Source organism: Triticum urartu, chromosome 4A, assembly GCF_056163025.1.
Source record: "Triticum urartu cultivar PI428250 chromosome 4A, HENAU_Tu73, whole genome shotgun sequence".
Classification (NCBI taxonomy): domain Eukaryota; kingdom Viridiplantae; phylum Streptophyta; class Magnoliopsida; order Poales; family Poaceae; genus Triticum; species Triticum urartu.
Genome location: NC_141876.1, coordinates 465,453,192 through 465,524,830, shown reverse-complemented (window position 1 = coordinate 465,524,830; position 71,639 = coordinate 465,453,192). Strand labels below are relative to the sequence as shown.

The 71,639-nt window shown below is 44.8% G+C and overlaps 3 protein-coding genes, 2 long non-coding RNA genes and 1 pseudogene across 8 annotated transcripts; 2 read left to right on the top strand and 4 right to left on the bottom strand.

Moving 5' to 3' along the window:
• Positions 1-1,377: 1,377 nt before the first annotated feature.
• Positions 1,378-2,463, bottom strand: LOC125552128 (cysteine-rich repeat secretory protein 55). 2 transcript variants are annotated; one of them, XM_048715607.2, is made up of 2 exons: positions 2,090-2,463; positions 1,378-2,020 (listed from the first exon to the last, which is right to left on the bottom strand). In XM_048715607.2, the coding sequence occupies exons 1-2, from the start codon at positions 2,446-2,448 to the stop codon at positions 1,537-1,539; spliced, it is 843 nt and encodes a 280-aa protein (XP_048571564.2). In that variant the 5' UTR covers positions 2,449-2,463; the 3' UTR covers positions 1,378-1,536. The 2 variants fall into 2 exon arrangements, with proteins under 2 accessions (XP_048571564.2, XP_048571565.2); XM_048715608.2 differs by having other exon boundaries at positions 1,378-1,990.
• A 27,726-nt stretch (positions 2,464-30,189) lies between these two features.
• Positions 30,190-33,930, bottom strand: LOC147976180 (uncharacterized). Its single transcript, XM_087520761.1, has one exon. The coding sequence runs from the start codon at positions 33,928-33,930 to the stop codon at positions 30,190-30,192; it is 3,741 nt and encodes a 1,246-aa protein (XP_087376887.1).
• Positions 33,931-34,445: 515 nt separating this feature from the next.
• LOC147976179 (small nucleolar RNA SNORD36) lies at positions 34,446-34,516 on the bottom strand (annotated as a pseudogene).
• Positions 34,517-35,988: 1,472 nt separating this feature from the next.
• Positions 35,989-39,788, top strand: LOC125529915 (UDP-glucuronic acid decarboxylase 6). The gene is made up of 13 exons (XM_087518599.1): positions 35,989-36,234; positions 36,394-36,495; positions 36,583-36,669; positions 37,291-37,378; positions 37,928-38,019; positions 38,108-38,172; positions 38,260-38,348; positions 38,440-38,517; positions 38,632-38,725; positions 38,801-38,867; positions 38,958-39,021; positions 39,155-39,195; positions 39,325-39,788. The coding sequence occupies exons 2-13, from the start codon at positions 36,406-36,408 to the stop codon at positions 39,514-39,516; spliced, it is 1,047 nt and encodes a 348-aa protein (XP_087374725.1). The 5' UTR covers positions 35,989-36,234; positions 36,394-36,405; the 3' UTR covers positions 39,517-39,788.
• A 2,759-nt stretch (positions 39,789-42,547) lies between these two features.
• On the bottom strand, positions 42,548-44,141 carry LOC125529916 (uncharacterized). Its single transcript, XR_007292781.2, has 3 exons — positions 43,570-44,141; positions 43,066-43,153; positions 42,548-42,925 (listed from the first exon to the last, which is right to left on the bottom strand). It is a non-coding gene; the product is annotated as an uncharacterized LOC125529916 (long non-coding RNA).
• A 5,519-nt stretch (positions 44,142-49,660) lies between these two features.
• Positions 49,661-52,654, top strand: LOC147976178 (uncharacterized). 3 transcript variants are annotated; one of them, XR_015601363.1, is made up of 4 exons: positions 49,661-50,518; positions 50,952-51,010; positions 51,541-51,612; positions 51,708-52,654. It is a non-coding gene; the product is annotated as an uncharacterized LOC147976178 (long non-coding RNA). The 3 variants fall into 3 exon arrangements; XR_015601361.1 differs by having other exon boundaries at positions 49,662-51,010; XR_015601362.1 differs by lacking the exon at positions 50,952-51,010 and having other exon boundaries at positions 49,664-50,518.
• The last annotated feature ends 18,985 nt before the right edge of the window (positions 52,655-71,639 follow it).

The following is a 71,639-nucleotide window of genomic DNA, read 5'->3' as shown; positions in this document are numbered from 1 at the left end:
CTCTCCGGTCAATAACCAATAGCGGAACCTATATGCCCGTATTGGCTCCTTCATATTCTACGAAGATCTTTATCGGTCGAACTATTATGACAACATATGTAATTCCCTTTGTCCATCGGTATGTTACTTGCCCGAGATTCGATCGTCGGTATCTTCATACCTAGTTCAATCTCGTTACCGGCAAGTTTATTTACTCGTTCCGTAATACATCACCTCATGACTAACTCCTTAGTCGTTTGCTTGCAAGCTTATAATGTGTATTACCGAGAGGGCCCAGAGATACCTCTCCGATACTCGGAGTGACAAATCGTAATCTCAATCTATGCCAACTCAACAAACACCTTCGGAGATACCTGAGCATCTTTATGATCACTCAGTTGTGTTGTGACGTTTAATAGCACACAAGGTATTCCTCTGGTATCCGGGAGTTGCATAATCTCATAGTCGATGGAATAAGTATTTGACATGAAGAAAGCAGTAGCAATAAATTGAACAATCATTATGCTAAGCTAACGGATGGGTCTTGTCCATCACATCATTCTCCTAATGATGTGATCCCGTTATCAAATGACAACTCATGTCCATGGTTAGAAAACCTTAACCATCTTTGATCAACGAGCTAGTCTAGTAGAGGCTTACTAGGGACACAGTGTTTGTTTATGTATTCACACATGTATTAAGGTTTTCGATCAATACAAATATAGCATGAATAATAAACCTTTATCATGAATAAGGAAATATAAAAATAACAACTTTATTATTGCCTTTATGGCATATTTCCTTCACTTTATTCGGTTGTTTCTTTGCATATAAAGCGAAGCGAAAGCCTCTTTTGAGGTCGGGAGAGCCAACATGATTCTTTTGAGATGGTTTACGCCCTAAGCAGCCTCTGATACACTTCTCTCATCTAGAAACAGAGGGATGACACACTTTGCTTCTTCTTTTTATGAAAAACTTCCAATCTATTTATCTTGGATCATGACAGTACAAAGAACAATAAAGGTAATAAAAATTACAACGATGTGCATGAACCACTTAGAGCATCTCCAACAAATGCGCTATATAAGCCGCGCGTTGAAAAAGATGCCTATATAGAGTGTGCGACAAAAACAACGCTCCAACAGAAGCTGTAAAATAGAGCACGCATAAAGATGAAGCTGTAAATTTAGTGAACACGGGCTGCGGGGCTGCAAATTTGGGACGCCGGCTTGTGCGCGCGGGCTGCTGCATGTGGGGCCACCGGGTTGGGCGTCGTGTTTTTGTGCGTCTGTTAAACCTCCCGCGCGCAAAAACACTATTTCAGCTTTGCAAAACCGTTTTAGCGCGCCGCGCTACTGCACGTCTGTTGGAGATGCTCTTAGCAACGACTACAAACACTGGATTTGGTGCATAATTTTATTCCCAATCGCTGCACGCGATGGCTACAGCTTACATAACCCCCGCTTATTAAGTGCATGCAGCTCAGATATCACGTCTCACTTGCATCTCAACACCAAAGGCATGAAGCACGTCGGACATGTGCAAGGAGCCTCTACGTCAAGCGTGCACGACGATCTTGGTGTATTTCGTCATATCGGTGGTGGCGCGGCCGCCGGCGCCGTCCAGCGGGAAGTAGAAGGGGTAGATCTCGTAGCGCACCCTGCAGCTGCTGTAGTTGATCTGGCAGCCCTGCTGCGCGCCGCAGTAGTCGCCGAACTTGGACAGCGCCACCGAGACGCACTGCGCGCACGCCAGCGGCGCGAGGTCCCGCGTGCACTGCGCCAGGCCGTAGATGGTGACGAACGGCGTGTACTGGTCCTTGGACCTGCCGAGCCCCGCGCGGCCCGACGCCGACGCCTGCGCCGTCGCCTTGTTCATCACCTTCCCCACCGCCTTCTTGAACGGCTTGGGGTCGTCCGCCGCCTGCACGTTCACCAGGATCACGCCGGCGCCCGTGTCCGACTGCCCGGCGAAGTCTGTGTCGTCGTACCGCATGAAGCAGAAGTCGTACCTGCACGCGCGTACGTACAGGCCAGCCAAGCTTAGCCAGATGATTAAGCATGTATATCCATCGATCGTTCTAAACTTGTAAGAGGATAGGAAGTGGTACCATATTCTGGCGTCGGATAGGTAGCTGCAGGCAGTGGGGAGCTGCTTGGCGGCGTCCGCGAGGCAGGAGGAGCAGTCGCTGGCGGAGACGTCGCCGCGGCATTGCGCGAGGCCGTAGACGACGGTCCTATTACCCTTGCCGGCAACGGCCGTGGCGAAGCCTCCCGAGGAGCCCTTGGCGACGAGGTCCGCCAGGACGGAGTCGATGTTGGCCTTGCCGCTGCCAGCGTACCTGGTCCCGGCGCAGTTACTGCCAATGGCGTCCATGGCCATGCCCAGAGGGAGCAGAGCCATGCCGAGAAGCAGCAGCCCGCTGCGCGCTCTGCAAAGTGCCATGGTGCTAGCGATTGAGCTTGCCATGTGTGTGGCGAATGGTGGGAGCTTATAACGAGTGCGAGCGTGCTGCCTTTCTTTGACTGCTTAATTGGATTGCGTACAATGCCAGACGTCGACACTAGAATGAGGCCGTGGACCGAGCTATTGCTGAATCAGCCAAGGGTCCATGCACATGGGCAGAGAGGGATGGGCATATCTTGCATATCTTGCTGCTTGCTACTTGCTACTCCCTCCCTTCCGAATTACTTGTTGCGGGTATGAATATATTTAGATGTATTTTAGTTTTACATACATCCATTTCTACGACGAGTAACTTAGAACGGAGGGAGTAGTTGCTACAGCTAGCTGGTTCGCGGCATTTCATGACTCGTTGACTTGTCTTTGTGAGGATGTGGCTTGGTAATGGGTGGCAGGGATTGTGAGAATCCAATGAGTTTTGACTCCCTGTGGAAAAGGCAATCTGGACGCAACGCGCTGTGGAAAATCCGCATTCGATTCCTGGGGCTTCAAAGGAGCAGAGACGGTACCCGCAAAAATAAAAGAGCAGAGACGGAACTGAAAAAGAAAGCTCGTTATTTCGAGCAAGCATTTTATGGATCAAAGATATGTAAGACACACCCTCAGATTTTTCCTTTTTGAGGGGTAGCCACACCCTCAGGTTTTTTTTTTTTTTTGAGTGGACACACTCAGTTGTTGAGTTATACTATCGTCGGGTGGTAGAAAACATTTGTTCAGTTATTCACATGGCGATCGCGGACCCCGCTTCGGTGCAAATTCTTTGCTTGACTTGCGATCATGAACCGATGCTGGACCTCGGATAGATTGGCACGAAGAGGGCGGCTGCACCAGGATTCATGCCCTTTCTGTGATCAGCATGAGGAGACGATTGGCCATCTGCTCATCGAGTGCGTTCTTGCACGCAAAGTATGGGCCAAGGTCTTCACGGCCTTAGGCATTCAGCACGGCGTGCCGCAACCAGGAGAGACATTACCGGACTGAGGTGCGCTCGAGAGGGTGTGCATGGGCATCGAGGACGATGCGTACCGTATGCCTCCTTGCCATGTGGGAGCTATGGAAGCACAGGAACGCCACAGTCTTCAATGACGCGAGGGCCTGGCTCCCGCTGTCTCGTTGGTCCTGAGCCGGATGGCGAGTGAAAATAATGTATGGATGCGGGTGGGGCTGCTACGAGGAGAGTTGGATGTGTTCTCCGTAGGAACGCCGGAGTGGGCCCATAGCGAGTAGTCGGATTAGCTCATAGGTGGACGTCCGTAACGCCATGTAATCTTTCCTTGTAACATAACTGCGCAAGGCTTTTTCCCTTTCTTTTATAATATATGATAAGCATATTCGTGCGTATTTGAGAAAAAAAACATTTGTTCTAATGGATCACGGCCATTAAGAGTTGGTGATGTAGTATGTGTGATGAGTTGGGAAGTATGCATATTGAGAGAGAATATAAGTAGATGCCGAATCACAGGCGAGCGCACACACAGATTCTACACAGGTCGCGGCCTTTAGCTTCCCCTCACTCACCAACAACGTATTTCAAAAAAACTACTGGTTCTCGAAAAAGAAATTAGAGTTTTTATTGATCAAAAAATCATGCAATCAAACAATGTAAATAGAAAACATTTTTAAAGTGCATTTAGAGGAAAAAAATTAAAAACATATTCACAAAATTGAAACAAGCTCATGAATAAAAAATCATTAAATTTACTGTTAATGGATTTAAAAATCTTTATGAATTTTAAAATAAAACCTAAATTCACAAAATTAAATAAATGTTGATAATTTTAAAAAAAGAAAAGAAAAAAAAGCAAGAAAAAACAGAGAAAGAACCACCAAAAAACCAGATGGGTCCGTCGAAAAAGTTACCAAAAGTTTTCTTGCAAACCAAATATTTTTTTCAAATTCGTGAACATTTTTCATGTTATACAAACTTTTAAACTTTTGTGAACTTTTAATTTTTGTGACCTTTTACAAAATCAAACTTTTTCAAATTATGAAAGTTCCAAAGTCATGACATTTTTCATAATTCATGAATAGTTTTTTGCTTTTTTGCAAATTCATGAAGTTTTTTGAAATTATGAACTTAAGTTGTGAGCTTATTTCAAATTCAGATTTTTTATAAAAAATATTGTAAACTCTTTTAAAATTCATATTTTTCCCAAAATGTCAAAGTCAATGTTCTATGGCCAAGGGCCAACGGTCCACGGTCGGGGCCGATAGTCGAAGGTCAGTGGTCTCATCGGCCGCAGCCCATCTGGTGCATTGGTGAGCGCAACTTCCGTAGTGGGCGCTATAAGCGTCGCAAAGGAGCTCTCGCGGTTGGCTCGATTCGTAGTACATGCATGGGGACCTCCTATTTGCGTCAAATAAGAGGATTGCCACAAAAAGGGAGTCGTGGATGGGCTGACGCATCGCACGAACTACAGCGAGCTGCGAATGAGCCATGCAACTATAGGCTACTAAAGACAACATTTTTAAAATTTTGAGGATATCTTTTAACTAGTTTTTTATCCAAATAATGTAACAGTTTTTTAAAACATGAAAACATGCTGAATATTTTATAAAATTGTGAATAAAAAATAAAAAATCAGCCATGAACCTTTTAGAATGTTCCAAAACCGGTCATGATCCTTAAACCGGATCTGCTTAAAATGGGCTGACTGATTTAACTCGTTCGTTTCTCTCTCCTGTGTCCGTTTTGGCAACAGTTTGACGCACTGGCCGTCAAATAAAGAATACCCATGTTCGCGGACGAAAAACAAGGCGCGAAGAATCCAACTAAACACCATGGAGATGGCCCGAGCATAAAACCATGGACGGGAATACCCATTCGCCCTTTTCCATTTTAGCTTGTTGTTGCTTTTTTTCTAGGGTTGTCGATCCATAAGGCGCAATAAATCCCATTCTGTTCAAGCCCATTCTCTAGGCAGATCGTTTTCACTCAAGTATTTGAGAATATCATCTATATAAAGTATTTAAGAATATGCGTCTAAGAAAAGTATTTGAAATCACATACCCCTACCTAACTTTGTCAGGTATCGACAGACAAACTCGTTACCCTCTAACTTGTGAAGTAACAAAAACAGATTATACAACCCTAGTGTGTATTTTAAAGACGGTTTTGCTGATAGGATGCATATGAAACACGGTTTTAACTACATGGATAAATGATTTCATAAAAAAATACATGGATAAATTATGGAAAATAAGCGAAATAATGTGCAACTAATATTTTTGAATAATTTTTAAAATCAGTTTATTTTTAAAAGATACTCCAAGCTTTATAAAATATGAAAATATGTGAAATATGGCATAATAAATAATCACTTAATATTCTGTCAACATTGATACAAAAAATGCATAGAAGTTTTTCTTAACTGGAGTTGCACATTTTCCCCTATTTTTCTTGTTTACAATTCAGTTGTTTATTTTTATTTCTTTATCAAAGTCTTCAGATTTATTTCTAGATTTACTTAGCTTATAGTATTTCATAGTTTATTAATATTTTTTTTATTCTTCATGAATTTACATATTCATAAAAAAAGGTTTACACAATATTTTTTAAAATCCTTGGTTGTCATATGCACATGTGGTCAATACCACCTTTTGTATGCACAACGTCACCAAAACAGCTTTGCAAACCTATTTTAGAGAGTTTTATTAATTATATTTTGCTGCTTTGAGGGGGGGGGGGGGGGGGGGGGCAATACTTACAAAATAGAAAAATAGACAGAGGGAACAGTAATTATCTTCTCTATACATGAGGTGTTCAGTACACTTTTCCTTAAGCTAAGACGTGAAAATGGATACCTCAAACGTTTTGAACGTCATTTCAAAATCATTGCAGCTCTACAATCAGCTGCTGAGAAGACACTCCCTATTTTATTTACTCAGCATGTTAGCTTCAACTCAAGCCAAAGTTTGTAAATTTTGATCAAATTTATAGAAAAAGTAACTAACATCTATAATATCAAATCATTATTATTAGATTTATCATGGAATATATTTTCATATATTGTATACTTGTTATTGTAAATGTACATAGTATTATTTTCTATAAACATGGTTGCTTCAAAAAGTTTGACTTAGAAAAAAGCTAATGTGCAGAGTAAATAAAAACAGAGTGGGTAAGACATTTTTTTTTAAAAAAGGGGGACTCTCCAGCCTCTGCATCAGAACGATGCATACGGCCACATTTATAGATAAATAAAGAGGTTCAACAAGCCTAACAGCCATTGTGAATGTTGCTTTTCTTTTCTCTTTGGCAAAAATGTGAAATGTAGGGAACAGTGAACAACAAGAGCGTGCATACTACAGTAAACAGTCGGGCTCGGGCACTTGCCAGTTGCCACTAGTAAGACTGCCAGACTAGCCTTTCTTTTTTGATTGCGACATACGTTACGTTAGTGATGTGGCCGTATTTGGAGGAGGAAAAATAAATTGGGAAAACCATATGCATATTAATCTCTGGTTCGGCAGAAGAGCACGACGCCGCAAGTTGCACGGGTGCCAAGCGAACTAACATGATATTGGAATGAACTGTGCTCTACGTTGCCACGCATATAAACATTGACGAAGACGACGGAGTGAGAAAAACGACGAGGGTGCAAGTGCCGTCCACTCCAGGGCGTGTTCGGCTTGTGCTAGCGGCTAGCGCGGTCTTGCTGCGTTTGGCGCGTGAGGCGCGGCGGAACAGCGACCGCGCACGGGAAGTTGCTAGCGGCAGAAGAAAAGAAAGAGATCGAGTCCATCGGGATCGGGTTGGGGGGAGGGTTCCTACCAGACAGCTTGTTACTTTAGTCCTCCCTCCACGTTGTGTTTTTCTTTTGAGAACCGTTCCACGTTGATTAGCGCCAGCAAGCGAGCGGCTCCACCGACAGCCCGGCGAGCGCCGAGCGAGGAGAGCACAGCAACAGCAGGGGCAGAGGCGCCCCACGCGTGGGTTGGCACTGAGAGCCGTGCATGCTCGCCGGCACACTTGTACACTTAGATGAAATATATCGCGTCTTTGCTTGTCATGGATTATCCGAGGTTTAGAGCAACTCAAACAAGATGTCATATGGTCTTGAACGTCACAATAATCGACAATAAAAAAATTAACACAAAATGGCACATTAACATAATTGTCATATGGGAGTAAATTGCAGAAAACCACCACTTTGAGAGCAAGGTTTGCGAAAACCACTACAATACATTTTTTTTGCAGAAAACACCGTGTCTTCGGTAATTTTTTTGCAGAAAGCACTGATCGGCGGATTGGGCTCAAATAAGTGAGATTATGACAGATGGGGCCTTTTTTACCTACGTGGCGTAAATTTTTGTTCATGTTCGATTTAATCTAAATTTACAAAGTAGCCCATGCAATTTTACACATACAACCCTCCCTCCCTTCTTCTCCAACTCTCTCCCCTCTCTGCAAAATCAGAACAGAGCTTGGCCTCCCACCGCCGCCTGCTGCCACATGCCTTCCCCCAACGCCCCGCACTCCCAACCGCCCTCAAGCACTTGGCCGCCCGCCGTCGCTCGGGATCCCACCGCCGGACGCAGCCGCTCGCTGCTGGTGGTGTCGCTTGCTGTCGGAATGCGGTACGTGCCTTGCATCGGCGAGGCAGGGTCGACGGCGGCTCAACGTTGGTATCTTCTGCGGTGAGCAAGATCCAGCCATTCTGATGCTCACCGGTGTAGGATCCATCTGGGGCCATCAGAGCCGTGGTCGGACCAACGCGAGAGGACGACGACTGGGCCGAGCCCGATCTAGATCTCAGCGACGACTAGGTGAGCCCCTACACCGTGCACATCATCCCGCTGCATCGGCGGCCCTGGTAGCTGCTGGAGCTCCGCCTTGCCTGCACGAGTGGGCCGCTCTGAAGGAGATGCCGAGCACATCTCCATTTACGAGCGCGCCTTCCAATGTTGACCGGTGGATCCTCCCATGGCGCCGCAACAGAGCAAGCCTCCCTGACATCTTCGATCGCCCGTGGCGATGCCGGAAGCTTCTCTTGAGCAGCGTTGCGTCCTCCCTCAGATGCGGCAGCGCGCCACCATCATGCCCCCCATGGCCGCTGCGTCTCCTCGTGCGGACTACGCGCTCACCTCAGCCAGCCGCTCCGCTGCCCTCTGTCATTAGCTAGAAGACGAACAGGGGGATAGAGAGGAACACAAAGAACAGGAGGGGTGTATGTGTAAAACAGTGGGGACTACTTCATAAATTTAGACTAAAATTAAACAGGCATGAGAAATCACATCATGTAGGCAAAAAATGGGTCCCATCTGTCATAAACGCGGTCAACAGAGCCAAATCCGCCGATCAGTGGATTTTACAAAAACATTACCAAACACATGGTGTTTTCTGCAAAAAAAAATACATTATAGTGTTTTCTGCAAACCTAGCCTTCAAAATGGTGGTTTCCTGCAATTTACTCGTCATATGGCTTTCAGTCACTATAATTTATGAAAATCACATATTTCATATTTGTAGGCACCGGAGGGTCAACATAAAGCTCGCGCCAAACCCAACCATCAGCCCGGAAGAAAAGTTTCATCTTATTCCTTCTCGCACCATGGCCGGGTTTGAAGCAGCTTGCCATTTGTACACGCACCTTTGCATTTCGGTTAATCACCGGTGTGTGGGGCTACATGACAACTAATCATCCATCAATTAATGGTGTGGCCGCTTCTTCGGATTCCTGAGGTGGTCATTCGGGTGGTCGCCACGCAACATCGGTTCGGGACTATGAAGGACCGTCGGCGACGCGTCCCCTGTCAGCACAGTGTCACCGCGTAAAAACACAACCAATTGGCTGGACTTGGCGACACAGCAAAACCTCCCGTTGTAGACACACCGTGCAACTACAGGGCGAATTCTCCTCGCAGTGCATCCACCGCACGTGGTGGCGGGCGCGACGAAGATGGTGGCTCCCATGGCGGCGGACGTGGGGAAGATGGAGGCTCCCGTGGTGGCGGGCGTGATGGATCTGGCGCCAGCGTCCCTGTGAACTAGGTCGTCTACATTGACGCAACCCCACTCAATGTTGAGGAGCTAGAGCCAAAGCCCAAGGACAAATTCGCGGCCGTGCTGCGGCTCCCCCAGTTCAAAGCAGGTTTACATCGTCGTCAGCAGGCAGTGGCGTAGCTAGGGGTGGTCAGGGTGATCCATGGACCATCCTGAAATTTCCCCATAGCTTGTATATAGTGTAGTAAAAAAATATTTCTTAGAAAATAACTAAACTTAGGTAAATATTTTTATTGATGAACCACCCTGGCTTATTGGACTGGCTATGCCACTCTCAGCAGGAGCACATCCTTGAGCGCTTTGGTCCCACTCGGGCCTAAGAGGAAGCGCCACAACCTGCGCTCGTTTGCCGTTGCTCTGGCCCCTATGCCTACCTTGGCAACCTCAATTTGGATGAGGAGCAAGAGGATGAGGAGCCCGAGGAGTTGGAGGATAACTAGACGACACTAGCGATAGAGTTGTCTAGGTAGCAATATCGAATAATGATGTTGCATATAAATGTCGATTAACTACATTGTAAGTCGCTAAATATATATAATGCAGCGCATTTCGGTAATTAAATATATGTAATGCTGCGCATTTTGGCAAATATATGTAATGCAGTTCATGACTAATATAGTTGATAATTATCACGATGAAGCATGTGTTTACATAGATTAAGCTGAGCTTAAATTGCTCCTACAATTTTGAAGGTAATGACAACACAAATTAAAAATCATGGAGGCAACCGTCTGGCGACTCTGTGTTTGCGCACATGCTTGCCGACCTCCAAATCCATATGGAGCGCGCTCTATATGCGATATGACTGACTCTCTAGAGTTGTTCTTAGCTAGGAGAAGAAAATTGGCTTTGGGTACTCCTGAATCAAGCCGTGTGTATGAGTTTTCTTGTGTGTGTAAAGTCTATGATATGGCCTTCAATTTTGTCTCGGTTAACTGATATTGGGTTATTTTTTAGTACTCCCTCCTTCCCAAAAATGTAAGGCGCGCTTAAATTTGCACGGTCTTTGATGCACAAGTTTGACTACCGATGTAAACAAAATTATATGGATCTAGCTTGTATAAATGGTGTCATCATATTTGTCTAGCAAAATAGTTCTATTTCATATACCTTTACAATTCTATCAATATACTATGAGCAAAAATCATAGTCAAAGTTGTGTGCCAAAGTCCAGAAAATGTTGACCGCGGCTTATATTTTAGGAAGGAGGGAGTAATGTTTTGTTACATATAAGATTAAATACGAAATATCAAAGACTTATTCGTGTTATGTTTACTCATCAGTGGCAATCTCATCGCAAGATTACGAGACGGAGTGTCATGGCTCGCGGGAGCTCGGTTAGGCCAGTAGGTGCGGATCTTGGCGACTAGAGGCAAAAGGAAGATGCTCACAACTTTTGATGGCGTTGACATGGAGCCAAGGTTGGTTGGAGACGGGAGGGAGACAAAGAAGGGAAGGGGAACGGGCGTTGATGCATCAGTGTGGATGAGATCGGCGGAGAATAGATAGAGAGCATGTAACTAAAATGGCAATAAAAATGTGTAATGGTAGAGCAAGCGAACATTGTGTCGGGTAGCAATTTTCCTCATTAGAGATGGAAGGAGTGGTGTGATGCTATCATGTTGAGGGTCTGGGAGGGTAAAGGCATGTCGAGGTGGTGGCATTCCCTCCATAATAACTTCACTAAGGCAAGCGGTATTTTTCAGAGCCCTAATATGAGAAGCTCGAAAGTGCATACAAGGTACTCCCTCCAATCCATATTAATTGTGGGTGATTCATCAGATGGAGTAAGTATTTTTTTACAAATGAAGAAAACCATGTATAGAGAGATGAATCGATTGAAACTAGTTCATTTTTGTTTTAATTTCACTAGCACAAAAGCCCATCCGTTGCAATGGGAGCTGAATTTGACATGTCCACTTAAATGCCCATTTTGCTAAAAAAAATGTCCACCAACGTGGCACAACAACATCTGAATGGTGGCATGCAGGGGTGACACCCACTCGTAGCTCTAACAGAAATGCATATATAAGTAAAAAAATGCTCAATTAGCAGACTTACAAAGTCGAATTAATAATGTAGGGGCTCACTTGGTCTTTAAACATCAATTTGGCAGCTTTTTCTTAACCGGGCATAACCCCTTTCCATTACTGCGACATAACAGAAATACAACCAGGTCCACAGAATGAGACGGGAGAGGGGAGAGCGAGTTCAAGCATCACCGAGAAACCCACCACGAACACTCGCCATCGAGATAACCCGCTGTAGGACGAAAACCCGACGACACCAATAAGTTTGTAATTCAGACTTGGCTACCTCCCCCCCCCCCCCCCGCCCCCCTCAAAAAAAACTTCTCACAAGCGAGCACCAAAAGCCAGTTACACACAGGAAAGACACAAAGGATGACACACAGACATAAGAAAATGAAGCTGGAGAAGACGCCCCAGGAGACGCATGCCTTTTTCTTTCTGTCATCACTTCTTTTCTTTTCTTTTCAACGAGCTTCTTCACTTTTGGTTGCAGCACAGATGCGCATCATCCTCGACACATTATTCTTCAGCATGTTCACCCCGGCTCACAGATCCACCGCGTCTTCACTACAAGAAATATGTCAACTTGTGACCACCACTATTGGTCACTGAAAGGTCATGATTTTTCATTTGCGACATTTTTGTGACCAAAAACAGAAGGTCAAAAGCTGGCGGTCATAAATTGACTATAGCGACCTTTCTTCTGGAATGGTCGAAGACGTTTATGACCAAAATACGTCTACTGTGGCGTTTTGGTCACTAGCAACCTCCCCAGGCCACGTAGGCATCCAGCGTGGCAATCTGACGTGGCACAAGATTCAGCCCGGTCCAATTCGATTTTCTACATGGGCCTAGCCCATTAATTCATCCTTTCTATATATTTTTTTCGTGTCAATTTTTGGTCGATTTCATGGGCCTAGCCCAACATTATAGCCTTTTTATCTTTGGGCCGTAGCCTTTGTTTCTCTTTTTTTAATGCATGCCAATTGTCAAATTCTGGTAAGTGGGTCCCAAATGTGACGTTCTAGTTTGTGGGACCCTACTGTCAAGGTCATGTTCTTTCATATTTCAATATGCAAATACAGAAAACAGACACAATATTTCAAATAACAGCAGGAAGCAATCTGCTACATCATATAACATACATAAAAATGTGATCAGCATCAAGTTTACAATTAGGTAACACACATACAGCCCAAGTGTATCAGCCCAAGTCTATCACAGGAGCCCTACAAGTTCTGCTACATCATATAACACGCAAATAGGATCAGCTCCCAGAACTAGCACACGTACAAGTTCTGCTACAAGGAGTTCGTTACTCCCAGAACTAGCTCAATGAGGTAAAACTATGCTTCATCCAACTTCTTTGTCCTGAATGAAATGCTAGCATCTGCACATTGTAGAACAAAATGTTTAGGGACAAAATAAAAGTAAATCGAACAGCAAAGTATCAAAAAAACCAAAGTATTAAAAATTGCAGTAATTTACTCGTAGTTGGCAGGTACACAATACCATGGTTTTAATATAAAATACAGAGCAAGTGTTTGGCTACAACATAGAATGCTGTAAAATTTGTTTTAGAATCCAGGCATGTCAAATTTTAAGCACCAGCAGAATAGATCTAACAAACCAGACCATGATCATCATGCGCATCAGGATTTATGGTTCTAGCAAAACAGTAAAGAGATGGACATACATGCATCAAGCATACCAGCTACTACATCACCATTCTCGTGACCACAGACATCACCATTCACTAATAATTCCCATTGGGAGATCAAACTATGCATCCAACAAGCTACAGCAACAGGGAATGCAGAAAAATTTATGACCCGAGATGACGAATCAACTGGGTACATCTCAGTTTGAACAACCACGGCGAGACAACAACCGCATACTAATGCGGCGAATCAAATCTGCACGCAGGAGCAGCGCCGTTCGTGGCATCCACATGAGGTCGTGCAACATCAAGAACATGGCGCATGACAGCAATAGACCTAGAGATCTAGGACGGAGGGAGGGGGAGCTTACACTTGCGGATGCGGCCGGGTAGAGGTGGAAGCTGCGACGGCCGCAACGGATGCAGAATTGAAGAGGGTCCTCATGTAGCAGTAGCAGCAGCAGCATGAAGAATTGAAGACCGACCAACAGAGCCTGCAATGCAAACAGAGAGGCATGAGGAAACTGAATCCAATCACATCAAATCAAATCGAGCTGCTGCACCTTGACCTTGAGGAAAACAAACCTCATCTCATGTCATCTCAGGGAAGAATAAGAAGAAAAATATATGGCTGCTGCTCCATGACCATGACCTTGAATTGTTGCTGCTGCACCAGATCGAGGAAGAAGAAGACCTGCAAAAAAAAGCAATAACTAGCAATGCACAAGCATGAATTCATGGAAGGACGGATGCAAGGCCAAACATCCAGCATACTGTTTCTTAATGCCCCAACTACTTAAAAAACCATGGTAGTTCTAACCATATTAAATTAAAGGACAAAGTGAAGTCATGATATTGAGAGTTCCATCTTATAAAGCTTTCTGTTTAGCATATCCTAAATCACAGTCTATCTACCAATATATGAACTCTTTAGTTTTCAGAACCGAGGCTCACATATTTGGGTTGATTTGTACACTGTATTTTCAGTATTTTTTTTACTTGAGACAAACTAAATGCTAACATCAGTGACAACAAGACTTGAACAGAAATAGCTATTGAAGAAACACGTTTATAAGATAGAATGAAAATGATTTACACCACAACATATAGTTCACATGTACTGGAGCTAGAGACTACAGAACACACATAATCACACATATGCAAACAGGGTACTACTCCATGGTTCAGGTTACACTAATAAACAAAATTATACAAGCGACTAGACTAGTATCACAGATCTACAGAGTAGTACTAAACAGCTAAAAATAAGTAGTAGTAGTAGTAGTAGTAGTAGTAGTAGTAGTAGTAGTAGTAGTAGTAGTAGTAGTAGTACAGGGAGCAAGTACTCCTTTCATTTACTTTAAACTGAGACAACTGAAAAGGAGTACTCCTTTCATTTACTTTACTTTAAACTGAGATGAGACTACTAAAAAGGAGTACTCCTCTCTTGAGAAGTTGATGTAAATGAAATCTAGGAGTATGTGAGAATATGGCCATCTTTATTTCTTTCTGTAAGCTTTATCTTCAGTGCCCTGTAATCACCAAAAGGAAATATCAGAAATTATCTGGTAGGCTAATAATATCAGAAAGCTTGGCAGCGACTGCACATACCTGCAGTGTTCTGTCTTCCAGGCCTTCTTGTTGTCTCCGATACTGCACGAACATTAAGTAACAAACTGATCAGCATACAGAAAGTATAAATTTGACCTTGTAAATGAAATGTTCTGACATCAAATAGTTCCATTCTACAACTACACAGACCCTGGACTAACAGTCTTAAACACAACACTGTCCAGATTAAACAAAACCAACGCCAGTCTACACTGTTATGGTCTCGAGCTCATTGATAAATTACTATCCACACATGAGCCAAAGACATGCACATCTCGGACAAGAGGAAACTAAAGTTCAACATAAGCTCATCAGTTAAGCACTTGAGCCAAAAAAAGAAACGTTGAAGCCGTCAGACCAAAATACTAAAAAAATGCACGTTTAATTAGCTAAGCGTACAACAGGTTCAGGAGAAGCACATGACACCACAACAAGCACATCTACAGGCAGTAGCTATTGGATATGATGCCTGCTTTAGATTGATTGATTGATTTGGTTGCTGCTGCTTACGGCTGTTGGTTGGTGTTCAAATGTACTCCTACTAGATACAGTAGATAGCTAGATGAAGCTGGAGACTATTGTTACAGCGCACAACATGATACTGAAGCCATACATCATAATATGGTTGATTTGGTTGGCGCTAGCTAATGGCTGTTAGCGTCTGAATGTAGCATCCAGTCTCATACCAAGTTACCTCATTCATCTCAATCTCATCCAGAGCATGCAAGCAGAGTGACAAGCAACGCAAACAAACAAACATTGGCAGCAGCTTAGCATATATAGCAGGAGCGGTGTCTGCTGACATACTGCCGATCCTCGTCGCGCTTGCCGTACCTGTCCGAAGGACGCGAAGACGGCCTCGAGGCCTTCGCCTGAGTGGAGGTCGGCGCAGAAGGCGTGGACGCTAGGGAGCGCGTTGAGCAGTGCCCGCGGCGCGGCCCTGCGGTGGTGGGTGAAGGCCACGTCGACATAGACGCCGTTGCCCCCCGCACCCGGCGGCGAGCGCGACGAGGAGGTGCTGGCCGAGGTAGCCGCTCCCGCCCACCACCAGCACCCGCTTGCTCTCCATCTCCGCCAATGCCCGCTGCTCCGGCGCCCCTCCTCTCTGGCGGAGCGAGCAAGCTAGAGTAGGTCGGATGCGGGCGCGGGGTGGATCTGAGGGGCGGGATCGGAGACGACGGGTTTGGGCACGCGGAGCAGGTGGAGGACGAGGGTGGGGTCGGGAGGAGGAAGCGGCGGGGAGGGGGGTTGCGGTGGATCTGGCCGGCGATAGTGTTCGGAGGGCAGGGGGAGGGGATGGAGGTGGCGACGGCGGCGGAGTGGATGCAGTCGCCAGCGTGTGGTTCGTGGGGATCCAGATCATGGGGACAGCACCATTCATGGGGGATGGCGGCGGCGCTTGGTAACAAGGTGAGGGCGTGTGGTGGGCTGGTTGGTTCGGTTGGGTGGTGAGGGAAGGGGAGGGGCGAGAGGAGGGGGGCGTAGGGGAGGCCATGAACGATGGCGAGCTCCGCCGGAGGAAGGTGGCGGTGGCGGCGATGGATCTGGCAGGGAGGAGGCGAGGTCTCTCCATCGGGCGAGATAGCGAGGAGATGGGGGATCTGGAATGGGATGGATGTGGAAACTGGAAAGAAAGGAGGCGGGGGGGTGGATGCAAAATGACCATCTAGGGTTTCGTGGTTGGTGTGGAAGGGTTGAGGACGGCCGTTGGATCCGCGAGCATCCGACGGCGTATGATGCATGATCCGCGTGAAATGTCTACAGACCAATCAGAATGCAGTATGATGCTATGACCATCTAAATTGGTCATAGTTGTCTAAAAATAATATGTTAAAATCATGTCAGCTATTTTATGACCTGAGAAATTCAAAAACAAAATAGAAAACCTTCTCATTGTGTCACCAAAATGTGAACGAGTTTTCAGAAAAAATAACAAACATGAAAAAATATAAATATCTTCAAAAAGGTGTAGTGAGAAATGAGTTTTCTTGCAAAAATAAACATTTTTCATTTTTCGAGAGCCCAAAATGAGTTTTTTTGTGAAGGACCTACCATATATTTGTTTCAAAATTGGACCAAATCATTTTTCTAAAATATTATGCCATATTTAATGCACAATTGACAAAATGGTTGGGTGTCAAAAGTTTTGATCCACCTCTGGTGAAAAAGACAAATTCCCGCCGATTCAGCTGCAAGCGGGTCAAATTTGAACTGCAGGTGCCTCATAGTTTGCTGTTTATTTTTTTCCAAAAATCATTTCTAGGTACATAAGTACCTATTTAATCAGAGAAACACCAAAAAAATTCCAAGATTCAACCACTAGCTAGGAACGGTCATTCCCGCCGTTTTGACCGCATTTTGAAACGGGCATAAAAAATTCAAAAAAAATCAAAAAATTGGGAAACCTTCGCATTGTGTCATTATATGTGTCCAAGTTCATAGGAAAAATAACAAACTTGTAATACGGCAATTATTTTAAAAAAGTGTTCTCAGAAACGAGCTATCACGTGTGGAGATCAATGGCTTTCAAGCCAAATAATCAATCTTATGGCCACATTCATGGCATAGTTTGTTCAAATGATCTCATATTGTGCACAAAAGTGCATATTGGAATGACAAACAATGTTACCTAAGGACGTTTTCATTTTCTTTGGACGAAAAAACCATTTTCCATTTTTCGAGTGCCCAAAAAAGGTTTTTTTGTGAAGGACCTCCCAAATAATTGTTGCAAAATTGGACCAAATCATTTTTATAAAATACTAGGCCATATTTAGTGCACAATTGACAAAATGGTTGGGTGTAAAAAGTTTTGATCCACCTCTCATGAAAAAGACAAATTTTCGCCGATTCAGTTGGAAGCGGGTCAAATTTGAACTGCAGCTGTCTCATAGTTTGCTATTTATTTTTTCCAAAAATCATTTCTAGGTACATAAGTATCTATTTAATAAGATAAACACCAAAAAAATTTCAAGATTCAATCGCTAGCAAGGAACGGTCAAGCCCGCTGTTTTGACCATATTTTGAAATGGGCATAAAAAATTCAAAAAAATCAAAAAATTGGAAAACCTTCGCATTGTGTCATTATATGTGACCAAGTTTCCAGGAAAAATAATAAACTTATAATACGATAATTATTTTAAAAAAGTGTTCTCAGAAATGAGCTATCATGTGTGAAGATTCATGGCTTTCAAGCCAAATGATCAATCTTATGGCCACATTCATGGCATAGTTTGTTCAAATGATCTCATATTGTGCACAATGGTGCATCTTGTAATTCCAAACAATGTTGCCTAAGGGAGTTTTCATTTTCTTTGCACGGAAAAACCATTTTCCATTTTTCGATTGCCCCAAATGAGGTTTTTTTGTGAAGGACCTACCAAATAATTGTTGCAAAATTGGACCAAATCATTTTTATAAAATACTATGCCATATTTAATGCACAATTGACCAAATGGTTGGGTGTCAAAAGATTTGATCCACCTCTGGTGAAAAAGACAAATTCCCGCTGATTCAGTTGGAAGCGGGTCAAATTTGAACTGTAGCTACCTCGTAGTTTGCTCTTCATTTTTTACAAAAATCATTTCTAGGTACATAAGTATCTATTTAATCAGAGAAACACCAAAAAAAATTCCAAGATTCAACCGCTAGCTAGGAACGGTCAAGCCCGCCGTTTTGACCACATTTTGAAACAGGCATAAAAAATTCAAAAAAAAATCAGAAAATTGGAAAACCTTCGCATTGTGTCATTATATATGACCAAGTTTCTGGGAAAAATAATAAACTTGTAATACGATAAATATTTTTAAAAAGTGTTCTCAGAAATGAACTATCATGTGTGAAGATTCATGGCTTTCAAGCCAAATGATCAATCTTATGGCCACATTCATGGTATAATTTGTTCAAATGATCTCATATTGTGCACAAGGGTGCATATTGTAATGGCAAACAATGTTTCCTAAGGAAGTTTTCATTTTCGTTGGACGAAAAAACCATTTTCCATTTTTCGAGTGCGCGAAAGGAGGTTTTTTTGTGAAGGAACTACCAAATAATTGTTGAAAAATTGGACCAAATCATTTTTATAAAATACTAGGTCATATTTAATGCACAATTGACAAAATGGTTGGGTGTAAATTTTTTTGATCCACCTCTCGTGAAAAAGACAAATTTCCGCCGATTCAGGTGGAAGCGGGGCAAATTTGAACTGCAGCTGCCTCATAGTTTGCTATTTATTTTTTCCAAAAATCATTTCTAGTTACATAAGGACCTATTTAATCATAAATACATGGTTTGGTGGCGATACGTCGAGGTTTGGGCGGTGGCCGAGGGCCCCAACTCTAGAGCGCGTAAACTCGCATGCCCGTCGCGTGGTCACCGCGTGACCGTAATGTTGCCATGTGTTCTGGGCGGCCTAGGCATGTCTAGTGGGTTGGGTACTCCCCAGGTTGGTGCTAGGAAGAAAATTACAACATAAGATTCTCACGAGGAGACCGATCGATGCTCAAACATGAATTAGCAGCCAAGTGTTTGATTAGCGGTACGGGAAATGTACATGGCTAATGGGCGTGAGTTTTGGCTGAGGATGATCAGTTACTAAGAAGACCGTGTTCACAAATTTTCAGCTCAAAAGGAGTAGCCTAGGTGGTACTTGCTTTGCAAACTACCAGACTGGACATAACTACGAATGTTGAAGCTCGACTCAAAATAATGAATGGATTGAGCTGGAATTTGGTGGAGGATGGTTATTTGGGCATAGGAAAGCACTGTAGAAAATGGATACTGTTTGTACATGCCAAAGTGGTACTTCCTTCACAAACTGTTGTTCTGAACAGAATAGGAAAATGAATATTTTTGAATTATTTTTTAACTAGGCAAGGAAGGTTTTTACATATTTGACTAAGATATGACCCAAAGAATTTATGAGATTTTTTTGGGAATTTTGGGAATGACACAAATATAGGTTGCTTCGCAACCTAGGGTAAAAACTGCCACATGGACATGACACATAGGCAAAACTGATGAGGTGGCGCCTAGTCATAGCAACCCACCACAATTTATAAGGCTATGACCATCTATATTGGTCGTTAACAACTAGAAATAAGGCAGCGGACTAACGTTGTTTGCTTTATGACCATTTCGTGTAAGGAAATTACGACCTTTCTGACCAAAATGGTCGCAATGGTTTAGGGTTTGGAGCCCCCTGAACAGCTTTTGACCAATTGGTCTCAAATGGTCATAAATCTATGACCAATTCTTCGAGGGTCACTGACAGAAGGTCATAAGTTGACATATTTCTTGTAGTGCTTCTTGCTTCAGCAAACCTGCCCAGTAACAGAAGTGAGCGCACGTAGAGAAACTACATTCAAATGGGGTTTTAGACGTTTAAACTCAAACGTAGCACTATTGTGGCAAATCCAAATAGCCTAGCAAAGCGCAACTATGCCAACTGTGTAAAAGATCTCCCCATCTGGGAAGTAAACATAACACCAAGAATAAGCCTACCACAAATTGTTTGGGCACAAGTCAGTGCCAAGCATGAATGCGATAGTTCTTTAGGTCACTTTAGCAACAGGGCAAGCAAAAAAGAGATGTTGAGATGTTTCACGCTTCCCACAGAATAAGCATTTAGCGTTCCCTTTCCACCCCTTTCTTCTCATCACATCTCGATCTTCTAATCACATCTCGAATCAATTTGGCAGCCTATTTGCATGCCACAATATTTTCCTTATTTAAGATTTATCGGATCATCATCGAAATGGCAAAGTAGGTGTCACCTTTTCTACCGTCTTTCCTTGGTCATGCATGGATGCGCGAGTTTCCTTCGGCTAGTTTCCTAGCAAATCTTTTAATGGTTGTGTTAATTTCTTTCCCGCCCTCTCTGTATAGCGTGTATCATGACTCCATTTACTTAATGGGTCCTCTCTCTCCCATCTCGAAGTTCGTATAATTTCATTCTTTCGTGCCAAATTTATTCCCTCTATTAATTTCTTTCCTACATGCTCAACTACTAAGAATAGCGATTTTATTTTCTTTTAGTTATTTTCCTTTCTTCATGTTTATAGCCATCTCTCCCATCAGCCCATGCATAGAGAACGTAATTTATTTTTTGTTCTTCTAATTTATGCCTTGTGATATTTATTTCCCTCTTTCTAATTCTTTCCCTTCGTACTCAAGGGCTCATAATAGCGGGATTTATTCATTCTTTAGTTCTTTTTCGTCCTTCCTTCACACAAGAGCGGAATTTACTCATTCTTTTAATCCATTTCTTTTCTGCTCATATTTGAGCCCAAACGGGACCATCTCCCTGAGGCGTCTTATTGATTTTATTCAAAACATATATAATTTATGCGATGAGTTGTAAAATAATAAGTTGGAACAATTCAATAATTGATTTCTCTACTACTAAGTCGGGCGACTGGCGAGGCCCGGTAGACATCAGCATGCGCGCTTGAAGGAAAAAATAGCAACCGAGAAAAACGAATCATTATTTTTGACGGACAAAAACTTATAATACAGATGATGAACCAAAAAAGAAGAAAAGCACGTCCATTTATTAGTAGGTATAGATACAGATAAAGAACCCAAAACCCTTCATATGCTGAAAAATCTTATACGAACATAGAGTATGCAAAAACTATAAGCGCTAATGGATTCGTCAATCGGTCCATGGTTGTAGCTAGCACTCAGTGACTAGGCATTATGCAACCAGTGTATAAGTGTAACTCACAAGAGCAAGAACAATAGGTTCAAGGTGTATTCCCGCAACAACCAAGAAAAAAGAAACTCATACTAGCCATAGTGGAGAGAAACTTACACTACTCCTGTACCGATGCATAAGATATCTTACATTGTGCATCGCAACCAAGGCAGAGAGAAAACAGAGAACTTAATATTTATTTGCTACCACATCCATCCTGATTTATTGTTCCCTTTGTATTTTGTGTTAAATTTTGACCGTAGATTTGACTAGCAAAATGTTAATGCATGTCAGAAAAAATGCTTCTAGATTCATATTTGAATGTACTTTTTAATTATATTATTTTTGTTACATATGACTTACATTTTCTTAGTTAAAATCATGGTCAAAAAATGACATAGAATACGAGGAGCACTAGTAAACCAGGACGGATGTAGTAATTAATATTATTGCATGCAATGAACTGACCACTGCATGTCGTGCTAGGTATTCTTAAGTTATTAAACACATACACGCCGCATGTCTCTTAGGGCATCTCCAATAGATTGTATGTTAATATTATTGGTAAAATGTCCATGTCATCAACCAACACGCTATCATACAATCACTCTAATAGGCTGTATCTAAGCTATCCAATAAATGATGAGAAAATAAATGTGATTGCTCTTTATTGCACCTTGGAGCTTGTGCAAAGGTTGTTAATTATTTTACATACAACTTTGTTCTCTCTCCACATTTATTACATGTCACATCATTATTATGTCCTAGGTGGCAAATTTACCAACATCTATCTTACAGTTGTTGGAGATACCCTTATTGGTTGATTCCTTTATTCATGTTAAGAAACAAAAGACAAGGTGCGAGTTAATGCATCACGCCCTAAGTGTTTTGAGATTATTTGATTTTCGTAAGATGACTTATGCACCAGTACAGAGAGCACGTTACCCTATGCTATGTTACCACCTCAGTAGTGAGTAGTAACATATGTGTGTTGTTATGCAAAACTTCATTTATTAGGTTATAGATTTAGGCCTCCTTTGGTTTAGAGGAATCTTGTAGAAATTTTATAGGATAGGATTTTTATAGGAAAAAAATCCTTTAGATCTCTTTGGTTGGTAGGAATGGAATCCTATTCCTACGAAGGAATTCTTCCTATCCTCCACATTTTATAGAAAAATAAACATTAGGCTAAACTCAATGAAAAAAATCCTATGATGTGAATCAAAGGACATCTTCTTTTCTATTTCTACTCATAGGATTTGAGATACATGTCATCTCATTTTTTATGACTTTCCTATTCTTTTGATTTTCCTACCCTATGAACCAAATGAGACCTTATATCAAGAAATAAGAGAAGGATGTTCCTACAAGGCTCCTTAGAGTTCAGCGATCGTGGGTCGTCGGATCATGATGCTTGATGGGTTTTGGGCCGTTGGATCGAGAGGTGGGAGGATCTGGGCCGTCAGATCTAGAAGAAACACTGCTGGAATGAATAGTAATGGCAGCAGAATGTAAATACCATGCCCCCACCAGGGCATTTTGGTCATTTCGCATGGTGGGGGTATAAAAGGGGGCCGCTCATTTGACGAAGACCTAGCCGCTTCCTCCCTTGCTCGCTCCTGCAGCCGCCTCCCTCCCTCCCTCCCTCCCTCCCTCCCACGCAGCCGCCTCCCTCCTCCCTCGCTCGCGCCTTCGCCCCGCGCCTCCCCCGCACCCAGCTCCTCCCGCCTCGCCGTCGCCTCCTCTCCCCTCCCGCGTGCCTCCTCTCCCCTCCCCCCTCCGGCGTGCCTCCTCCCTCCCACCCACATCGCCGCCTCCACCCACCGCCTCGAACGGCGCTGTCGGCGGCCAGATCCGCCACAGCAGAGCGCCCCCCCCACGACGACCAGTAGTAGAGGAGGGAGGACGAGGAGCATGACAGCGGTGGCGGCGAGGAGCAGCAGTAGCAGGCGGAGGCGCTGCAGATCCCCGCCGAGTAGGCCGCGCTGGTGCTCGGGGTGCTCGCCGCCGTGCTCCCCGGCGATGACGACGAACCCGCAACGGAAGAAGCTGGCGCCTCCCCGCCCCCATCTATCCACTCCGTTCAGGTCTCTCTCTCTCTCTCTCTTCCAGTTCTCGTTCTTACATCCACTCTCGCTGCCAGATCCTCCTGTACCCGCAGCAGATAGAGAGAGGGATGATGTGAAGGAGACGAGAGGAAGGAGAAGCCATGCCCCGTCCACTGGCTGGGCTCTGTTTCATCACCCCAATCTTCCTACCTCTATCCCTTTCTTTCAGGTACTCTCTCTCCCTCCTGATTAGCCTGCTCTCCTCTCTTATGCATTCCTTTGTTTGATATAATACCTGAAATTTCCCATCTTTGTGTTGCACTGGCAGATTTTTTTTGTGTACATGCATACAAGGCGCTCGATGAAAATCCAAGCAGGTTGCAAGGGAAGGCAAATTCCATTTTATGCTCATGTGTAATCATTGATTCTTTTTTCCTCACATTTAGCATGTAGTCAACTTTTACTTATATGTACAATATATTACCTCTTTCAGTTATATGACTTGCACACACACAATATATTGCATCTCTAGGTCATGTGACTTGCCTACGGAAGATATGAGTGCCCTTGGAAAATATTATTATGCTGGATCTACTATGGTTGCCACATTATGCAAGTCAGCATTTAGTGATCTAAAAGTTTAGACCATGGCATTATGTTCAATGCTTAGCAAATACACCCTTCGCAGGTATGTTTGGCAGTTCATTCACAAGTGACTTGCAATATCTGCTTACTGAATTTTTGGTGTTAATTTTACCTTCTGTTCAAGCATTGTGTGTTTTGTCTTCTACTAACATGTATTTTCATATGTCCGAACAAATCAACTGGTAGAGATTTCAGAAACTGTTCAACTATGCATTTTTTATTACATTTTTTATCAGTTTTTTGGACTTTAACTCCCTGTTGTATGTATGTATATTAATTTTCAGTGGATAAATTTCAAGGGTTTTAACTTTTTCCTTTACACTTCCTAGCGACCCAGACCAGTGCCATGGCAACAAACTTGCCCTCCTACCCCAACCTTGAACTTGAGCGGCCGATACCACCATGACTTGGTGGCACAGCTGGTGGAACCGGCCTCCCTAAGCGAGCCATCATATGGCCGCCGCGCTTCCGCTCAGTAAGTACTACTCCCTTTATCTGATCTTCTCATCAGCTAAATGAACACATGTGGTTCGTCCGCCTTTTGTTCTCCTGGATCCAAGAACCCTTCCTTCGTTCCAAATCCAGAACGATATTCCTTTTTTATCTGGATTGGGATTTTAATTAGGAAGTTTTTTTTCTAGGTAGAGGAGTAGAGGCATTGTTTCCAAGGTTAGTAGTGAGGTGTTGCAGATTAGAGCACCATCGGCAGTTTTTTAGCACCATGGCAAGGCAGATGTGCTCCGTGTGCCCGACATCTTCAAAAGAATCATCTCATGCAGTATTCCAAAAATGTAGCATTATGTAAAAGTCTGGTTATGAAAATCATATGAGCAGAGATAACACACTAATCAACTTTCTGCATTAGATTACTTAGTTGTGAGCTAGAACCTGAAGAAAAGTGAAGCAAGCTAGATACATAAAAATTAGGCACTCCCTGCAACTCCAATACCAAATAGGCAGACAGACATCTTGGCATTTGACAGTAGGAGACGATGAGCTTGAGAAGTGAGATGGTTCTATTGAAGTAACGGTGCGTTTGGGCGGTCTGGCTGTTGACCATTGCGTCCATATGTGGGGTTGGCTGGTCCTGCACCTCTTCCGGCGGTAGCGGTTGGGCGACAGCTGAAGATCCTTCTCAAATTTGAACTCCATTTTTTTTAAGATTCCCTATTTTTTGCACACTGATGATCACATTTTTGAACTGTATAATTGATTCCCTATTTTTTGCACACTGATGATCACATTTTTGGACAGTATAATTGATCTTGGTATGGTTTATAGCTTCCTGCTACAACTCTTACCATTGTCCAATCAAGTTCATCCATGTCAAACACTATCGACTTGAAACAGAGTAGTGTCAAAGAGAAGGTTTGATTGTACTATTTAATCGCTCATCAATTTCATTTTCTACTTTCTTCAGTTGGAAAACTTCAACCTAAAAAATAAACTGGTGGTCTATACGAAATAACACATCAGTTTTCTACTGATTTATGCCTCACTTTTTATTTGTCTCAGCAGATTAGAGTAATAAATTGATGGTCATTCTCTACTTTGTATTTTTATTTTTTTATGAGATTGATCCAAGAAAGAATGACATGTATGCAATACTCACTAAATTGTAGGGTTGTATAGCAAGGCTTATAGTCTCGAATTATTACTGTCAATTGTCTTATTTTATAAAGTATTTTGTTTAGTGAATATATATTCCAAAATTTCTCACGTACTGTGTTTGTAGAGGAAAAAGGACCTGATTGCAGGACACTAAAATATTATTGGCTGTCAAAGCTCCACGGTCGCTTACACATGTATATTATCCATGTAGTCTCGGTTATCTAGGATCAATTACAACAAGGAAGTTGGATATTTTTTTATAATGGTGACATATTTTCTTAATTTAATATACTTCCATCTCACTATGTTGATTTATTCATGCTATTTTGACGAGGATGGCATCGATGCCAGTTCATGGCTATGCAAGGCATCAGTGCTTGATGATTCGTCACAGAGTGATGTGTTACTCGTTGGGGACTTAATTTGCATCGGAAGCAGATGCAGTAAACTCTGAAAACTAGATTATTTTTGCTCATATGACATGAACACAATGGAATATTTTCTGAGGGAGTTGATCATGCTTGCCTTTCCCTGAGCTCCAGCTATTCACGCTACCGCATATAATATCCATCGTAGCTATATAGATGTCGCCATCATTATGCTATTAGACATAATCTGGACTACTGCCTTAATTTCAAAAGGGTACAATATTATTTTCAGTTTGTATACCTTTATGTAGTGTTGTAGCTTGGTTTATTTGAAATTTTAGTGTTCATGTTAACAATCACTAAAGATGATACAATTGTGGATGTAGGTTTCTATTGAAACAATCACTAAAAATGATAAATATGCAAGTGGTGACAGATTGTTGTTACCATGTGGATCTTAAGCTCCACCATTTCCTAATTTTGCTCTCATGTCCGCCTCTAGGTTTCTTGTGCGAACCATGTGCGCCTGCCTAGCTGTATTGCGGCTCGCGGATGCGGCACATGAGTAGATGAAAGAGGAATAACCGAAGCCCCAATGCCTCCACACATTCTTGCTCCCTGACAATGGGAGTACTAGGTTGCAAACTCCTTTCCCTTCCCTTATATTTGCAATATGATGATGACTATATGATGATAGTGTTGTTACGAAGGTGAGATGCCACCACAATGTTTCAAAGGCTCACATCTGTCAGTACTCATTAGATAGAACTTGTGTTGCAGTTTTTGTTATGTGCTTCTCTAAATTCTCTGTTGGCCATCGTCTATCTCTCCTGCATAGCTAGCCCGGTGCCATCTCAGAAGCTAAACCAAAACTTTTAAGATGCTTGTGTAGCAAAATGCGTTTGGAGAAGCTCATTTATCTTTCAGTTACTCTGTATAAAGTGTAATGTTCTATTTGGTTTTGGTTACCGGTGATGTCTAATTCTCCAGGCTTCTTAAAAATGATGGCTATGCCCAACCTGCTCATACTAACCAACAATAACAGCTCAGTTGTATCTAGTATTTCCTATTCATTGGTTATAACAATTTACTTGTGTGTAGGATTCGTCCAGTATATATTCTGGGATAAACAATGGTTTGGTGATGCTATTAGTTCATGAGAAGTTCAAGGAGGATTTTTGATATTATTTTATTGTTAACGAGTCATGCCAGTAAGCTTTATGTATTTGTTCACCGTGGGGAGCAATGGGGCATTGCACACTTACCTATCCATAAAGAAATATAAGAGCGTGTAGATCACTAAAGTAGTGATCTAAATGCTCTTATATTTCTTTATAGAGTGTGTATATCTTTAATGATCTACACGCTCTTATATTTCTTTACAGAGGGTGTATATTGCTACCTGGTTATGTTGGTCTTTCGTATACAGGCCTTGATATCCTTATGTATGGTCCTTCTTACCTAATGTGTATTATGAATGGTATTTCAACCTGTGGAATGTATTCCTAATCCTGGTCTATAGAACTACCTTTCTGAACTTGATGTCTCAGTTGTACTCGAACAAGAGCGCACGGAGGGAGCTCTTCTACGCCACACCGGCGACAGGAACAAGGAAAATCCAGTCCACGGTGCCACCAATGAACAAGGTAAACATGAGTTGTCGGTCACTTATAAATTCTGTACTTTTGTAATGTCGATCCAGGATTCATGTGAGTAAATCTTACTGTTCTTTGGGCCGTGTACAAAAATATTGTTCGGTTTTCAGTAGTAGCTGCAGTTCTATTGTTGTGAAAGCCTCATGGTCCATTAGAACACCCATTTTAGATAGAATACTTCAGATCTATTGACTGTGATTTAGTTGTGGCATTGATTTTTATTTGGTCGAATACTCACCTAATGAATCTATTAAATGATCTAAATACCACCGATTCACATATTAGCTTGTGCCACCGTTGATTCTTTACTTATCGTGTTATTCTTATTTTTGAGCTTGCAGGCCTGGCACATTCTATTACCAAATATATTATACATATTTAATTGTTTGTCGTCTCAGGCACAAAGCATGAGGTGTTTGCACCAATTGCTTTCTTCGCACCATGGCCATGGCTTTGATCGTCGATGGACGTCACCAATCACCTATTCTAACTCTGGCAAGTACCCGATGATATATGATGCCACCAGCTCTTGTGATGTACCATGTAAACAACCGTGTGATCTCCCTCTTCTTTTGTGAACACGGCCTGGCGCGTCTATCCATCCTTTTGTACTCAATATCTACCTTGTACGAACATTGCATGGATGGACATTGCATCCTTCAATTTACCATGTATGAACATTTGCATCCTTTAAATGTGTTTACTATCGTTCTGGTCGCTATGGAGATGTGTTGTACTATATATCATTTTGAGATGTGTTGTACTATATATCATTCTGGTATCCATCGATGATGTCTTGCCCTTATTACATGTGAATGTTTGTTTGTTATCCTATTTGAATACGTACGCTAAGCCTGACTTCCTACTAACTTGAGCATTACTTGCTTGGCCAGATCGTTGGGACCGGCACCCTCGCGCCAAGGCGCGCTGCCGATCTAGTTGTCTAAGAATACATGATGTCACCGTAACTAGTTAAGTTACTTAATTTACCTATTTTTTTCATTTCACTCGTGTCACATAGGCAAATTTGTTGAGTTGAACTCGATGTTACTCTTGAAATTATTCCCACTACATCTAGTCTCAATACATGATGTTACAATAATGTCACGAACTAGGTCTCCAAGGAAAGGAACTTGGAGAGGGAATTGGGGATCGAGGTAGCAGCCAGAAGGTTAGGTACAGACCAGAGGATAGTTAATCAGACTCCCCCCTTTTCTCTCCTCACCTGCCACGCCTTAAGAGATGAGGCCACACACACACGCTCACCGCTCACTCAGTCATTACATGGGCCTGGCCCTAGTCACGGGACGCAGCCCGGTACGCCCGTGGGCCGTGACATTCCCCCCGCCTTAGTTTCGGCATGTCCCCATACCGGTGCACGAGGAAAATGACGACACAAATCCCCTTCCTTCTCCCAGGTCGCGCAGGACACCGGTCAGCCTGACCACTTGACGAGAATTCTGCCTGCTGTGGTTGTTCCGTGCGTGCGTGTCTCCGAGCTGATGATTGCCTCAGGAACAGTAAAGGCAAGGAAATTCAGTTCATCACTAACCTTGGCTGCTGTTGGAACATGGCGCTTGAGCTGAGACACGTGCACCACTGGATGCACCTGACTTGCCTTGGGCAGATCAAGGCGATACGCGGCATTACCAATTCGAGCCAGAATCTTGTATGGTCCGAAGAAGCGGAAAGAGAGTTTCTGGTTCAACCTGTCGGCCAATGACGTTTGTATATATGGCTGAAGCTTGAGGTAAACCGAGTCACCAACCTCGAAACTTCTTTCAGAGCGATGCGTGTCTGCTTGCGACTTCATCCTTTGCTGGGCACGAAGCAATTGTTGATGGAGGAGCTGCAGCATCTCACTGCGCTCTTGAAGCCACGCATCCAGATCAGCCACAGAACTAGTGGTGCTTGGTACAATTCCAAGATGACGAGGTACATGTCCATAGAGCACTTCGAACGGTGTCTTGTCCAACGCCGAGTGATATGTAGTATTATACCAGTACTCAGCCAGGTGGAGCCACTCAAACCATTTCTTAGGACAAGCATGCACTGTGCAGCGAAGATATGTTTCCAAACACTGGTTCAGCCGCTCAGTTTGGCCGTCCGTCTGCGGATGATAGGCGGAGCTCATGTGCAGCACTGTGTCAGAGAGTTTGAAGAGAGCTTGCCAAAAGTTGCTGGTGAAGATACGGTCGCGATCAGAGATGATCACCTCAGGCAAACCATGAAGACGGTACACAGAAGTCATATATGCTTGAGCCACTTGGAGGGCTGTGAATGGATGAGCCAAGGGAATGAAATGCCCATACTTGGTAAGCTTGTCGACGACAACCAGAATTATGTCGTGCCGGTTGGGTAACCCTTCAATGAAATCAAGGCTGACCACCTCCCATGGCCTTTTGGGAATGGGCAAGGGCTAAAGCAAACCAGGTGTCTTGACATGTTCAGGTTTGGCACGCTGAAAGGTCTGACATTCCGCCACAAATCGTTTGACATCCTGCTTCATTTTGGTCCATGCAAACAGTTGTTTGATACGATGATAAGTGGCATAGATTCCAGAATGTCCCCCGATGCCACTGGAATGCAGAGCTTGCATAATGTGGTTCTGAGCCAAGGGGTTGGCTCCAACCCAGATACGGCCTTTGAAGCGAAGAAGACCATCTCGGAGGGAAAATTCACCCTTCCCCGTGCTTGGCGGTGATGCGCTTAACTCAGCTATGAGTTGAGAAGCATGCGGATCATCCGCGTAACCCTGTTGAAGATTGTCCATCCATGCTGGGGTCGCTGAAGAAATAGCCATCACTCCGGTGTCCTCGTGTTGCCGAGACAGTGCATCTGCTGCTTGATTGGCCACACCTTGTTTGAACTGAATCTTATATTGCAAACCCATGAGCTTGACAAAAGCCTTGTGTTGGACACCAGTGTGCAAACGTTGTTCTGCAAGGTGCAACAGACTACGATGATCCGTGCGGATGATGAACTCAGCATGTTGCAAGTAAGGGCTCCATTTGTCTACGGCGTAGATGATGGCAAGACACTCCTTCTCATAGGTAGACAGGGCTTGACTTCGAGTGCACAAGGCCTTACTGAGATATGCCACTGGGTGCTCTTTCTGCATGAGGACTGCTCTGATGCCCGTGTTGCACGCATCCGTTTCCAACACAAACTGTACCCCAAAATCTGGAATGGCTAAAACTGGTGCCTTGATCATAGCTTGCTTGAGCAGTTCAAAAGCAGTTTGCTGGTCGGGACCCCATTGAAATGGAACGTGTTTCTTCAAAAGTTGAGTCAATGGTCGTGCCAGGATGCCGTAATGCTGTACAAACTTGCGGTAGTACCCAGTTAAACCTAGAAATCCACGCAATGCCTTGGATGATGTCGGGCAAGGCCAATTCTTCACTGCTTGGACTTTGGTCGTACTGGTTGCCACCCCTTTTTCACTCACCACGTGCCCCAAATATTCGAGTTCTTGTTGCATGAAAGAACATTTGCTTCGCTTCAAGAAAAATGGATTTTGTTTCAGTACCTCAAAGACCCGTCGGAGCTGTTGCAAATGTTCTTCTTTTGTTTTGTTGTAAACTAACACATCATCAACAAACACAAGCACACCGTGGCGCAGATCAGGTTCAAAGAGTTGATTCGCCACTCCTTGGAAGGTTGGTGGTCCATTAGTGACCCCAAAGGGCATCACCAGGAACTCATACAAGCCTTGATGAGTCTGGAATGCAGTTTTGTATTGATCTTCTGCTGCAACACGAATTTGATGGTACCCCGACCTGAAATCCAATTTGGTGAAAAATCGGGCACCTGCTAACTCATCGAGTAACTCGTCAATCACTGGCATGGGGTGCTTGTTCTTGATTGTGAGGGCGTTGAGATGACGGTAATCAACACAGAAACGCCAGCTGCCATCTTTCTTTCGCACAAGCAACACCGGAGAAGCAAATGGACTCACACTGTGTTGAATAATGCCGTTGCGCAACATCTCCTTAACTTGCTTTTCAATCTCTGTTTTTTGTTGTGGTGTATAGCGATAGGGGCGTACTTTAACTGGTTGTGCTCCAGCCACCAGTGGAATGCGATGGTCTGCAGCTCGACGTGGCGGCAGGGCTTGAGGTGTAGCAAACAGTTCAGCGAACTCCTCCAACAGTGGCTGCACTTCACTCGGTATAGTATGTTCCTCTGTTTCAGAGCTTTGTTCAAGGGAACACACCATGGATACTGCCGCCGGAGACACTTGCACCATGTGTGTGACCGCATGATGACGAAGCAGCCCACGCACCTTCCTTGCTGACATCTTCTTGCAACTCACGACTTTGTCAGTAATCCCTTGGAGGGTGATACGTCTCCCCTTGTGAGAGAACCGGAGACAATGCCCCCTCCAGTTTGCCCACATGGGGCTATGATCACAAAGCCAGTCGGCTCCCAGAATTAGGTCATAACAGCCCGACGGTAGCACCTTGACATCCTGAGTGAATGAATGTCCTTGCACTCCCCATTCCAGTTGAGGCACAAAAGAATCACACCTCATCCTGTTGCCATCTGCAATAACAAACGTTGATGGAGGCGTTGGTTCGGTGGTGAGATCCATCTCCTTGACCAGTTGCTCATTCACAAACGAGCAATCACTGCCTGAGTCCACTAGGATTAATATGTGTCGCTTGCCGATGAAACCGTGCAGCCGGAGTGTGCGCTTGGTCGAGCTCTTGGACACAGCCTCCGGCGAGCGAAGCATCATGATCTCACTATCATCACTGGATGCACCCATCTCGCCCTCTTCTGTTGGAGGATCCTCAGCTTGGAGCACCTCAATCAGTTCCTCAATAACATGGAGAGGCACGTGATCAGGGCACTTGTGTGTTTTGCTCCATTTGTCTCCGCAGGTGAAACATAACCCTTTTGCCCTACGGAAGGCCTTGAGAGACTCCACCTTGTCATCTGTCTTGGAGGAGGTAGCAGGACAAGCCTCATCAGATTTGCCAGTCACTTTGGACCGTATATTGTGCTTGTACTGATCGCGATCATGCTTGTTCTGGTCACGATCGTGCTTGTAAAATGAACGCCTCTTGTACGGGTCCAGCTCCTCTTCCTGCAACATTGCCAAAGTACAAGCAGTATCGAGATTTTCGGGGCGATGTAACCAAATAGCAGAACGAATGTCATCCCGCAATCCCGAAACAAACTCCTCCACAAAGAAACTCTCATCTAAGTTGGAATTGTAGAGCAAAATTTGAGGCCTTAGTTGCTCAAAATGCTCATAGTACTCAGCTACACTACCAGTTTGCCTAAGAGCATGCAATTGTCTATGGTAATTGGCATACTTGTTCTTCCCAAACTTCTCCTGCACCAAACTGCACATAGTTGGCCAATTATCTATGCGGCCCTGGGCTTCAACATTCTGCCACCACAAGGCAGCTGTACCCCGAAAGTTCAGCATACCATAGCGAGTTTTGAAGCTCTCCCAGACTCTAAACAACTCAAAATAAACTTCACATTGCTGCCGCCAGAGCTTAGGATTTTCCCCATCAAACTTAGGGAATTCCATTTTGGGTGTGTGCGATCCTGGTGGACGCCCCCAATGCTCACGATATGTCCTATCATCTTCATACCCATGCTCTCCTCCCCCAAAATTGCGACCCGGAATTGAGACACTGTGATTGGGCGCACCTGTGACCGGGGCGCGCATCCCGGCTCCCAAGAGCCCAGGAGCATCACCCCGGAAGAGATGGGCGTCGCGACGGTCACTTGACCCGAATCCAGCACGCCCGAGGTGGTAGTGGTCGGCGGCGGCTCGATCCTGATGCGGGCGCGGCAGGTGCGTGGACGGCACCGGTGCAGCCCTTGGAGATGGAGCGGTCACTCCTCCGCAGTCGATCTCCGGCTGCTCGACCCCAGGCCCCGCGTCCTGGTTGCTTGCGGGCGGCGGCCCCCTGGTCGAGGCCGTCCTGATGTCGACGGTGGCCGGCCCCTCTGGCGACGTGGACGCACCGCCGCCCCCATTGATCTGTGCTGCTTCCATGGCCGCCTTTGTCTGGGCTTGCTCCTCTTTCAACTCCGCCACCGCCCCCTTCAAATCCTTGAACTTCGCGAGCAGCTGCTTCATCAGATCGGCCATAGTCTGACTCTGCTCGTTCATCTCCTCCACTCTCTGGCTCATGGCCTCGATCTGCTGGTTCTGTTTGTTCGGCGCCAGAGTGGGCAGGATCGGTTGCTCTGATACCAATTGTCACGAACTAGGTCTCCAGGGAAAGGAACTTGGAGAGGGAATTGGGGATCGAGGTAGCAGACAGAAGGTTAGGTACAAACCAGAGGATAGTTAATCAGACTCCCCCCTTTTCTCTCCTCACCTGCCACGCCTTAAGAGACGAGGCCACACACACACGCTCACCGCTCACTCAGTCATTACATGGGCCTGGCCCTAGTCACGGGACGCAGCCCGGTACGCCCGTGGGCCGTGACAAATAACTAGTTAAGTTACTTAGTTTACCTTTTTTGTCATTTCACTCATGTCACATAGGCAAATTTGTTGAGTTGGAATCGATGTTACTCTTCAATTACTCCCACTACAGCTGATAACGCCCACACGTGTGGTGGGAGCAACACCCGTCCACACATCCTATAACACACAGATTGCGCCACGTCTTCGCATGCATGCATGTGGGAAACTTTTTAGATTTTCAGTTTTAAAATGTTTTAGCTCTTAAATAAAAAATCCGATTAAAGATCTGTTTTCATCATTAAATCCATCGCGACGAGATCTTCGAAATTAGATCTCATATCAATATGTTTCGACGACTTTTTTTGGGGGTAAAAGTTGCAATGTCCATTACACATGAATAGCCATGGTGTTTACATTGAAGTTGTCATGATATATTTCAGCTATTTTTCTTCTACATTTAAAAGTAAATTTTGATATATTATAAAACGGGGAATTAAGAAACTAGACTTGCCATAAATCATAAATTAAAATTGTCATGATACATGCACTTAAAATTGCCATGGTTTATACAAAAAATAATTTTCATGTCAAAGTACTGGAATTGCCATGGTCAAAATACTAAAATTGCCATGATCTATAAACTAAAATTGCCACATGACAACTTTAGTGTGAATACTATGACAACTACAATGTAAACATCACGGCAACTTTTGGCAAACGAAAAAAAATCGTCAAGACGGATTTAATAATGAAAACAAATTTTTAATTAAGAGATAAAATATTGTTAAGCCGAAAACCAAAAAAATTCCCGCTGACGTCATCTATTTTGACGTGACAAAATGAATGATAATAAAGACGTTTGGGCCATGTTGCTTCGTGGCACATGTGTGGGCGTTATCATTTGGGTAAATCAGATCCACCGTCAAAATCACATGAGGCAACAGCTCGGATGACCGTTTAATATTAGTACGGCCACATCAATTTTCATTTTAATCTTTCCTTTCCTCAAGGGATGGGCAAGAATAACACTAGCACTATAGATTGTCATGGACCTCGTGGCACTATTAAATCCCTTAACTTTTGAGCAAGCTGTGTAACCACCCACTAACCACGGCACTAAAAAGATGTTAACTTTTCGCTGGAGCAGCTCGGACTGACAATCCCGGATTATTAAATGGCAGTGATATGATAATGCAGCCGTGATGTTCATGACGTGGTGCCCATGTTCTTCTAGTCCTCCCACTTTCCGTTTTGCCGATGATGCTGCTCACTACTGAATGCACGGATCACGACGCACCAGAGTAGTGTATGTCTCAAGCAACCAGGAGGGGGGCGGTCTCGAACCCGACAGAGACCATAGCGGGTCGAACCCCCACACGAGGAGCCCCCGAACTCTTGTCGGTCGGCCCGCGAAGCCATCGCCCTCCTGCTAACCTTACCCGCCAACAGCTAAAGTGTGAAGTCAATGGCCCCACCTGGCAGCGAGGCGAGCACTCCCCCTCCCAGTCGTAAACAACGCCCACTGACGCCGAATCCCCTACCAAATCCCCGCCTAATCGCGGTTCTAAATCTCGGATCCGGGGCCGGGCGCGCTGAGCTGTCCCCGTCGATCGCACGCACCAGCGGTTGGGGTCTCGCCGGGCGCCACCATCAGCGGCAACTTTGCTTCCAACCGAAGCGCGAGCGGCACTGCACGGAGTAGGCATTGATTAATCGCCCGGTTTTTTCACCGTCCTTTCGGCAATTGTTTTCCTTAAGGAAAAAGCTGATGTCGTTGGAGCAAGTCGGGCGGTGTGGTGTGGTGGGATGGGATCTGAGCTGAGCTGATCGGCGCCGGTTGGTAGCAGTCGGTGTGTGTTTCATGCGAGGTGGAGGGGGAGGGACAGGGGGCGCTTATAAATACGGCTCAGATCTGGGAGGGCTTTCCACCTCGCCTCGTCGTCCGCCCACGGTCTAATCCGATTCAAACGCACCGCTTCCTCGTGTCCGAACTAAGCCCCAATCCCGTCACCACCGCCGCTGGTGAGCGCCCGTTCGTTCTCAACTTCCTTCCTCGATCGCGATCGTCGATCAGATCGTGTCCAGAATCTCGGAAGGTTTTGGGTTGGGTTGGGTTGGGCTGCTGCGTCGTGTGGCTTCTGACCATCTCTCCTCTCGGCCCGGTTGGATCTGCGTGTGCAGGTGCTCGGCGCGATGGCGCAGAAGGACGCCGCCAATGGCAACGGCGCCACCACGCGCCCGCCGCCCACTCCCTCCCCCATCCGCTTCTCCAAGTTCTTCCAGGTACGCCTCGGGATCTGATCGCGGCTGGATCTCGCTGCTCGTCACACGACTGGCGCTAATTTTGGGACTCTGTGGGGGTTTGGGCAGGCCAACATGCGGATCCTGGTCACCGGCGGAGCTGGCTTCATCGGCTCGCACCTCGTCGACAAGCTCATGGAGAACGAGAAGAACGAGGTCAGGACCAGATCCCCTAGCATCATTCTAGCTGTTAGCGAAATTCACCTGTGCGGGGTCAACTCCCTTCCGCTTGGATCTGAGTGGCACAGTCAGAGTCACCAACTGAGTGGGTCTAGAATTTCGTGAAAACGACGTTCAGAGTGGAGAGCTGCTTTGTGCCAGGCCAGATCTCAGTGTGCAAGCTTGTGCATTAGTTTTTGCATGCTGTGGGGCACTACTGTCTAGAGCTTAAGCTGGAAACTTTGCTCCACTCTCAATTTCTTTAGAACTACAGAGATCCAGTGGCAATGCTTTAGAGAACTATCTGATCTGTTTCAGAATGTGAGGTCAACTGAGATCCAGTGGCAATGCTTCTGAGATCTTGCTATGAGTCTGTGACTATTTTATTCTAGGAACCTCCCTTCTGAATCATGCAGAGTGCCTGTTAGTGGTACTGAGCTCTCTCATGTTCACCTCTCTCAGTACATTTTAAAACAGAGGGGTGTACTGTTTATCTACAATTCTACATGATTCGAAGCTCGGCTCATCATGTAGAATTCAGTGTTGTTACTATGCAGTTCTGTACAGACAAACTTAGCAAATGTAGACCAATCTGATCGTGCCTTCTTTTTGGTTCAGGTCATTGTTGCTGACAACTTTTTCACTGGGTCAAAAGACAACCTGAAGAAGTGGATCGGACACCCAAGATTTGAACTCATCCGTCACGGTAATACTGCATGCTGAAGGCATCTTGTAGTAAATTCTTGATTCATCTCCTTTCCATGTGGCTATACTATTTTGTAATGAACACAGATAGTTGACACCAATGAGTTGTTTCTTTCCACTGTTCCTTTAAAGTATACAGATCATTGTTTAACACATGAGAAATAGAGAACCATATAAGTTTATAAGGTCATAGCCAATGGCCGTACAAAAACCATGTCCTGAGTTGTCTGTTGAATTGAACCTGCAATATTCTAAACTAGTCAGTGAAGCCTTTGAGTTAACTACACCTCAGTATCTCATTTGTCTATGGCATGCTTATGTGACTTTCTTTTGGTAACTTTCTGTTCTAGATAGAAAGGACATCCATGCATATTTATACACTTCGCTCAAGTGTTATAGTCCAACCATATTCCAAGACTAAGTGATTGTCCAACCATGAAAACAAGCCAAATTGCCGTTAACTTGTGCTGCAATGCTCAAGTGTTATATCTTCGTCATTACATTCTTGTGCGTGAGTTTCACATTAATTTTACATTTTGCTGCATTTCAGATGTCACCGAACCACTGCTCGTGGAGGTTGACCAAATCTACCACCTTGCTTGCCCTGCCTCACCAATCTTCTACAAGCACAACCCTGTCAAGGTGTGTGTAGGCTCTGTTTTTGTGTTTATTCTGTCATAACTGCTCCTATCTGTCCTGACACACGCATGGGTGTAAATATCTTGTACAGACCATCAAGACGAATGTCATTGGAACCTTGAACATGCTTGGACTTGCAAAGAGAGTTGGAGCTAGGTCAGTGTTTATCACTTAGATCGATTGTGGCAGTATCATGGCAGAAATGAAAACCATATTAACCTGAGGTTTTGTGTTCAACTGCAGAATATTGTTGACTTCGACCTCTGAAGTTTATGGTGATCCCCTTGAGCATCCTCAGACGGAGGCGTACTGGGGCAATGTTAACCCAATTGGTATGCCTGTTCATCTGGCAAAAATGTTATGTTATCTTTTCTAAACTTGTGCCACGTAAGTCTCATGTTTTGAATTTATTTTCTTTATCAGGAGTCAGGAGCTGCTACGATGAGGGTAAGCGTGTAGCTGAGACACTGATGTTCGACTACCACAGGCAGCACGGCATTGGTAATACTTTGACCTTAAATTTAAACTAATCTATTTGCTATTAGTTTGTTCGTCCTTCAGTAAGTCTTCGGTTATGAGTTGTCCTTAATAAGTATATGTCGTCTATTTCTGTAGAGATCCGTATTGCCAGGATTTTCAACACCTATGGACCTAGGATGAACATCGATGATGGCCGTGTTGTTAGTAACTTCATTGCTCAGGCCATTCGGTAATTCTTGTTTGACTTGACTTTTTCTGATCTTGCGTCCAGATAGTTTTGGTGCTTATTTGTTGTAATTTGTAGTGGTGAAGCACTGACTGTCCAGAAGCCTGGAACACAGACCAGGAGCTTCTGCTACGTCGCTGATATGGTTTGTTTTCTACTATCATCTTACTATTGAATACTATCTTGTCAAAACTGTGGATGGTCACCTTACCAGTGGTGTACCATTTCAATGCAGGTCAATGGTCTTATGAAGCTGATGAATGGAGACAACACCGGACCCATTAACATTGGGAACCCAGGTAAACTTCTTTTGCAAAAATAATAATAATAATAATAAATCTTTGGCAACGCGCTAACAACTTGATCTGTAAATTATTTATAATTCTGCACTTTCGTTCCTGTGGTGATGAACTGGACTTTCTTTAAATGTAGGTGAATTCACCATGCTGGAACTTGCCGAGAATGTGAAGGAGGTAAGTGGGATATTCTATACTCATCGACTCATTACATCCAACCTTTTTGTTTCAAGTAGCAGTGCTCCATTCAGCTTCAATGCATGACAATTCTGGATGGTATAATAACATGTGTGATTTTACTTACAGTTGATCAACCCAGAAGTGACAGTGACGATGACTGAGAACACTCCTGATGACCCTCGCCAGAGGAAGCCTGACATCACCAAGGCCAAGGAGGTTCTCGACTGGGAGCCCAAGGTCGTCCTGCGCGACGGCTTGGTGCTCATGGAGGACGATTTCAGGGAGCGTTTGGCAGTGCCCAAGAAGACCAAGGCCTAATCCCCCTCCCTACGTTTGGCGTACAACATCACCAATTTGCCAGAGCATACTCATAGTTGGGTGGGTTCGTCAATATTCGTTGCTGCGTTTCGTTACGGAATTTGAGTTCCAATAAACCAATTACACCTTCGTCGTTCACTTGAAAGATTGTATTATTAGAAACTTCATACAAGGCGTGGCTGTTTGTATTACCGTCGCTTTTTGCGGAACTTGTGCTCCTTATGTTTTAGCATATGAACTTCCCTAAATCAATTATAGCAATGTTCGTGCCATTTTGGGTTTGTTATTAAAGTTTTTTCTGCCAAGATATTTCTCTGATGCTTGCCAAGTGGTCCTATTTCTTGTCTTTATTTGTTCCCATTTCCTTTCTTTGGAAAAGAGGCGGCAAAGGGCACCTTTTATTCATTATCAAGCTTACATTCAGTATTGGACACTCCTTTACATATTGATTGCCAATCTTTGAAAGCATAGGACACTGATCAGTCACCTGTATGTGCTAAGCTACAGCATGCCAGATTTTTTTTGCCCACTACCTTGTCTGATTTACACTTGCTTCTGGGACACAGAGTTAAGGTTCCTTGGTACTGTATGTGATAAATCTGTATCTTCATTCATGTTTGCTGTTGTGGCAAAGAAATATTCTCCCAATGTCCAGGGGTGAGAATAATATTTCGCGGCGCTGCTTCCTTTACCAGGGTCGGATTATCCACCAGAAGAGTGACCTCCTTGCATCTGAATTTGGAAATTGTTTCTGCAGCAACCTGAAAGGCCATAGCCTCTGCTTGTAATCGGGAAATGCCATGTTTGCCACCTGCTGAAACAAAGAAGTTTGCTTTTACTTCATTTTCTTCTACTTGTATATTTATTCCAATGTCTGCTGTGTTTGATCCTGTACCCTGTAGTTTCTTGATTCAGGCCTCCTTTGGTTTATCATGGGAATAGGAAAAATATATGAAGTGAAATGACATGTATGTCAAATTCTGTAAGAAAAGAGATGTGATTTGGTTCATAGGATATGATTTTTTCCCCATTGAATCTAGGCTAATGTTTTCTTTTCCTTTGAATACAAAGGATTGCCTCATATCCTATACAAGAATATGATTCTATTTCTACATATCAAAGGGCTTCAAAGGAAATTTTCCTACGAAATTCCTATCCTTCATTCCTGCAAACCAAAGGATAGTGTTGAGCTTGGTTCCTTGAAGAGCCTGCATAGTCTGTATAAGTTGTTCAAGTCTTGCTCTGCATCATTTGGTCCATCTGCTTGGGAGTACTAGTAAATATGCACGTGCAACGCACGTCTCAACTAATATTACAATCATATGTGAAAAAGCACATCGTTTGGTATAATTAGTACCCTCAACCTGAACATATTCTACTACCGTACATCCATTTTAAATTATATATATAATTAAGAGCCATTTTATATGCCAAAATCTGTTATTAGAAACAGTATTGATCAGTTTTAGATTTTACGTATACACCTAAATTAAGCAAGCATTCAGATATGACATACATTTCCAAAGCAACACCGGAAGAATTCTTAACTCTCAAGATTGAAGGCTCTACTGTATTTTCAGGGATGTGCCTGCAAACTTGTTTAGTCATCAATCCACAATATATGCATTTCTATTGTAAAATAGTTCCTTGCAGGGTACACATGTGCAGCTAACATGTATTTCTACATCACATTATTATTATTATCGATAATTACTAACTTGTCTAACTTCCTCTCCATTTCTCATTTGAACATGACACATATGCAGGAGCAGAGAAGGAGACCCAGATGGTTACCAAACCGGTGGCGAAGAAGATGACAATGACTCAGAGAAGCACCTACAGTGACAGTCATATGGCCGAGCTTGAGCAGCACCAAGACCATACGCCCCTCAAACATTAATGAAAAACTTGGTCATTATTTTTGTTCCAGCCAACAGGTTAGCCCCACTTGCCCCTCAAACATTAATGAAAAATGTGGTCATTATTCTTGCTCCAGCAAACAGGTTAGCCCCACTTACCTTCCCTGCCTCATCACCAAGGTAGATAATAACATAGTAGTAGCATACAAAAACCCGGACATCAGCAGGGCAGGTTGCACACTTTGTAAACTGATGACATCAGCAGGGCAGGTTATTTTCCTGCTAACATGAAATCAATCACCCTATGCCTTTTAAAAATGCTTTTCAATGTACCCTGCAGTACCAAATTATCAGTCCAACTAAAACAAGATGGGTAGGTAATTCTACATTTATTATCCAAATTACCAGCGAGAGAGTTATCTGACCATAAACACAATATTCATTAGCTAATTGACTATGCGGCGATAATCCTCTTACATTACTGCCCACCAAACTCAGAGAAGTAGTTTAGTTGCATTACTTCTTGCCATGGATTGATAGCAGTAAGGACAACCGATAATCCAAAATAATGAAGTTGGAAAAATATAAGTTGGGGCATACTGATCTTATGGGTGACTGTATCCAGTCAAATAATGGTGGGCGAGCATAGAGACGTCTGTCTTGTCCGTTGGGTGAACAATTGCAATGGAGAACTAATGTGGGAGGTGTCCTAGAGCAGTATCGACACTATACTGCAGATAACTTAACCCATCAGAAGTTCTAAAATGACCCAAAGAATCAGAGAATGAGGAAATGGAGAGGGCTACATACATATGTCAAGTTGATACCTGAAACCAGTCATTTGGATCACAAATACTACTCAGTCAGCTTGAACCTAAAATAAGAACCAAGATGAGGGAAGCTGCCGACCTTGAAATAGAATCAATATGAAGATCATGTGTCTCAAAAATCTTGTTTGCACTTGGTAGTGAACTACTTATTTACAACAATTTTTCTTTTCTGGTGTACATGAGATATTGGGTATCGATTGCTAGCTAACTACACAACACTAACATGTGTGAGCCGCTAGATAGAATTAAATGCGAACAAGATCTGTAGGTAATTACATCTATAATAATTTGGTGGAAAAAATCAAGCCATAATGATCCCATTGACATGTTAAAACTTGCATCAAAATTCGAACATAGTACAAATATCACTTTGAAAATGAACATCATAAATCCAGAAAATACATTGATCCAATAGATAACTCAAAACACAGAGAATCGCTCACTACTATTATTAATGAGTAAAGGTAAGAAGAAACTCATTTGCACACTCCGCAAATATAAGAAAACTAATGCAAAAGGGCACTATACAAGACATATATACCAATATTGTATTGACCGATCACAATAATAGAGCAATCAGTCTTGGTTTGAGGTGCTTGGTCAGAAGCAGCAGAGCGGGACTGGAGGACGACACAACATCCAGGGCAGTGGCTAGTTCATCTGCTCAGGCAGAAGGTCAAGGTGCACCTGACGTAGTTGACTGACGTAGTTCGGTCAGACCTGCATATATATGTCCAATTTTCAAACATCTCCAGAGCAAAACAAACAAAATGAAAGACTGTACTTCTGAAATCATCATGTTGCAAAAAGAATAGTGAAATATAATAGCAGATGGTAACACATAGAAGAATGTTTATTACCTCTTGTCTCATGTCCTTGCTGACGACTTTGCCATTTCAAAAATCTTCCTCCACCCTTCCATTAGACCGTACTTCTGAAATCATTATGCTGCAAAAAGAAACACCAAGTTCAGCAAGCCAAAAGTTCATTTCTTCTACTTTACCAAACTATAAATTCGTAAGTTAGGTCTCAAAAGTTCAGCGAGCCAAAAGTTTATTCCAGTAATTTTTTTTGTGAAATCCTATATCGCTTGAGCAATGGATTTGCATTGTCCATCCTATAATACTGTCCATATCTACATCAAGTAGTACATGTCTTGCTATCTTGTATTGTGATGGATTAGTTCTCACTTTTATCTAATCGATGCATCTGTCGCCATTTAATATAAAATTCACAGAGATTAGCTGATGTATTATTCTTCAATTCCTTCTCCCACATATTACAATTTGGAATGCAATTGACTCCTCGGAAATTTGATGAACAGAAAAAATGTTGATTGAAGAGAGGAAGGGCGTGTGACGTACAGCTTGTTGGCAAGGGCTGGACTTCGTCCTCTGCTTGGACCAACACGGTGGATGCATGAGGAGTGGAGAGAGCCCGCATCCGGCGGAAGCAAGGCAGGGGGTCATATAGCACCATGGTGCCCTGCCCGCGTCACCGTTAAGCCAGGCAGCAAGCCAGCAACTCGTGTCGGCGACCCTCCTGCGGCAACGTAGTTCGTGCCTCAACGCTGCTGCACCAAGCGTTTGCCGCGCGCCCGTGCCAAGCCGACACAAACCAGGTGCCCCGTCGTCGCCCTCCTTGGGGATGGCCGTAGCTTCGCCCCGGCACGCCCTCCGGCGGGGGCGGCGAGACAGGGAGGAGTTAGGGAAGGGAAGGGGTGGTGGATAGGGTTCTCCCCCGAGACGCATGGAGGCGCTGGCCCTAGCTTCGCCCCGGGGCGCACTCCGGCGGCGGCGGCGAGACGGGGAGGAGGTATAGGGGAGGGAAGGAGTGGCGGCTAGGGTTCTCCCCCGAGACTCATGGAGGCGACGTGGTGGTTGCGAAGATGAGATATGGAGAGCCCTTTGCGTTGACGAAGCGTTGTACGCGGACGCGCGTGGAATATTCCTTCGCGGGTGGAGTGCGTTCAGTCCTACTAAATTGCTAATTGCACACATAGCTCGGGATTTAATTAACTGTATTCATTAGATTTTATTTAGTGAGACTAATCTGACGATGGTAATTAGGCTGGGTACATCTGCGGGGTGGCTTAAAGAAAGAATTAGTTTGATCGTTTAATAGTAGTATAGATTTGATTTCCTGCCAAAGAGGTTGTCATTCCTGGTTTTCCAAATATATAGTAAAAATGTCATAATAATCTTTTAAATCACTACAGATACTAAGCTCCCACGAAATGGGAGCATTTAGTGTGTCAGGGCTATGTCGGCTAGCGGTAATTTATTTTTTTTGACCAACTGTTGGCGGTAAGTGGGCCTGGTTTTGGAATAGTCGGTTCTAACTGGGCTTGTTCAGGTGCCTCATGGCGTGCCTGTTTTAGCTAGGAATGAAGTTGGTTCAGAGGTGTTAAGTAGAGAGGTTAGATCTTCTCTGCTCTGTTGGAGCCTTTGCAATAAGAAAGTGGATTAGGAAAGAGAGCTCGCAGACGATGTTCCCTTCCTTCAGGATCAGCCTCATGAAAATCTTATATTCCCTGAGGAGGATTTTTTTTACAAACCAGAGGGGCTATCTAAATCCTAAAGTAAAGGCGAGCGATCGAAGTAGAAGTCGACCGCCTAAAAAAAGACGTCTGTAAAAGAACTTCGACTTCTATTAGTTTCTTTTCTTCTTTAATGCAATAGCTATAGTTTGATATAAGAATCCATTTCGAAATACCTTGACTTTTTCAGAACAGGTCAGAGTCAAATAGCAATGCAGAAAGAAAAGCAACGACTGGAGTGGGGGAGTCAGAGTCGAAAAGAGGATATCGTCCGATTCTCCTTCTATTGATTCTTTTCCGATCAAGATGTTATCCTACTAGTTTTTTCTTTGCCAAATTACCCGCTGGCGTTACTACGAGGAAACTGTTATGATACTGAACCTCATGCCCTATCGACCCGTCAATTTTGGATCCAATTTGGGATTTTTCTTAGGAGGTCCCGCGGCAAAATAGCTCGATGCCAGAATGATAAAAAGCTTAACACCTCTTATTTGACTTTTTCACTATTTTGCTAGAAATCGATCACTGATCCAATTTGACTACCTCTACGGGATAGACCTCAACAGAACCAATATGGCTCCAACCTGGGGTTGGTCTCCTCCCCTCCCATGGCGGCTGCGGGTGCGGATGGTGGTCTGTTCCCGCACGGCCGCTCCCCTTCTTCCTCGCGCCCCCGCCCCGCTGGGTCTCCTGCCTCTGGTGGCCGCGACTCTACACTTAGCGGCTCGGTGAAGCTCATGAAGAAGACGGCGGTGCGCAAGGTCAGCGCAGAGGCGGTGCACACGATGGAGCCGCTGGGGGCGCATGTCACTCCGAGGCAGTCGGTCATGGCGCTGGCGGCCCCGACAGCGCCTCCAGTGGACCAGCTGCTGCAGGACGCCTCCAAGACGGTGTTGATTTCGAAGGCCAAGCGCACCAAGACGGTGCCAGCGGCGCCGGTGCGCACCAGCTCGCGTTTGAAGGGGGCCAAGGGCAATATGCCGTCCTTGCAGAGGGCGCAACTCCTCCAAGCCCAGAAGAACATGGAGATCTCAGGTAACCCACCCCCCCGGTTTACAGTTCTAGATGATTTCTCGGACGATCATTTGCATGAGGTGTTGGATGCGAGCGGTGTGGATCCCTCCTGTGTAGGAGGGGTTAGCGAGTTGATTTCGCTGGTGCGCGCTAAGGAGTTAGCGCAGGCCGCGATCGCGGCTGCCGCTGCAGAGCGTGCTGAGCAGAGACCCCGGGTACCCGAGGGAGGGGACGCCGTGGCGATCTCTGTGCCCGAAGAGGGGGGACAGGCAACAGGGGTTGCTCCCTCTCCCACGACTTGCAAGGGCAAGACGAGGCGAGTGGCTAAAGCGGTCACCTCCAGGGGTGTCCGGCTCCAGAATCGCGTGATCTAGATGCGAGCTTTGTTCTGGAATATCCGTGGCTTCGGTCACGTGGGGCGGCGTACCCAACTTAAAGAGTACATGCGCAAAGAGGACATAGATATCGTAGGGCTTCAAGAGACGATTAAGGCAGATTTTCGTTTTCATGAACTGCTTGCGATCGACCCCTTGGAGCGCTTTGAGTGGCAGCACGCCCCTGCTGTAGGGCACTCAGGTGGCATGGCGCTGGGCTTGAGCCGAGCCCTGTACGAGGTTATTGACTGGGACGTAGGCTCGTTTTATATCGCGGCTCATTTCCGTATTCGTGCCTCGCTTCGCGAGTTAGCAATCATACAAGTCTACGGACCGGCCGATCACTCTCGTTCGGCGGAGTTCTTGGCGGAACTCCAGGCCAAAGTCACCACGATGTCCGCGGCCACGCTCCCTGTTCTGGTGGGTGGAGATTTCAACCTTATCCGATCGGGAGCCGACAAGAACAACATCAATATAAACTGGCCTAGGGTGACCATGTTTAACTCCGCCATTACTGCCATGGCCCTAAGGGAGGTGACCAGGTCAGGCGCGAGGTTCACTTGGACTAATAAACAACTCGATCCGGTGCGCTCAGTGCTGGATAGGGTGTTCATGTCGCCGGAATGGGAAATGGGCTTCCCTCTCTGTACATTGGTCGCGGAGGCACGCATAGGTTCTGACCATGTACCGCTCGTCTATGCCTCGGGGGAGGACAGGGTGCGACGCAGCCCGCGCTTCTTCTTCGAAACAGCCTGGTTCGAAGTGCCAGGCTTGGAGGAGATTTTCAGGCCGAAATGGCGGGCGTGCGTTGATTCGTTAGGAACCCAGAGAGGCCCGATGGAATTTTGGAACGCGGTGGGGGGCCGGCTCAGGGCTAGCCTCAAGGGATGGGGCGCAAACCTAGGGAGGTCTGACAAAGAGCGCCGCGCCGAGATCCTTGCGGAAATCGCAAGGATTGATGCACTGGCTGATGCTAGGGCCTTCTCAGAGCAGGAATGGGCCCATCGCTACGCCCTGGAGGGCCAGGTAGAAGCGTCCCTGCGCGCGGAGGAAGAATACTGGCGTAGACAAAGTGGTCTGAAGTGGGTTTTGAAGGGCGACGCCAATACTAAGTATTTCCAGGCTTATGCTAACGGGCGTCGTTGGAAATGTTCCATCTTAAGGTTGCAATTAGAGCAGGGGCTTCTGTTGCGACAGGAGGACATCTCCCGACACATTTACGAGTTCTACATCAATTTGATGGGCTCGTGCGAGGCCCAGGGGGCGGGGCTCCGCGAAGACGTTTGGGAGGATTCACAACGTGTGTTGGACTGTGAAAACGAAGCGCTAGGGCTTGCCTTTCTGCCAGAAGAGATCGACGCCGCTCTCCTCGGTATGAAAGTGGACACGGCGCCGGGACCAGACGGTTGGCCGGTGGCGATGTTCAAGCGCTTCTGGCCTTTGCTTAGGGGCCCCATTTTCGAGATCTGCAACGGTTTCATGAGGGGGATGGTTGACATCTCGCGCCTCAACTATGGCGTCTTAACGCTCATCCCGAAGGTCCAAGGGGCAGACAATATTAGACAATTCCGACCGATCGCGCTCATTAACGTGCCTTTTAAAATCTGTGCAAAAGCGTGCGCCAATAGACTAGATCCGATAGCTCATCGCTCGATTAATCGAAACCAATCTGCTTTCATCCGAGGACGCAACATTTTAGAGGGATCGCTCGCCCTGCAAGAGATCGTTCATGAACTAAAGCGCACTAAGGAAGCGGCGGTGCTGCTGAAACTCGATTTCGAGAAGGCATACGACCGTGTGAATTGGGAATTCTTGCGGCAAGTGCTTATCGGAAGAGGCTTTTCCGACGTTTGGGTCCACCGTATTTTGCAGTTGGTGTCGGGAGGCCAAACTGCAGTCTCGGTGAACGGAGAAATAGGGCATTTCTTCCGGAACAAACGCGGGCTCAGGCAGGGTGATCCGATCTCACCTCTCCTTTTCAACTTCGTGGTGGACGCTCTGTCCACAATGCTTTGGAAAGCAGCCGAAGCAGGCCATATCCAAGGGTTGGTAGGCCACCTCATTCCAGGGGGAGTGACGCATCTGCAATATGCAGATGACACGCTGCTTTTGTTTTGCCCTGACCACCACAGCATTGCGTCGGTCAAAGCGATTCTAATTTGTTTTGAGCTCATGTCAGGGCTTAAAATAAATTTTCATAAATGCGAGGTGCTCACGATGGGGGTTGAGCCGGAGGAAGGTAAACATATAGCGGATTTACTCAACTGCAAGGTGGGTAAATTCCCGCTGACATACCTAGGCCTTCCAGTTGACATCAAAAGGCCGACGATAGAGGATTGGGAACCTCTATGTGCTAAGGTGAGGGGTAGGGTGTGCCCTTGGAGGGGTAAATTCCTCTCAAAAGCGGCCAGACTAGTTCTCACGAACTCAAGCCTCTCTTCCCTGCCTATGTTTGCTATGGGCCTTTTTTTGCTTGCAGAGGGGGTGCACGCAAAGTTTGACACGCCGCGGTCTAAATTCTTTTGGGAAGGAACTAGCCCGAACCGTAAATACCATATGGTCAAATGGGCTTGGGTGTGTCGTCCCAAGGACTTGGGGGGCCTCGGGATCACCAACTCTAGATTGCTTAACATCGCTATGATGTGTAAGTGGATTTGGAAAATTGCCCAGGGGGCGTCCGGACTCTGGGTTGATCTCCTTAAGGCCAAGTACTTCCCCAACGGGAATTTCTTTGAAGGTAGAGCAAGGGGCTCGCCTTTTTGGAATGATCTCCAGACGATCAAGTCGGCCTTTGCCTTGGGGGCTAAGTTCTTGATTGGAGATGGGCGATCGGCGCGATTCTGGACAGATCTTTGGATAGGCGCCCGCCCCCTATGGGAAGAATTCCGCGACCTGTACGACATTGCCGTAGACCCAGGCATGTCGGTGGCTGACGCGCTGCGTACGACCCCTCCGGAGATTCATTTCAAACGCGAACTTCAGGGGACAGAGCAGGCCAGTGTTGTAGCCCTGCGGCAGTTGATTGACCGGGTGGTGCTCTCGGACCAACCGGACGCGGTGAGCTGGGCGCTCACCAGCTCTGGGAAGTTCTCGGTCAAGTCTCTATACCGCAAGCTGTGCCAGGGGCCGTCGCAGCTGGTGGTAGCAGGGCTTTGGACCGCGCGGTTGCCACTGAAGATCAAACTATTCCTTTGGCAAATGTTCCGCGATAAGCTTCCCACTTCCCTGAACGTGGCCAAACGGAATGGGCCGGCCAATGGGCCTTGTGCGTTGTGCGGGGACCCAGAGGACGCGAACCACGCCTTCTTTCGGTGCCCCTTAGTGCGGTTTGCGTGGAGCGCAGTGCGGTCCGCGGCTGGTGTCCAGTGAGACCCATGCTCAGCTGCAGAGCTTATCCACATTTTAGGTGCGCTGCAAGGCTCAACGAAACGAGTCGTGTGGACCTGTGTCGGAGCTCTTCTATGGTCCTTGTGGCTAACTAGGAATAGACTCGCGATCGAGGGGACCTTGCCAACACATCCGGCTAATATCATCTTCAAATGCAATCTTCTTTTGCAGCAGTGGAGTCCGTTGGGAAGGCGCAAGGATGCTGATTTGATCAAGACAGCGCAACAACGAATTCTGCAAGTGTATGCGGCGGCTAGGAAGCCATGACTACGGTGGTCGACGTAGTCTCTTTTGAGTGCTTGACGAGCCTGCGTGCTCAGTACGGGCGATGTCTTGTAACGCGACAGTAACTTTATCTTCTCCGCTCGATCATGGTAGTGGCCCGATGGGGCTTTTAGGTGATGTAAGACTTATTGGTATGACTCGTTGGAGCTTTATTAATTTAAAGCCGGACGCATCTGGCGTCTTCGTTCTAGAAAAAAACTGTTGAGTAACGGGGCCTGTTTTAGCGTACGCTTCGCTGGGTGCCTCTGTTTTGGCGTTCACTCTGCCGATAGTAGGCGGCGGCGGCTATGGCCTATGGGGGCGTGACCTTTTCTTCTATTCTCAGAGGAGGGCGACGGTGTTCTTGCTGGCTGCGCGACGTAGGGCTGCATGAAGGTAGGCGGGTGGAGCTCTCGAACGGCGGATGTGGATGAAGACATCCTCAGCGGCGACGGGGATCAGATCCTCTCTCTGAAGCGGCGGCGGCGGCGGACGAACGCATCCTCAGCGGCGCCGCAGAATCAGGTCACGGCGCCCCTCTCTGTTCCTGAGTCTGCTCTTCTCGGTCCTCTCATTAGAATGGCGCACGGCGGGGGCTGGTCGAGGGATCGCCCAGAACGTGGTGAACTGCCTGGAACATGGCGAACTCCGGTGCCACCCTATAGTCAACTTTGTTAGAAATTTAGTTCCAACAAACGTTGGCGCTGATCCACCCTTCAGACATGCCCGCGTCAGGTGTGCCTCTTTCCTCATCTATGTCGATCTGTATATATGTTCGTCCCAGCCCCCAGCTCTATCAAACTCACACACAACATCCTAGCATGTGGCTCCTCTTGTTGATGTTTTTTTTTTCCAGAAACGATTTAATTCTTGCATTGTCGCATGGAGCCACAACTCTGTTCATTTTTATTGTTTCTCACGACCACCTACTTGCTACTTTGTTGGGCTCTTGATTATTGTTGCAGCTTATGCATGTATGCCGGCCAAGTGCTTGAGAAAATGTTTAGCAATTATTCTAAACATATTTCAGCAATTAGCGATGCAACTTCTAACAACTGAGAAAATATGATTTATTTGTCATCGGCAGAAAATAAAGTGACATCCAGCATGATTATTAAGTAATTCTTATCCTTGCGCCACACATTAAAAATAAATCGTATTGATGCAGCCCCTGCAGCAGTTGAGATAGGCCGGATGATAGGACCAACTACAAGACCCCTCTGATATGTGAGAACCTGTTTGGAGGTCTCACAACATAATTTTATCATGAACTCTTTGATCTGCTAGAAGTTAATTCTTTGAGTACTTCACTTTTTGTTTTATATGTAGTCCTATTTACCCAAGGAAGCATAAGGTTATTTTCATCAGCAGTTGTGCAATTATGAAAGGATTCAGTTTGTTTATGCTTGTCCTGGAGGATAACAACTAGGCGTAGATATTATAGAATCATCATGTTCCCCAAACTATGTCAATACTCCATACTTCCATAGTATCCATGAAAGAACATGTTCGGTGGAAATTTGATAATGTTAAAGGTAAGGCAATTTATCACACTGCTCAAGAAAAGTAATGGCGTTCCAAACTTTTCTAAAGGCAAGCAATTTCACTTCATCCAAGTTAAGACACTATTTCATAATTTAGAATATTATAAGTTGTTTTATTAAAAAAACCCATCTATATCATATCTGATAAGGCATGGTCCTGCTTCGCTATAATTTGATAAAGTATGTTTTGGTTGTGTTTTTATTACATTTCAGTGGAATACCTACCATTGGGCAAGCATGGCCAGCGACCTTCAACTCTTGCTATGTATGAACATGAAACCTGAGGTTAGTTGTGTTATTCATTAAAAGTCTTCTTGGATTAGTGAGATAACTTCCCATCGGTGTTTTTTTTACTAAACAAATGCTGTGTACACTTGCAGACACGTGAGAGAATTTTGAAAAGTGTTCCTTGCTTCAAAGAATTCAGTGTTTCATGTATGCAATGGTTCACTGTTAGTTCGTCAATGGTTTTATGTTTTACCCCTTTCCAGCTTTTTCTTTGTTTTCCAGCTAGAGAGGAATGTTTATGCTACTTGTTTTAAGAATATATTTATGCAAGCTTCTGAATAATGAATTCAGAATACTTTTGTACAAGATTTCCTTGTTTTCCAGTGTTTTGTCTGCTATCTAAGTACACATGACCATGAGTCCATGACTATCAGCTATAGTGGTTGAAATCGAAGCAATTTAGCTTGAGAGGCATATTTTTTTCACAGAAAGTTTATGGCCACGGTGCTAATACTCCTATCTGAAACAGTAGACAAGACCTCAACAAATAAAAATGTATTGATCAGTTACAGACCAATAAAAAGTGTAGAACAGACAGACAACACGAAAGATTCACTTGATATGCATCATGGAACCACAACCGCAGCCAAAGGTGGAATGGTTCAAGAAGTCTGGGCGACAAGAAAAAGATTATGTAGTAAAACGCGCATTTCCACTTGATACATATGAAAAAAACGGCGCGGCAAGGCACGCGTTCGCCTCTAGTAAATTACTAAGCTTCCTAGGAATGGAGCCTCCTGGGGAATCAAGGAGGTTTTTGCCTTCGTGGCCCTACATGTCAGGGAGTGGCTCGGTTTTGGGCTGCGGTTGGGCTTATTAGCACATGAATGTGGCACTCCTACGTTGATTGTTGATTGATAGACAAATCTTTAAATTCATGGACTTTTTTTAATTCATAAATATTTTTAAATTTTCATAAACATTTTTGAAATACGGGGATTTTTAAGCTAAGAACATTTTCTAAATTCCTGAACATATTTTAAATTTGGAAACATTTTTTGAATTTCAGATAACATTTTCTGAAATTCGCTACTCTCTCTTGCACATACTAAGTGTACGTCAATTAATTTGGATTGGAGGGAGTAACATTTCTTAAATTCATGTTTTTTAAAATCCCTAAACATTTAAATTCATGAATTATTCTACCTAGTTTAGTTTTCCTTTCTCTTTGTTTTTCTGCTTCGCTTCCCCGGATGGGTTGAGACCCACTAGGGCAACTGCGAGCGAACCGAATCATGCGTCCTTGAACATGCATATTTGGTCGTCCTTCGGTGCACTATGCGCTTAATAGGATGCCCCATGTGTGCAAGTTATTACGCCGCCAGGGGAGGGGGAGGGGCGAACTGGTTTTCTACTTCGTGTGTTTGTGAGGGTGTGAAGCTAGCTTGCTGGTTCTCAGGTTCTGTGATGAGTGGTCAGGTCACCGCTTTCTCCGTCATCCTTGTTGGGCACCTCAGGCGGCGGATTCATGATTAAAGACCGACGTCGTGCTAGTGTTTTTTGGGGGGGGGGGGGAGCTAGGACGGGAAAAAACCAGACGTCGGAGATCCAAACCAACATGAACACCTATCGGAGCGCCGTTGTAGCTGGGTCTTTGTAAGCCTGACCTCAAGGTTGGGGAGCGACTAGGTTGAGATATTGGAGTCTTTTTTAGGACAAAAGAGTTGGAATGAGGGTGATTTTGAGAGGTGGAGACATGAGCGAATTCAGTTGTGTGGTCTGATGGTCATGCCTACACGTGCGAGCTAAGTAGGGAAGTTAGATGAAAGGGGCGTCAGTTTCGGTGTATATGGTCTAATGATTAATTCGGTTTATGTAGGATGAAAACCGGCGATATGCCCGAACACAAACAATTAGTGATGGAAACACCGAACCGAAAATCATAAACCGAATAAATCGGGAATACCGGTCAACTCAGTTTAGTTCGGTTCTTTAATTTTTTGGTGAAACATTGCTCACTTTTGACCGTAAGAGCCTGAGACTCACGATCGAGGAACAGTGCGGCAAAGCACACGCCACCCAAAGTGGCTTGAGGATGATTAGAATTGAGCAAAGTATGAATACTAGCAGGGATTGTGCCAAAGGGATTCAGATCTAACATGCCCTGGTTCTGAAAACCATGCACCTTCGGCAAAAGGGCATGCAAAGAATGGGCGCAAATCATCTTCCTCTGAATCACATCTAGCACAATGTTGCCATTTTATGCAGCATCTCAGCTGTCGGCATAAGGGCATGGCCAACGCTCCAAGTTGGACGGATGCTCCATAGAAAAAGCTGATGATGTGGAAGAGAGAGGGAAAAAGGCTAGTGCTTGAAGAGAAGAATGGGATCTTGCAAAGGAGCCCGGTGCTTCATCCAAAAAAAGTAAAATAAAGCAAAAGAGAAGAGCTGGTTGTGAGAGATGTGATGCATGTGTAAAGGAAAAAGTAAGAGAGATACTAAGGGTGTGTTTGGTTGCATTCTCAACTCAGCATAGTTGTTCCCTCTTCATGCATGCTCAACCCAACACCCCTTTTCATGCATGCTCCTAGTGTATTTGTGCTAAGCTAGTGTGGACTCATGCATCCTCCATACACTCTACCAAACACCTAAAAGTGAGTCGAGAAGGGAACTCTTGGGCTCATGCACCCTTCATACACCCTACCAAACACACCCTAAGAGCATGAACTATGGGGGCATCACCCCCGTGTGGTCTCAGCCTCCACCTAAGAAAAATAATATTAAGGCCACCGTATGAATATATCACACCCAACAAAAATAGTATCTTCTAGTGGTCCACCTATCTCCCTCTGCATCACCACCTTTTTACTCCTCCTCCTCTCGCTCTATGCTCTCTCTCCTCCATTCCCTCCTTTTCTTCTGCTTTTTCAGCGAGGAAGCCGGTTCCTCTGCAAGAGCTTGTTTGGATCTGCAAGCGACGATCTTTTTGCTTTTCTCCTCCTCGGCGACAGCTCCTCCGACGTGGATCCATGAGGCAGCGGTCCAGCGTGGAGCGATGGCCATGTCCTAAAAAATGATGGAGATGTGGTCCGGTCAAGCTATGGCTGCTTTGGGGAGAGAAAATTTATACCGTGGTTTCAATCTACATGGCAGATGAGGCAGCTACATGGTGTTGCCTCCATTGTACAAGCCCCAATGCCCTAAGCTGTCGGTTGTTTAGGGGATTGTCGTCGCATCACTTGCTTGCTTGGTGGGCAATGGGGTGCTTTGCCTATTTGTGCTGATTGTCTTGGCACGATTCGTACGTCTTTGCCAGCCGAAAAGGCCACTGCCGAATCCTGACGCGTGGTCGACACTTTGAAGTCGATATGGCTGTTCGACTTGAGGCGTGGCGTTTCTCTCCGCGTGTATCTTGAGGCCCCGGTAGTAGTAATTTTCCTTTTTTTTTGGGTCCGTCTTGTAACTGAGCCTTCAGGCTCCTGGTATGAATGAATGCCGGGACGCCCTCCGTTGGGAGGGCTCAAGTTTGCCAAAAATAAAATCAAGGACTGACCTGAGAATAAAAACATGCTTTGAATGGAAAACACGAGCTTCCATGGCTGCAACGGTCGTGCTTTGAATGGAAAAACGGTCCTCTGAGAATTGTCGTTAGGAAGGCATTCATCCTGAACGTCGGTTGCTTTGCTTGATCTGACTGGCTGACGACGAAGGAAGGGTGCAGACGGCCGCCGTAGATCGTACTCCAGCCTGGTTAGCCAGCTGGTAACACGGCCCCATCACGTTCGTAAGCGACTGCCGACTGAGGACTATACTAGTCTACCACTCCTGAATAAATAAACAATTTCCACGATGCTTCCTTCCAAAGCAAAGCACTACGCGCCCATATCCCAGGAGCTCTTTTTTTTTTTCGGGGAAGAGCACAACGTGTCCGTGTCGGTGTCGGTGCAAACACAACCCCCACCATATACAAACATTTTATAGTCCTACTATTATTATCAATTGCCCCATTGATTGATCGGATATCTCTGTAATTAAAGGGATCGTGACAAGATTGGTTGGCACTCCCTGTTACTCGCCTCACACCATGAGTTATGTTCATCGCACGTCGTCATCATGATATAATAGCTGGCTCAACCAACATACACCAGCGGCATCTACTTGAGCTAGCACGAGGTATATGCATTACTCTAGCTAACCTCAGATATTATTTGTCTTTGTCCTCCTAACTGTCAGCGATTAGCATCACCAGCTCAAAGAGGGCAAAATTATCACCATTAGCGGTACCGCAGCTTCCAGGTCACGTGTACATGTGGTAGGTACATGCAATGGATGTTGTGGTGCCACGTCCTCTCCTATGGTAGTTGGGACATGTACAACATCTAAAAAGGAAATTGGGACATTGATAAAGAGACGCATCTTAAATTCGCAATATTATGATGATAACAATAAAAAAATATAGTCTTATCAAGTATACTAAAAAATGTACTAAAGCAAAGACAAGTAATATGGATCGAAGAGAGCACAGTGAGTTGCCTCTTAATCGAATCTCTTGTAACTAGATATAAATATACGGCGAAAGATATTGTTGCTAAAAGATCATCTCTTGATTAATTCTCTCCTCCACCCTAACATTTATTATTGTGACATTTCTAAGATAATACATATCATTGTACACCCCCTTAGGTCATCTCCGAGGAGAAATCTTAAATGGGCACCCTCAAATGTTGCGGAAACGTCCGGTTATGTCTTCGGACAGTCGGTCAGACACTGACTAAATAAGGCTATATCTGAAAACTCTCCTACTTATATGTCCCTTCCCCTTCACTTCTTTTTGTTCACTAAATTAATTTCTTCCATGTTCAACATTCAATAGCAATTTTACGACGCATATAACACTTGCAAACAAAAACAAGCAAAACCAAAAGCACCGGATGCCCAACAAAAATAGCAATTACTCGAAAGAAAATCACGACCGGACGAGCGTTAGCGACTCAATGAACATGTAGTCCTTGTTGAGGTCGACGGCGATGTACGGTGGGGGGTGGCCGGAGGTGAAGGAGGCAACAGAGTGTTGTCGCGATTGTTGCATGCCAGGTTCACCGTACTTCTGGGCAGCGAAGTAGTATGACGCTTTGTACTAGGCGGGCCATGGTGGCGATTGCCCCAGCTAGACCGACAAGGCGGTCCGTTGTGGAGGAGGAGCTCCGGCCTGAACGGCTGCCTGCATCTTCGTCTTCACCCTTCGCTTTATGCACCTCTCTTGTCGTTTGGTAGTCTCCGGATTCACCGGTGCGGCGCGCGTGGCAGACGTGCTCCGGGTCCAAAGGGGCGATGAACCTCGTGATGGGCTTTAGTGGATCCATCGTGGCGGTGACGAAACAGACAGGATGACGATGTTCGGAACGAAGAAGATGGGGTTTTGGTGAGAAAATAGTAGGATCCGACGCCATGAGTTCTGTTCATCGCACGTCATGATATACTAATAGCTGGCTCAACCAACGTGCACCAGCGGCATCTACTTGAGCCAGCACGAGGTATATGCACTGCTCTAGCTAACCTCAGATATTATTTGTCTCTGTCCTCCTAACTGTCAGCGATTAGCACCACCAGCTCAAAGAGGGCAAAATTATCACCATTAGCGGTACCGTAGCTTCCAGTCACGTGCACAAGTGGTAGGTACATGCAATGGATGTTGTGGTGCCACGTTCTCTCCTATGGTAGTTGGGACATGTACAACATCTAAAAGGGAAATTAGGACGTTAATAAAGAGACGCATCTTAAATTCGCAATATTATGATGATCATCGAGTATACTAAAAAATGTACTAAAGCAAAGACAAGTAATATGGATCGAAGAGAGCACAGTGAGTTGCCTCTTAATCGAATCTTTTGTAACTAGATATAAATATACGATGAAAGATATTGTTGCTAAAAGACCATCTCTTGATTAATTCTCTCCTTCACCCCAACATTTATTATTGTGATATTTCTAAGATAATACATATCATTGTACACCCCCTTAGGTCACCTCCGAGGAGAAATCTCAAATGGGCACCCTCAAATGTCGTGGAAACGTCCGGTTATGTCTCCGGACAGTCGGTCAGACGCTGACCAAATAAGGCTATATCTGAAAACTCTCCTACTTATCTGTCCCTTCCCCTTCACTTCTTTTTGTTCACTAAATCAATTTCTTCCATGTTCAACATTCAATAGCAATTTCACGACGCATATAACACTTGCAAACAAAAACAAGCAAAACAAAAGCACCAGATGCCCAACAAAAATAGCAATTACTCGAAAGAAAATCATGACCGGACGAGCGTTAGCGACTCGATGAACATGTAGTCCTTGTTGAGGTCGACGGCGATGTACGGTGGAGGGTGGCCGGAGGTGAAGGAGGCAACAGAGTGTTGTCGCGATTGTTGCAAGACAGGTTCACCGTACTTCTGGGCAGCGAAGTAGTATGACGCTTTATACTAGGCGGGCCATGGTGGCGATTGCCCCATCTAGACCGACAAGGCGGTCCGTTGTGGAGGAGGAGCTCCGGCCTGAACGGCTGCCTGCATCTTCTTCTTCACCCTTCGCTTTATGCAGCTCTCTTGTTGTTTGGTAGTCTCCGGATTCACCGGTGCGGCACGCGTGGCGGACGTGCTCCGGGTTTGAAGGGGCAATGAGCCTCGTGATGGGCTTTGGTGGATCCATCGTGGCGGTGACGAAACAGACAGGATGACGATGTTCGGAACGGAGAAGATGGGGTTTCGGCGAGAAAATAGTAGGATCCGATGCCATGAGTTCTGTTCATCGCACATCATGATATACTAATAGCTGGCTCAACCAACGTGCACCAGCGGCATCTACTTGAGCCAGCACGAGGTATATGCACTGCTCTAGCTAACCTCAGATATTATTTGTGTCTGTCCTCCTAACTGTCAGCGATTAGCACCACCAGCTCAAAGAGGGCAAAATTATCACCATTAGCGGTACCGTAGCTTCCAGTCACGTGCACAAGTGGTAGGTACATGCAATGGATGTTGTGGTGCCATGTTCTCTCCTATGGTAGTTGGGACATGTACAACATCTAAAAGGGAAATTGGGACGTTGATAAAAAGACACATCTTAAATTCGCAATATTATGATGATCATCGAGTATACTAAAAAATGTACTAAAGCAAAGACAAGTAATATGGATCGAAGAGAGCACAGTGAGTTGCCTCTTAATCGAATCTTTTGTAACTAGATATAAATATACGGCGAAAGATATTGTTGCTAAAAGACCATCTCTTGATTAATTCTCTCCTTCACCCCAACATTTATTATTGTGACATTTCTAAGATAATACATATCATTAGGTCTCTATCACACCCGATCATCACGTGGTGCTTCGAAACAACAAACTGTCGCAACGGTGCACAGTTAGGGGAAACACTTTCTTGAAATTATTATGAGGGATCATCTTATTTACTACCGTCGTTCTAAGCAAACAAGATGCAAAAACATGATAAACATCACATGCAATCAAATAATAATAGTGACATGATATGGCCAATATCACATAGCTCCTTTGATCTCCATCTTGGGGCTCCATGATCATCTTGTCACCGGCATGACACCATGATCTCCATCATCATGATCTTCATCATCGTGTCTCCATGAAGTTGCTCGCCAACTATTACTTCTACTACTATGGCTAATGCGTTTAGCAATAAAGTAAAGTAATTTACATGGCATTTCTCAATGACACGCAGGTCATACAAAAAATAAAGACAACTCCTATGGCTCCTGCCGGTTGTCATACTCATCGACATGCAAGTCGAGATTCCTTTTACAATAGCATGAACATCTCATACATCACATATATATCATTCATCATTCATCACAACTTTGGCCATATCACATCACAGAACACTTGCTGCAAAAACAAGTTAGACGTCCACTAATTGCTGTTGCAAGTTTTACGTGGCTGAAATAGGGTTCTAGCAAGAACATTTTCTTACCTACGTGAAAGCCACAACGTGATTTGTCAACTTCTATTTACCCTTCATAAGGACCCTTTTCATCGAATCCGCTCCAACTAAAATGGGAGAGACAGACACCCGCTAGCCACCTTATGCAACTTGTGCATGTTAGTCGGTGGAACCGGTCTCACGTAAGCGTACGTGTAAGGTTGGTCCGGGCTGCTTCATCCCACAATACCGTTGAAGCAAGATAAGACTAGTAGCGGCAAGAAAGTTGACAACATCAACACCCACAACAAATTGTGTTCTACTCGTGCAAGAGAACTACGCATAGACCTAGCTCATGATGCCACTGTTGGGGAACGTTGCAGAAAACAAAAATTTTCCTACGGTTTCACCAAGATATATCTATGAGTTCATCTAGCAACGAGTGATTGGATTGCATCTACATACCTTTGTAGATCACGCGTGGAAGCGTTCAAAGAACGGGGATGAGGAAGGCGTACTCGACGTGATCCAAATCACCGGAGATCCTAGCACCGAACGGACGGCACCTCCGCGTTCAACACATGTACGGTCAGCGTAACGTCTCCTTCTTCTTGATCCAGCAAGGGGGAAGGAGAGGTTGAGGGAGATGGCTCCAGCAGCAGCACGACGGCGTGGTGGTGATGGAGCTGCAGTACTCCGGCAGGGCTTCGCTAAGCACTATGGAGGAGGAGGATGTGTTGGAAAGGGAGAGGGAGGCACCAAAGGCGTGGTGTGAGAGGCCCTCCTTTCCCCACTATATATAGGGAGTCCAAGGGGGGGGGTGCCGGCCCTAGGAGATCCAATCTCCTAGGGGGGGTGCGGCCAAGGGAGGAATCCCTTCTCCCCAAGTCACCTAGGAGGTGCCTTCCCCCTTTGGGACTCTTCCCTTCCTTGAACCCTAGGCGCATGGGCCTCTTGGGGCTGGTGCCCTTGGCCCATATAGGCCAAGGCGCACCCCCTACAGCCCATGTGGCCCCCCGGGGCAGGTGGCCCCACCCGGTGGACCCCCGGGACCCTTCCGGTGGTCCCGGTACAATACCGGTGACCCCGAAACTTGTCCCGATGGCCGAAATAGCACTTCCTATATATAATTCTTTACCTCCAGACTATTCCGGAACTCCTCGTGACGTCCGGGATCTCATCTGGGACTCCGAACAACATTCGGGTTACTGCATATACATATCCCTACAACCCTAGCGTCACCGAACCTTAAGTGTGTAGACCCTACGGGTTCGGGAGACATGTAGACATGACCGAGATCGCTCTCCGGTCAATAACCAACAGCGGGATCTGGATACCCATGTTGGCTCCCACATGCTCCTTGATGATCTCATCGGATGAACCACGATGTCGAGGATTCAAGCAACCCCGTATACAATTCCCTTCGTGAATCGGTATGTTACTTGCCCGAGATTCGATCGTCGGTATCCCAATACCTCGTTCAATCTCGTTACCGGCAAGTCACTTTACTCGTACCGTAATGCATGATCCCGTGACCAGACACTTGGTCACTTTGAGCTCATTATGATGATGCATTACCGAGTGGGCCCAGTGATACCTCTCCGTCATACGGAGTGACAAATCCCAGTCTTGATCCGTGTCAACCCAACAGACACTTTCGGAGATACCCGTAGTATACCTTTATAGTCACCCAGTTACGTTGTGACGTTTGGTACACCCAAAGCACTCCTACGGTATCCGGGAGTTACACGATCTCATGGTCTAAGGAAAAGATACTTGACATTGGAAAACTCTAGCAAACGAACTACACGATCTTGTGCTATGTTTAGGATTGGGTCTTGTCCATCACATCATTCTCCTAATGATGTGATCTCGTTATCAATGACATCCAATGTCCATAGTCAGGAAACCATGACTATCTGTTGATCAACGAGCTAGTCAACTAGAGGCTTACTAGGGACATGTTGGTGTCTATTATTCACACATGTATTACGATTTCCGGATAACACAATTATAGCATGAATAAAGACAATTAACATGAACAAGGAAATATAATAATAATGCTTTTATTATTTCCTCTAGGGCATATTTCCAACAGTCTCCCACTTGCACTAGAGTCAATAATCTAGTTACATTGTGATGAATCGAACACCCATGGAATTCTGGTGTTGATCATGTTTTGCTCTAGGGAGAGGTTTAGTCAACGGATCTGCTACATTCAGGTCTGTATGTACTTTACAAATATCTATATCTCCATCTTGAACATTTTCACGAATGGAGTTGAAGCGACACTTGATGTGCCTTGTCTTCTTGTGAAACCTGGGCTCCTTGGCAAGAGCAATAGCTCCAGTGTTGTCACAGAAGAGCTTGATTGGCCCCGACGCATTGGGTATGACTCCTAGGTCGGTGATGAACTCCTTCACCCAAATTGCTTCATGCGCTGCCTCCGAGGCTGCCATGTACTCCACTTCACATGTAGATCCCGCCACGACGCTCTGCTTGCAACTGCACCAGCTTACTGCCCCATCATTCAAAATAAACACGTATCCGGTTTGTGACTTAGAGTCATCCAGATCTGTGTCGAAGCTAGCGTCGACGTAACCCTTTACAACGAGCTCTTCGTCACCTCCATAAACAAGAAACATTTCCTTAGTCCTTTTCAGGTACTTCAGGATATTCTTGACCGCTGTCCAGTGTTCCTTGCCAGGATTACTTTGGTACCTTCCTACCAAACTTACGGCAAGGTTTACATCAGGTCTGGTACACAGCTGGCATACATAATAGAACCTATGGCTGAGGCATAGGGGATGACACTCATCTCTTCTATATCTTCTGCCGTGGTCGGACATTGAGCTGAGCTCAATTTCACACCTTGCAACACAGGAAAGAATCCCTTCTTAGACTGATCCATATTGAACTTCTTCAATATCTTATCAAGGTATGTGCTTTGTGAAAGACCTATGAGGCGTCTTGATCTATCTCTATAGATCTTGATGCCTAATATATATGCAGCTTCTCCAAGGTCCTTCATTGAAAAACTCTTATTCAAGTAGGCCTTAATGCTGTCCAAGAGTTCTATATCATTTCCCATCAAAAGTATGTCATCTACATATAATATGAGAAATGCTACAGAGCTCCCACTCACTTTCTTGTAAACGCAGGCTTCTCCATAAGTCTGCGTAAACCCAAATGCTTTGATCATCTCATCAAAGCGAATGTTCCAACTCCGAGATGCTTGCACCAGCCCATAAATCGAGCGTTGGAGCTTGCACACCTTGTCAGCATTCTTAGGATCGACAAAACCTTTAGGCTGCATCATATACAATTCTTCCTTAAGGAAACCATTAAGGAATGCCATTTTGACGTCCATTTGCCATATTTCATAATCATAGAATGCGGCAATTGCTAACATGATTCGGACGGACTTTAGCTTCGCTACCGGTGAGAAAGTCTCATCGTAGTCAACCCCTTGAACATGTCGATAACCCTTAGCGACAAGCCGAGCTTTATAGATGGTCACATTACCATCCGCGTCTGTCTTCTTCTTAAAGATCCATTTATTTTCTATGGCTCGCCGCTCAACGGGCAAGTCAGTCAAAGTCCATACTTCGTTTTCATACATGGATCTTATCTCGGATTTCATGGCTTCTAGCCATTTGTCGGAATCCGGGCCCGCCATCGCTTCTTCATAGTTCGAAGGTTCACCGTTGTCTAATAACATGATTTCCAAGACAGGGTTGCCGTACCACTCTGGTGCGAAACGTGTCCTTGTGGACCTTCGAATTTCAGTAGGAGCTTGATCAGAAGTATCTTGATCATCATCATTAACTTCCTCTCTTGTCGGTGCAGGCACCTCAGAAACATTTTCTTGAGCTGCGCCATTTTCCGGTTCAAGAGGTAATACTTCATCAAGGTCTACTTTCCTCCCACTTACTTCTTTCGAGAGAAACTCTTTCTCTAGAAAGGACCCATTCTTGGCAACAAAGATCTTGCCTTCGGATCTGAGGTAGAAGGTATACCCAATAGTTTCTTTAGGGTATCCTATGAAGACGCATTTTTCTGATTTGGGTTTGAGCTTTTCAGGTTGAAGTTTCTTGACATAAGCATCGCATCCCCAAACTTTTAGAAACGACAGCTTAGGTTTCTTCCCAAACCATAATTCATACGGTGTCGTCTCAACGGATTTCGACGGAGCCCTATTTAAAGTGAATGCGGCAGTCTCTAAAGCATAGCCCCAAAAAGATAGCGGTAAATCGGCAAGAGACATCATAGATCGCACCATATCTAATAGAGTGCGATTACGACGTTCGGACACACCATTACGCTGAGGTGTTCCAGGCGGCGTGAGTTGTGAAACTATTCCACATTTTCTTAAGTGTGTGCCAAACTCGTGACTCAAGTATTCTCCTCCACGATCTGATCGCAGGAACTTGATTTTCCTGTCACGTTGATTCTCAACCTCACTCTGAAATTCCTTGAACTTTTCAAAGGTCTCAGACTTGTGTTTCATTAAGTAGACATACCCATATCTACTCAAGTCATCAGTGAGGGTGAGAACATAACGATAGCCACCGCGAGCCTCAACGCTCATTGGACCGCACACATCAGTATGTATGATTTCCAATAAGTTGGTTGCTCGCTCCATTGTTCCTGAGAACGGAGTCTTGGTCATTTTACCCATAAGGCATGGTTCGCACGTGTCAAATGATTCGTAATCAAGAGACTCTAAAAGTCCATCTGCATGGAGCTTCTTCATGCGTTTGACACCTATGTGACCAAGGCGGCAGTGCCACAAGTATGTGGGACTATCATTATCAATCTTACATCTTTTGGTATTCACACTACGAATATGTGTAGCATTACGCTCGAGATTCATTAAGAATAAACCATTCACCATCGGAGCATGACCATAAAACATATCTCTCATATAAATAGAACAACCATTATTCTCAGATTTAAATGAGTAGCCATCTCGTATTAAACGAGATCCTGATACAATGTTCATGCTCAAACTTGGCACTAAATAACAATTATTGAGGTTCAAAACTAATCTCGTAGGTAAATGTAGAGGTAGCGTGCCGACGGCGATCACATCGACCTTGGAACCATTCCCGACGCGCATCGTCACCTCGTCCTTCGCCAGTCTCCGCTTATTCCGCAGCTCCTGCTTTGAGTTACAAATGTGAGCAACTGCACCGGTATCAAATACCCAGGAGCTACTACGAGTACTGGTAAGGTACACATCAATTACATGTATATCACATATACCTTTTGTTTTGCCGGCCTTCTTATCCGCTAAGTATTTGGGGCAGTTCCGCTTCCAGTGACCACTTTCCTTGCAATAAAAGCACTCAGTCTCGGGCTTGGGTCCATTCTTTGGCTTCTTCCCGGCAGCTTGCTTGCCGGGCGCGGCAACTCCCTTGCCGTCCTTCTTGAAGGTTTTCTTACCCTTGCCTTTCTTGAACTTAGTGGTTTTATTCACTATCAACACTTGATGTTCCTTTTTGACTTCTACCTCTGCTGATTTCAGCATTGCAAATACTTCAGGAATGGTCTTTTCCATCCCCTGCATATTGAAGTTCATCACAAAGCTCTTGTAGCTCGGTGGAAGCGACTGAAGGATTCTTTCAATGACCGCGTCATCCGGGAGATTAACTCCCAGCTGAGTCAAGCGGTTATGCAATCCAGACATAGTGAGTATGTGCTCACTGACAGAACTGTTTTCCTCCATCTTACAGCTGAAGTACTTGTCGGAGACTTGATATCTCTCGACCCGGGCATGAGCTTGGAAAACCATTTTCAGCTCTTCGAACATCTCATATGCTCCGTGTCTCTCAAAACGCTTTTGGAGCCCCGGCTCTAAGCTGTAAAGCATTGTACCGGGACCACCGAAAGGGTCCCGGGGGTCCACCGGGTGGGGCCACCTGCCCCGGGGGGCCACATGGGCTGTAGGGGTGTGCACCTTGGCCTATATGGGCCAAGGGCACCAGCCCCAAGAGGCCCATGCGCCAAAGGATAAGGAAAGGAAGAGTCCTAAAGGGGGAAGGCACCTCCGAGGTGCCTTGGGGAGGAGGGACTCCTCCTAGCCGCACCCTTCCTTGGAGGAAGGGCCAAGGCTGCGCCTCCCCCCTCTCCCTTGCCCCTATATATGTGGGGGGTGGGAGGGCAGCCATACCAATGTTCTGGTGCAGCCCTCCCCTTCTCCCAAGTCCTTCTCCTCTTCTGTGGTGCTTGGCGAAGCCCTGCAGGATAGCCACGCTCCTCCATCACCACCACGCCGTTGTGCTGCTGCTGGATGGAGTCTTCCTCAACCTCTCCCTCTCTCCTTGCTGGATCAAGGCATGGGAGACGTCACCGGGCTGTACGTGTGTTGAACGTGGAGGTGCCGTCCGTTCGACACTAGGATCATCGGTGATTTGGATCAGGACGAGTACGACTCCATCAACCCCGTTCACTTGAACGCTTCTGCTTAGCGATCTACAAGGGTATGTAGATGCACTCTCCTTCCCCTCGTTGCTGGTTTCTCCATAGATAGATCTTGGTGATATGTAGGAAAATTTTGAATTTCTTCTACGTTCCCCAACAGTGGCATCAGAGCTAGGTCTATTGCGTAGATTCTATGCACGAGTAGAACACAAAGTAGTTGTGGGCGTTGATTTTGTTCAATATGCTTGCCGTTACTAGTCTTATCTTGATTCGACGGCATCGTGGGATGAAGCGGCCCGGACCAACCTTACACGTACTCTTACGTGAGACCGGTTCCACCGACAAACATGCACTAGTTGCATAAGGTGGCTGGCGGGTGTCTGTCTCTCCCACTTTAGTCGGATCGGATTCGATGAACAGGGTCCTTATGAAGGGTAAATAGCAATTGGCATATCACGTTGTGGTCTTTGCGTAGGTAAGAAACGTTCTTGCTAGAAACCCATAGCAGCCACGTAAAACATGCAAACAACAATTAGAGGACGTCTAACTTGTCTTTGCAGGGTATGCTATGTGAGGTGATATGGCCAAAAGGATGTGATGAATGATATATGTGATGTATGAGATTGATCATGTTCTTGTCAAGGGAATCACGACTTGCATGTCGATGACGAGACAACTTCAAGAAGACACGATGATGGAGATCATGATGATGGAGATCATGGTGTCATACCGGTGACAAGATGATCATGGAGCCCCAAGATGGAGATCAAAGGAGCTATATGATATTGGCCATATCATGTCACTATTATTTGATTGCATGTGATGTTTATCATGTTTATACATCTTATTTGCTTAGAACGATGGTAGTAAATAAGATGATCCCTTACAACAATTTCAAGAAGTGTTCTCCCCTAACTGTGCACCGTTGCTACAGTTCGTCGTTTCTAAGCACCACGTGTTGATCGGGTGTGATGGATCCTTACGTTCACATACAACGGGTGTAAGACAGTTTTACACATGCAAAAACACTTAGGGTTAACTTGACGAGCCTAGCATGTACAGACATGGCCTCGGAACACAGAGACCGAAAGGTCGAGCATGAGTCGTATAGAAGATACGATCAACATGAAGATGTTCACCGACGTTGACTAGTCCGTCTCACGTGTTGATCGGACACGGCCTAGTTGACTCGGATCATGTAATCACTTAGATGACTAGAGGGATGTCTATCTGAGTGGGAGTTCATAAGATGAACTTAATTATCCTGAACATAGTCAAAAAGGATTTTGCAAATTATGTCGTAGCTCACGCTATAGTTCTACTGTTTAGATATGTTCCTAGAAAAAAATTAGTTGAAAGTTGATAGTAGCAATTATGCGGACTAGGTCCGTAAACTGAGGATTGTCCTCATTGCTTCTTAGAAGGCTTATGTCCTTAATGCACCGCTCAGTGTGCTAAACCTCGAACGTTGTCTGTGGATGTTGCGAACATCTGACATACACGTTTTGATAACTACATGATAGTTCAGTTAAACGGTTTAGAGTTGAGGCACCAAAGACGTTTTTGAAACGTCCCGAAACATATGAGATGTTTTGAGGGCTGAAATTGGGATTTCAGGCTCGTGCCCACGTCAAGAGGTATAAGACCTCCGACGATTTTCTTAACCTGCAAACTAAGGAGAAAAGCTCAATTGTTGAGCTTGTGCTCGGATTGTCTGAGTACAACAATCATTTGAATCAAGTGGGAGTTGATCTTCCAGATAAGATAGTGATGTTTCTCCGAAGTCATTACCACCAAGCTGCTAGAGCTTCATGATGAACTATAATATATCGGGGACATGTATGATGATCCTTGAGATGTTCGTGATGTTTGACACCACAAAAGTAGAAATCAAGAAGGAGCATCAATTGTTGATGGTTGGTGAAACCACTAGTTTCAAGAAGGGCAAGGGCACGAAGGGATACTTCATAAAACGGCAATTCAGCTGCTGCTCTAGTGAAGAAACCCAAGGTTGAACCCAAACCCGAGACTAAGTGCTTCTGTAATAAAGGGAACAGCCACTGGAGCAGAATTACCCTAGATACTTGGTAGATTAGAAGGCTGGCAAGGTCGATAGAAGTATATTGGATATACATTATGTTAATGTGTACTTTACTAGTACTCCTAGTAGCACCAGGGTATTAGATACCGGTTCGGGTGCTAAGTGTTAGTAACTCGAAGTAAAAGCTACGGAATAAACGGAGACTAGCTAAAGGTGAGCTGACGATATGTGTTGGAAGTGTTCTCAATGTTGATATGATCAAGCATCGCACGCTCCCTCTACCATCGAGATTGGTGTTTGCGTTGAGCATAGACATGATTGGATTATGTCTATCGCAATACGGTTATTCATTTAAGGAGAATAATGGTCACTCTGTTTATTTGAATAATACCTTCAATGGTCTTACACCTAAAATGAATGGTTTATTGAATCTCGATCGTAGTGATACACATGTTCATGCCAAAAGATAGTAATGATAGTACCACCTACTTGTGGCACTGCCACGTAAGTCATATCGGTATAAAACGCATGAAGAAGCTCCATGTTGATGGATCTTTGGGCTCACTCGTTTTTGAAAAGTTTGGGACATGCGAACCATGTCTATTGGTATGTATGCATGAAGAAACTCCATGCAAATGGACCATTTTGTACTCGCTTGATTTTGAATCACTTGAGACATGCAAATCATACCACATGGGCAAGATGACTGAAAGCCTCGTTTTCAGTAAAATGGAACAAGAAAGCAACTTGTTGGAAGTAATACATTTTTGATGTGTGCAGTCCAATGAGTGCTGAGGCATGTAGTGGATATCGTTATGTTCTTACTTCACAGATGATTTGAGTAGATGTTGTGTATATTTACTTGATGAATCACGTGTCTGAATTATTGAAAGGTTCAAGTAATTTCAGGGTGAAGTTGAAAGATCGTCGTGACAAGAGGATAAAATATCTATGATATCATCATAGAGATGAATATCTGAATTACGAGTTGTTTCACAACTGATACAGCCTGGAACACCATAGTGTGATGGTGTGTCCGAACATCATAACTGCACCCTATTGGATATGATGCATACCATGATGTCTCTTATCAAATTACCACAATAGTTTATGGGTTAGGCATTAGAGACAACCACATTCACTTTAAATAGGGCACCACGAAATTCCGATGAGATGACACCGTATGAACTATGGTTTAGAGAAACCTAAGCTGTCATTTCTTAAAAGTTTGGGACTGCGACGCTTATGTGAAAAAGTTTCAGGCTGATAAGCTCGAACCCAAAGCGGATAAATGCATCTTCATAGGACACCCAAAACAGTTGGGTATACCTCTTGTCTCAGATCCGAAAGCAATAAGAGATTGTTTCTAGAATCGGGTCCTTTCTCGAGGAAAGGTTTCTCTCGAAGGAATTGAGTGGGAGGATGGTGGAGACTTGATGAGGTTATTGAACCATCACTTCAACCAGTGTATAGCAGGGCACAAAGAGTTGTTCCTGTGGCACCTACACCAATTGAAGTGGAAGCTTATGATATTGATCATGAGACTTCAGATCAAGTCACTACCAAACATCGTAGGATGACAAGGATGCATACTACTTCAGAGTGGTACATAATCCTGTCTTAGAAGTCATGTTGCTAGACAACAATGAACCTACGAGCTATGGAGAAGCGATGGTGGGCCCGGATTCCGATAAATGGCTCGAGGCCATATAATCCGAGAGAGGATCCATATATGAAAACAAAGTGTAGACTTTGGAAGAACTACTTGATGGTAGTAAGGCTGTTCGGTACATATGGATTTTAAAAGGAAGACGGACAATGATGGTAAGTATCACCGTTAAGAAAGCTCGACTTGTCGTTAAGATGTTTTCCGACAAGTTCAAGGAGTTGACTACGGTGAGACTTTCTCACTCGTAGCGATGCTAAGAGTCTGTTGGAATTATATTAGCGATTATTGCGTTATTTATGAAATCTTGCAGATAGGATGTCAAAAACCATTGTTTCCTCGACGATTTTTCTTGAGGAAAGGTTGTATGCGATACAACCGGAAGGTTTTGTCAATCCTGAAAGATGCTAATAAGTATGCAAAGCTCCAGCAATCCTTCTGAGGACTGGAGTAAGCATCTCGGAGTTGGAATGTATGCTTTGATGAGATGATCAAAGATTTTGGGTGTATACAAAGTTTATGAGAAACTGGTATTTCCAAAGAAGTGAGTGGGAGCACTATAGAATTTCTGATGAATATATGTTGTTGATCGGAAATGACGTAGAATTTCTGGAAAGCATATAGGGTTATTTGGAAAGTGTTTTTCAATGGAAAGCCTGGATTAAGCTACTTGAGCATTGAGCATCAAGATCTATAAGGATAGATCAAAACGCTTAATAGTACTTTCAAATGAGCACATGCCTTGACGTGATCTTGAAGGTGTTCAAGATGGATCAGTCAAAGAAGGAGTTCTTGCCTGAGTTGTAAGGTATGAAGTTAAGACTTAAAGCTAGACCGCGGCAGAATAGAGAGAAAGGACGAAGGTCGTCCCCTATGCTTAAGACATAGGCTCTACAGTATGCTATGCTGTGTACCGCACCTGAAGTGTGCCTTGCCATGAGTCAGTCAAGGGGTACCAGAGTGATCCATGAATGGATCACAGGACAGCGGTCAAAGTTATCCTTAGTAACTAGTGGACTAAGGAATTTTCTCGATTATGGAGGTGGTAAAAGAGTTCGTCGTAAAGGGTTACGTCGATGCAAGCTTAACACCTATCCGGATAGCTCTGCGTAGAGATGTCGGATACGTATAATGGAGCAACAATTTAGAATAGCTCCAAGTAGAACAGTTATTTGGAATAGCTCCAAATAGAACGTGGTAGCTACATCTAGGAGATGACATAGAGATTTGTAAAGCACACACGGATCTGAAAGGTTCAGACCCGTTGACTAAAACCTCTCTCACAAGCAACATGATCAAACCCAGAACTCATTGAGTCTTAATCACATGATGATGTGAACTAGTTTAGTCACACTAGTAAACTCTTTGGATGTTTGTCACATGACGATGTGACCTGTGAGTGTTAATCACATGGCGATGTGAACTAGATTATTGACTCTAGAGCAAGTGGGAGACTGTTGGAAATATGCCCTAGAGGCAATAATAAATTGGTTATTATTATATATTTCCTTGTTCATGATAATCGTTTATTATCCATGCTATAATTGTATTGATAGGAAACTCAGATACATGTGTGGATACATAGACAACACCATGTCCCTAGTAAGCCTCTAGTTGACTAGCTCGTTGATCAATAGATGGTTATGGTTTCCTGACCATGGACATTGGATGTCATTGATAACGGGATCACGTCATTAGGAGAATGATGTGATGGACAAAGACCCAATCCTAAGCCTAGCACAAAGATCGTGTAGTTCGTATGCTAAAGCTTTTCTAATGTCAAGTATCATTTCCTTAGACCATGAGATTGTGCAACTCCCGGATACCGTAGGAGTGATTTGGGTGTGCCAAACGTCACAACGTAACTGGGTGGCTATAAAGGTACATTACAGGTATCTCCGAAAGTGTCTGTTGGGTTGGCACGAATCGAGACTGGGATTTGTCACTCCGTGTAAACGGAGAGGTATCTCTGGGCCCACTCGGTAGGACATCATCATATGCGCAATGTG

What these genes read in the sequence shown, in the direction of transcription:
- LOC125552128 (XM_048715607.2), bottom strand. Translation starts at nt 2,448, where the DNA reads ATGGCAAGCTCAATCGCTAGCACCATGGCACTTTGCAGAGCGCGCAGC. An exon ending in CTATCCGACGCCAGAATATG is followed by an intron (nt 2,021 to 2,089) that starts GTACCACTTCCT and finishes CATCTGGCTAAG; the next exon opens with CTTGGCTGGCCTGTACGTAC.
- LOC147976180 (XM_087520761.1), bottom strand. Translation starts at nt 33,930, where the DNA reads ATGAGCCAGAGAGTGGAGGAGATGAACGAGCAGAGTCAGACTATGGCC.
- LOC125529915 (XM_087518599.1), top strand. Translation starts at nt 36,406, where the DNA reads ATGGCGCAGAAGGACGCCGCCAATGGCAACGGCGCCACCACGCGCCCG. An exon ending in TGGAGAACGAGAAGAACGAG is followed by an intron (nt 36,670 to 37,290) that starts GTCAGGACCAGA and finishes TTTTTGGTTCAG; the next exon opens with GTCATTGTTGCTGACAACTT. An exon ending in TCTGCTACGTCGCTGATATG is followed by an intron (nt 38,868 to 38,957) that starts GTTTGTTTTCTA and finishes ATTTCAATGCAG; the next exon opens with GTCAATGGTCTTATGAAGCT.